This window comes from Chenopodium album, chromosome 23 (genome assembly GCF_948465745.1).
Source record: "Chenopodium album chromosome 23, dcCheAlbu1.1, whole genome shotgun sequence".
NCBI lineage: Eukaryota > Viridiplantae > Streptophyta > Magnoliopsida > Caryophyllales > Amaranthaceae > Chenopodium > Chenopodium album.
Window position 1 is genome coordinate 13060811 of NC_137856.1, and position 72089 is coordinate 13132899.

Genomic DNA, 72089 nt, shown 5'->3' on the forward strand with positions numbered 1-72089 from the left:
GAGTATGAAGATATGAATCCAATCTAGAAGAGAAAGAACACGCCCTATAAAATAGGCCTCTACTTTAATCTACTCGTATTCATGTGCGCTTTCTGACTAACATGCAATTATTAGATTAACCCTAAACCTGTTTATTCTATGTTTGTTGAATAAGAATGCACAAATAAATCTATTATTGGCGATCACTTGAATTAAAATCATATAGCCCTAACCAAATTATTAATTATCTTATTAGGCATTATTTCAAGTACAAATTCCCTTTGAACATGCATAAAAGGCGTGATCAAGCAATAACAATAATATAATATATACCAAGCAACGTGATAATATCATATCCAACACAATCAATATCATAGTCATAAAAAGGCTTAATAAGAATAGCAAGATTCTAGGCATGATACTAACAAGATTAATAACAAATCCTAGCATGTCACTAAATAATAATGATCAAAGCTTTAATCCTAACATGATACTAACATGATATTAGAAAAAAGAAAGCATCCTAAACATGATACTAGAAAGCAATATTAACATCCTAACATAATACTAGGAAATTAATAAAATAATAAACATGCTTTCTACAGGAATAGAACAATTAGACCACATACTTTGATGTCCGTGCCTCTTTCTAATAACAAAATACACACGTTAGTAAACTTCAAGAAAAATAATAATTAAAGAATTTAATTAAATAATTGAAACAAAGAGATAAAAAGTTTAGACAGGATTTGGGTCCAAACCCTCATAAAGTATCAACCTTTCACGTCTAGGGCGAAGGCAACTTCGAACTTAGCTAGGTTTGTCTAGAACTAATGAGTGCGGTATGGTATATTCGTGAAAAAGCTTGTTTAGAAAGCTAGAGGGAGAAAGAAAACTATTGCTCAAAAGAGAAGAGAGAATTATAGAATTAGGTGATTTGAAAACGGAGGTCTAGGACCCTATTTATAGAAAAATAGTCCGAAAACGATAGAAAGAGACCCCCTTGGAATAAAAGACCTCTTGTTGCCAGACAACAGGGTACAGTACTAGGCGACAGGGACCAGCGCCAGGCGACAAAGTCTGTCGTTTGACGTTAAGATAGTTTTTTGCGGATTTTGTTTTTATCATATCTTTTGATTGAGAAGTTGGAATAAGGCATATAATATGTCGTTAGAAAGCAATTGAAGTCTACTTTCCAACACAGTTAAAATCAGATTAAAATCTTTTGTACATAAAAGATATGGTCGAAATAGTGGAAGGGTGTCAGTTTTGGATAGAGTTTCGTATTCCTTTCATATTTTTTTCGTTATAGCTCGGAATTAATATTATAATATATCATGGAAATTTTGACTTTTACCACCAAAAATTTGGACAAATTGTATTTTACCACCTACTCTTTTAAAAGTTGTATTTTACCACCAAATAAACTCAAAAAATTGTTTTTTATCACCTACCGTTTAGAAAACCGTTAAATCTAACGGAATTTTTTAAATTCTTCGATTTCCGTGCCTAAAATATGTTCTTCATAGGTTTAGGGGGGCATTTTGGCCCTATGGGTCCAATTTGAGGGCAAAATTGATAAAAAAAAATGTTCGGAAATACCTCGTTTTGCGTTTTTAAAATACATTGAATTGCGTGAACACGCAAAACGAGGTATTTTCGATCATTTTTATCAATTTTGACCTCAAAATGGACCCATAGGGCCAAACTGCCCCCCTACACCTATAAAAAACATATTTCGAGCACGAAAATCGAAGAATTTTTTTTAATACCGTTAGATTTAACAGTTTTCTTAACGGTAGGTGGTGAAAACAATTTTTAGAACTTTATTTGGTGGTAAAATACAACTTTATTTTAAAAGAGTAGGTGGTAAAAAACAATTTGTCCAAATTTTTTGGTGGTAAAAGTCAAAATTTCCATATATCATTGGAAAGATAATTTCAAGATTTATCCAACCATATAAGTATTATGAGGCACAAAAATAATATCTGACCATCTTTTAACATCTTTAAATTCGATTAGTTCTTTAAATTCGATTAGAATTGGGACTTAAAAAATGAAAGTTTTTATAAAAGGAAAGTTTTTATTTAATTCAAATTCCTTAATCTTATATAAGATCTTTTAGAAACTTATAGAAGCTTCTAATTAATCCTAATTGATTAGGAATGGAATTGAACCTTTGGACCCTCCTCATGATTATTAGGTCGTAGGTAAAATCTAGTTTGGGCCCAATTTAGTATTTTGGTCATAACGCATATTCTAAGGTGCACACTCATGCACCTAGAAATAGGTGTAACAAAAGCACAATATCAACATTAGCTTTTCAGAAAGTGAACATAAGCATAAAAAATATGAACATTAGATTTTCAGAAAGTGAACATAGGCATAAAAAGGTGTGATTTTTGATTTCTTATGTGATGACTTTGTGATTAACTTCAATAGATTAGATTATACTACCTCCGTTAACATTTAATTGCAACTTTGGAGTATTATTTGAGAGATATAAAATATTCCAAAGTTGCAACTAAACGTTAATGGAGGTAGTATATGATTTTCTTAATTCTAATGAATTGAATTTTATTTGATTTTCTGCATTTTTTTTTATCAATGGACATAATCATGCAAAATATGAACATATGCATAGATTCCCTTAAATGTGAACATTAGCTTTTCAGGAAGTGAATATAGGCATAAAAAATATGAACTTATGCATTTCAGAAAGTGAGTATAACATTTCAAAATATGAACATAAGCATTGGTTTTCTTAAAGTGAATATAAGCATTTAAAAGGTGAACATATCGTAAAAAATATGAACATAAACATTTGAGAAAGACAACATATGCATAAACAGATTCACTTAATATTTCATGAACAACACATATTTACATTATGAATATTTGAAATTATATATGAACATATAAACTATTACTCCCTCCGTCCCCTTTTGATAGTCCCTTATGGGAATTTTTCACGGGAATTAATAAACACAAATAAGAATAGTTAAAGTACATTAAAAAAGAAAATTGACATTGGGTATGCAAAAAAGTAGAGAGAGATAGTAATAAAAGTACATGGGAAAACAAAATTTACATGGGAAGTATAAATTTGCACAAGTATTGTTGCAAATTGGAGGGAAGTTTGGTAAAACAATTGATATTTATGGTTGTAGGAAAAGGCAAATGGGGTGAACATTTTTGGGCAAAAATTTGCCCTAAAGGGACTATCAAAAGAGGACGAAGGGAGTATTATGAATATAATGCATTTAATTATGAACATAAAAATTTGAAGAAATTAAAAATAATATGATTATGAAACATATGCATTATAAGTATTAAATGTTCATTTTTTTACATGTTCAAATGTTCATTTTTTCATGTTCATATTTTTTTACTAAATGTTCATTTTGTAGAGTGTAGTGTTGATTTTAGCGGATCGCAGATATGTTTTCTAGGTATCAATTTGGGCCACGCATTTTGGGTCTTCCCTTGTTGCACCTATCTTAGGTGCATAAGACCAATTGTGGCAATAACTTCCTCATTATTTATCGAAATTGGGCTTATAATATATCGTTGGAAAAGTCTTTTTCAAGCCCCATCGAAATACATAATTATTGGACCCATATCATGGACTAAACAAAAATGGATTGGACGTTTTTATAAATAGAGTAGATTTTCAGAAACACAAAAAATGTTTTTTAATAAAAACAACCGCAACATTAGACCTTTCACATTTATACTTCATTCGATAATCATACGACGTGAAAGATATTCATCACTAGGTTTGGTTATGGGGAGACACAATTGGGTGTCTACACTTACGCAGAGCCGGATCACGCATCAAAACAATATTTCCAATATTAAATGTAGGTTGAGCGGTAAATGCATTTGTTGATTGTTGATTGTTCATTAGGGGTAAATTCTCGGGATTTACGTAAACATTCGTTTCGACAGTCACATTAGGGGATGGGACTTCAATGTCCGATTCGGAAGGAGATTTTGCTTTCGAAAAATAAGAGTAAGTTGTTTTTTCTCTTCATATTTCAACCTAGAAAAAAAAATATTTTGATCAAGTACATACAAAATAAGTCATAATATCGTTGAGTTATAATAGTTACTTATGATAAAATTATGTGGTTATATTCTCCAATGGCTAATTATATTACATTATACGAAGTAATACAATTTATAATCTAATTTAACTCACTTAATTTGATTATATAACTCTAATACATGTATTTTTTAAAAAAATAATTAAATTAGAACAAATAAAATAAAACAAATAAAATAAAATAAAAAAGTCAGAAAACGGAAGACGTACCTAAAGTAGGCCGAGGGGTTGAAGACTCGGAGGTACTTCATATATTAATATGGTTATGACGTTGGTAAAAGTGTAAAAAAAATTTACTTTAAAAATTTCCAAAAGTAGCTAAACCTCTATAGGCCTAAATATATGGAAGTAGGGGTGTCAATCGAGTTTGCGATTCGGTTCTGTTTATCGGTTTTTGGTTTATAACAGGTCGGTTTTTAACGTGTTTGAATTATAATCGGGTCAGTTCGAGTCGGTTTTAAATAATTTCGGGTCAGTTCGATTTAGTTTATTTTTAATACAGTTTCTTTTCGGGTCGGATTCTAATCGGGTCGGGTTATAATTGGTTTGGGCCATAATTGGTTCAATTTAAATTCGTTCGGTTTGAAAATAGGGTTTGGCAGCTTAAAGTGGATTTTGGGTCAAAACATATCGGGTCCTAATCGGGTCGGGTTGTAATCGGTTCAGGTCAAAATCGGTTCGAGTTGAGCTTAGTCGGTTTGACAATTGTTTTTGCCAGTTTTAAACGGGTTTCGTTAATGTATATCTTCTAGTATATCCTCAACATTCTTAAATTAGTTATTCTAGTAGATCATACGGAGTATTTATTAGTTGTTTACCTTTATGTCTCTTTTTTGTTTTAAGATTTTCAAGATCAAATAATAATAACAAATCTAGAGTAAGCTTTTGATTCAAATTTTTTAAAAACACAATTTAGTGTTCTATAAGCCATTATTACTCGTAAAAGGACAATAATATTTTAACAAAAGAATTTCAATTATATTAAAATTTGGAAAAATTGACTTTTGCTACCCGTTAAAAACGAGATTTCACTTTTACTACCTATGAAAACTTTTATTTTATTTTACTACCTATCAAATCCCGTTTTTTAAATTTCGCTACCAATTAACGGAATCCGTTTATAATTCCGTTACTGAGATCATGCCACCCTCATTACCACCTTCCGGCCACCACTCCCTCCTTAGCCACCCTAAATGCCTCCCCGTCAGCCACCAAAAAAAAAAAAAAACAAGAAAACCAGCCACCCCTCCCCCCCCCCTGCCGTCGGCTGGCGCCAAGAGCTTCGGCCGGCGCCGGCGCAAACCCATTCCCCTCCCTTTCCCCCACCCTACGCAGCCCCCTTCCCTTCCCCCCCCCCCCCCCCCCCGTTGTCGCTGCCCCGACCCCCACCCCAAACCGAAATCCCCCACCTTATTTTCCCTACCTCCACCAGAATCCGCCCCTAGCCCTATTTCCCCCACCGAAATTGACCCCCCATCCCCTTCCCCTATCGTTTTCGGCCTCCCCTAACCCAAAACCACCACCCCAAAACCACCAAAAACGAATATTTTCGTTTTTGGTGGTTTTGGGGTGGTGGTTTTGGGTTAGGGGAGGCCGAAAACGGTAGGGGAAGGGGACGGGGGTCGATTTCGGTGAGGGGGAACGGTCCTGGGGGCGGATTCCGGTGGGGGAAGGGGAAAAGGGGGTGCTTTTGCTTCATGGGGTCCGAGCTGGGTGGGGGTGGGGGAAAAGGGGAAAGGGGGGTCGGGGCTGCGTAGGGGTGGGGAAAAGGGGGGTTGGGTGGGTTCGCACGCCGGTGCCGGCCGAAACTATGGGTGCCGGCCGCCGGCAGGGGGGAGAGAAGGGGTGGCGGTTGAGGGGTGGCAGGGGGTGGCTGGTTTTTTTTTTTTAATTTTTAATTTTTTAATTTTGAATTTATTATTATTATTTTTTAAAAGAAATTATAAACTTATTGAAACCCTAACAGATTCCCTTAACGGGTACCAAATTAAAAAAAAAATGTGCATATGTTAGGTAGTAAAATAAAATAAAAGTTTTGATGGGTAGCAAAATTGAAATCGAGTTGTTTCACAGGTAGCAAAAGTAAAAAAATCCTTAAAATTTCAAACCTATTCAATATGAATACTTCGTAATTCCAATTAAACCCTTTTGTTTTAATATTGATAAAATATACCAAATAAATAAATAAATTATACGGTTATAATGGGTTACAGACTTACGGGTTGTAAACGGTTTGGTTATAACCGGTTACGGGTTGTAAACAGTTCGGTCATAACTTATTACAGATTATGAAAGGTTCGGTCCTAACCAGTTACATGTTGTAAACGATTTGGGTTTATTAGATTTTTTTCGGGTTTAAACGGTTTCGGTTTACAATGGGTCGAGTTGTTATCAGGTTCAGAAGTACTCGGTTCGGGTTGTATTAGTTCGGCTTAATAACGAGTACGGTTCATTAACGGTTCTCAGACATTCAGATCGGTTCAGTTTCAGGTTTTAAAAAATCGGGTCAGGTCGGTTTACGGTTTAAAATAACAGGTTTTTAGCGGTTTAGTTCCTTTTCGGAATAGTTCACAACGGTTCGGATTCACTAGTTCGGTTTGTTTTTTGATAGCTCTATATAGAAGTACTTTTAGTTTCTCATATTTTATATAGGAAAATGAATCCAAAGATTCTTTTCAACCGCCTAACATACATACATTATGGGCTTTTCGGCCCACCACCCCCCCTCCCAACTCCCCCCCCCCCCCCCCCCTCTAATTCCACCCCTATTTAATATGGGAGAAAAGATGCAAACTTGTGTATATTTTGGGAAGGTGTAAAGGTTGGTCCATTTTGAGAGAATGGAAAAAAAGTTAATTTGTTGTTGTTAAACTTTCCTTTTTAATAAGGTTAAAGTAAATTTAGTAAACTTAGACTTTCTTTACTAAATAGTTTTATAAAAGTAAAGTGAGTAGGGCTTACCCGCATAACACTACTTAAAAATTAGAAGGAATAATAATGAATGTATAAATTTCTTTTCATTCATATATACGATCATAAAATTTATATGTTTTCAGCATGAGAAAATTAAACATTTACTTCTTTTAGTTTATTAATACAAAATTAAAGCTTATCTATAAGAGTACTGATAGCTTGATGCATCATACATTCATACACAAAATCAAACCTTATCCTTCCAATATGAAGTACATTGATTGGCATATCAACTCTTTATTGTTATATACAATTATTATTGGTTTCAAAAAAAAAAACAATTATTATTAGTTAAACAATTATTTGTTGTAATTGGTTAGCAAAAAAGTAACGTACCATTGATTTCCATGCCAGAAATTTCCATGAAACATCGTGAAAAGATATTCATGTATAACTAATGACTTCCAAGTCAAAAAGTCCAGTTTAATTATCAGAAAATGATGTCCAATTATATCGATCAATGTAAATAATGGCCCTTCTTTTAGTTAACTAACTTGTATACTATAAATACCAACAGTCCAGCAATGCATGGTTTCATTCAATACCCATACATTTCAAGTACCTTATGTATAACTTCACTCTATATATTTACAAAATGAAAATAATTCCACTCATTTCTTCTTCTTGGCCTTTTCCCTTGATCTTAATTGTATGGCTATGCACTTGCTGTTGTACACCTTTTATTTCTTGCCAATGTCTAAATGATCAAAAGTCTTTACTTCTTGAGCTGAAGCACAATCTTACATTTGCTCCGGATGCTTTAGACAAGCTTGTGGGTTGGAATCAAAGCACAGATTGTTGCCAGTGGAATGGTGTCACATGCAACAACACCAATGGTCGAGTCATCGGCCTAGATTTGAGTGACAAAGATATCACCGGAGGCATTGACAACTCAAGTAGTTTGTTTTGTCTTCAATTCCTTCAAATGTTGAATCTAGCCAACAACAATTTCTTGCAAGGTGAGATACCATCAATAATAGATCAACTAAGGTCTCTTGAGGAATTAGATATCTCATCGTCAAACTCTGTTGGAGTCTTACCTAGTTCAATTAGCAACCTCAAGAGGCTTCGTATAATTAATCTTTCTAATAACAAATTTTCTGGTCCCATTCCATCATTTTCCTCAATGAATAATTTAAAATCGTTACATCTTCAAGGAAACAATTTGAATGGTTCCATCAACACTACAAACTGGGATAATTTATTCTGTTTAGAAGAACTTGACTTGTCATATAATTCACTAGATGGAAGTATATCTAGCATAACATCTCCCAAGATAAGTTCTCTTCAGTTAAACAACAATAACTTTGAAGGGTCGATCCCAAATTCAATTTTCCAATTAAGAGAGCTTCAGTCACTCGATTTGTCTTCAAACAAGCTCAATGGCACACTACACTTGGCTAATATTCTACAAAGCTTCAAGAACCTCACACTTCTTGGTCTTTCACACAATCGCTTGTCAATTGATACAAATGGCTGTGGGGAAAACTCTTCTTTTCCTCAGCTAGAGACTCTTCTTTTAGCTTCTTGTAACTTGCTTACCATCCCTAAATTTTTACAAAATCAAACATCGTTATATATCCTTGACCTTTCAGTGAATAACATTACAGGTGTAGTGCCCAGGTGGATATGGCGAATTTCTGAATTCAACCTTTCTTCTAACCACTTAGTAGAATTAGAACCACCTTTGACACTACCGTATAGTATAAGGTTTATAGACCTCCATTCCAATAATCTTCAAGGGAAATTTCCTGTTGTAACATCCAACTACCATTTTTTAGATTGCTCCAATAATAATTTCACTTCTACCGACCCTTACATTGTCAACTATCTATCAAAGGCAAACTACGTGTCTTTTTCAAGAAATAACTTATATGGGAGTATCCCTACATCACTCTGCAATGCCACAATTTAGAGCTTCTTAATTTACAGCACAATCAATTGAGTGGCACTATCCCTGATTGTTTTATCGCCATGACTCAACTCAAAGTATTGAATTTAAGAGGAAACAAATTAGATGGTGAAATCCCTGCTAAGTTTAGAAAAGGTTGTAGCTTACAAACACTCGACTTGAATGGGAATTTTATGCAAGGAAGGATACCTCAATCACTTTCCTATTGCAAATCATTAAAGGTATTGGATCTTGGTAACAATTAATTAAGCGACACCTTTCCTTGTCATTTGAAAAGCTTGTCTGACTTGCAAGTCCTTGTCCTTCGATCCAATAAGTTTTATGGAGCCATTGTTTGTCCAAAGAGTCAATCAATGTGGCCATTACTTCAAATTGTGGACATAGCTTCAAACCACTTCACCGGTGAATTGAGATCTCAAGTTCTTTTCAAATGGACATCAATGATGGCTAGACCAACTAAAGAGCGATCACTATCTGAAATTTTGAAGAGCACTAGTTCAGGTGGTAATAATTACTATCAAAATTCTGTGGCACTCACCTTCAAAGGTCTTTCCTATGAGTTGCAATACATCCTAATAACCTTCACTAGCATTGACTTCTCAAATAATGCTTTTCACGGGAAGCTACCACAAGAGTTAGGAAATTTGAATGCGCTTGTAGTTCTGAACCTCTCTCATAACTCCTTTTTCGGACATATTCCTTCTTCTATCGGGAATTTGAGCCAGATTAAATCGTTAGATCTCTCTTGTAATAACCTTAGTGGGAACATACCTATGCAACTTGCAGGATTATATTTCCTCGAATACTTGAATCTATCCTTCAACAAGTTGTCAGGAGAGATCCCACTGGGCTCCCAACTTCAGCTATTCAATGCATCTTCATATGAAGGCAATCAAGGATTGCATGGACCGCCATTGACACCAATAAGAAGACACAAACCTGATGAAGTAATGACCCCGTCGACTTCCTCACAAGGATCATATTGGAATTTGAAGAGCCAGGTAGATTGGATGCTTAAGGGTGCTGAAGTTGGATTTTCTGTAGGAATCACCATATTTATAGGGCCTATCCTTTACATCAAAAGATATAGGGAATGGTACTCCAAACATCTTCATAAAATGGTCATGAAAATTTTGCGCAAGGAAGATAATAGTACAAGGAGAATGAAGAGGAGAAAGAGGAACCAACAAAGGCAGAGACGCTAGATCCATAATAAAGGATGAAACTACAAAAATAAATGGATGGTAAGTATGGTTTTTTGTTGATATGCGAATTTTTAGTATTTAAATTTGCTTAACATGTTTGAATCCAACTAAGTGCAGTCTCTTGAACTAAAAAGTCGTCATAATTACATACTCAACTAAATATAGGTAAGTGGGTAGCGATTTTAGAACTTGAACGTTACCCACTATCCCAACAATCAACCATGTTCAACTTAATTGGATAATCATATATTCAGGCTTTAATTATTTTATCACGTAGCTTATTACTATCTCCGTTACATATTAGTTGCAACTTTGGGCAATATTTGTGAGAGATAAAATATTCCAAAGTTGCAACTAATATGTAGCGGAGGTAGTAATATAAATTTTAATACTGCAGTAAGTTTAAAAAAAAAAAAAAGTTTATTGAATAGTTTTTTTTTTTTTATTGAATTTATTATAAATTGTTTTTGTTTTCCATTTAGGTATTCCTACGTACTTTGGATGACATAAATGCAATATGATGCCAAGAGATTTTACGTGCGTTAGTGAAATAATGAATTTTTCAATTTTTGTATGGTATAGTTTGTAAAATTCCAGGAGTTGTATTAGTATTATTGTATGATATATTTACTAGTTTGTACAATTATTGTAAGAGTTGCATTGTGTAAAATATAGTTTTTTTTTTCCACTACTAATTATGAAATTTGTACTATCTTTTTATGATGGATCTGATGAAACCTTTTCTTATTATTTGAATAGCATGTTCAAGCCACGTCCTTAGAACTAACAAGCACCGAGAAACCATGGTCAACATCACTCAGTCTAGACAACAGTGCTAATTACTCTCATGCATTGTATTGTGGTCTTATCTTCTTGTTAATTTAGCGACCAAGTAACGTCGAAAATTCTAAGTGATATTATAAATTTGTAATACTAAATTTGAGTCAAACCTTTTTTCTTTCTTTTTTTTTTTTTTTTTTTTTTTTAAGGAAACCCTTGAATCACTTGATCAGCCTTGAAACACTACTTTTAATTGCATTATTTCTTTCACCTACTTTAATTCATTTTTCAAAAAGTTGTCATGACCTTTTTTGTTGTTTGCTGCTTCTGGTGGTGGTTGTTATTGTTTCCCCAGTGATAGTCAACAGCGTGGATGATGGTCGACAAACAAGAAGAAAGGGAGAGAGAAAAAGTTAAGCCCTCTTGATCATGAACCTTATAGGCTTTATAAAAGTCATATTTGGGTTTTTTTTTACCAAAAATCATTAATGCTGGAAATTGCTCCCTTTCCCTTGTTTTAAAATCAGTAGGCTAGTGATGTTGGAATCCAATGTGTATCACTCGTAAGTGTCCCACATTGAAGAAAGAGGAGAGGTAGTTCCACTTTATAAGGTAGAAGGGTAACTCCTACTATTGCCAATTGATTTTATTATGGAAGCTCCAAAGCCTTGTTTGTGGACCTAACTCTCCTCCTCCTTGTTGGGGTTGTCCAGGCCCATTTTGTATTGTCTTGTAATTTAACATGGTATCAGAGCCCAGATTTGTTAGAGAGAATTTATATTTCCACTTTATAAGGTAGATGGGTAACTTCTACCCATTTCATATTGTCTTGAAATTTACAAGTGAAGGGGTTTACACTTATGTTCATTCCAAAATCAAACTACTTTAATTAGAAACTCTTAAGTAATATAGTTTTACCACTTTTAAATTAACTGAAATACTTTAAGTTCCTAACATATATTTTATAAATACTTTAATTAATTTATAAAATACAGAAAAATGCAGGGAAATACAAAGCATTCCTTGTGACTGTATAGAAATTGATTTATATTCAAAATATCATCTTTTGTCCTTTGTCTCAATTTAGTGAAGTAGAGGCTCGTGTGTTATTCCTTCCTCAATTGATTCTTCCAAAATCTTCGGTAAACCTATATAATTTTTGTATATGCAATACACAACAAGTTGTATTGCCCCGAATATAAACCCTATGCCATTTGGTATCTGTACAAAGCCACAAGAATAAGATACTTATTATATGAATAAACTAAAAATAATCAACATTAATTTTATATATATATATATATATATATATATATATATATATATATATATATATATATATATATATATGGAGAGGCTCATTTGAGAACACCTCTCTTATGGTGAGAAAACTTTATATGTGAGAACACATCTATGTTCTAATATGTTAAGGTATATGTTCTAAAAATAAATTAAACCCATCATCTTCAACCTCAACATTCTCTCTCCTCTCCTCACCAACACTATCCAATCTCTAGTTCCTTTATAACCACCAGCGCCTATTTCATAACCTTTATGCTGTCACCTCCACCACCATCACTCTTTCTCTTCTCCCGACATCATGGCCAACACTCTCTCTCCTCTCCACGACAACCACCATCACCACATGCTCAAGAATTTCATGTGTTTTGTATCAACTTTAGAACGATTGTAGTCAAGAATTCAAGTTGCGAAGCTTAATCAAAGGTAAACCAAGCTTAATTGACAGTTTAATATGTGAAATCAAAGTTTTTTCATCCAAATCAATCAAATCGGGCAAATTATAGAGTTTGAAATTTTAAGGAATTTTAATTGAATATAAGAAACTAAACAACAATTCATATGTTTTTTAAGGAATTTTAATTGAATATAAGAATAAACTGATTTCGAATCAATTCGTTGTAAAAATCGAATTTCAATTCGTGTTCTATATTAACGAATTATGTTCTAAAAAATTCAAGTATGTTTTAAAAACTGTTACATATGTTCTAAAATATATTGCAAATGTTTTAAAAAATATTGCATATATGTTCAGATTTGTTTTTGAGTTCAAGGTCTTAAAATTAGAGTATCATGTTCCAATTAAAATTACATTTTGAAAAGCTTTTCTTCTAAGAATTACTACATATGTTAAGAATCATTGAGTCTATGTTCTAAATTTCTAGGCATTTTGTTCTAAACGCTATGCTACAGAAAGTTAAGTATGATGTTCTAAATTTTTACTCACATGTTCTAATTCTTAAATCAAATGTTCTAAATTATTACTCATATGTTCTAAATTTTAATTTGAGACTTATGTTCTTTATTCATATGTTCTAAATTTTTACTCACATGTTCTAAATTTAAAATCATTTCTCATATAAGTATGAATTCTCACATATGGGTCTATTCTCACCGGATCCCTCCCCTATATATATATATATATATATATATATATATATATATATATATATATATATATATATATATATATATATATATATATATATATATATATATATATATATATATATATATATATATATATATATATATATATTCATCATTAATAATTTCAAAGTTTTTAAATTTATTAGAGTATTCTAGAATCTCTGTCACTCAAATTCGTTTAGTCACATTCATGGCGTAATTTGAGCTATCGATAGGTATTAGTTAAGGAAATAGAGATAAACTTGCAACCGAAAATTGTAAAATAAATTTTATTGAGATGGAAGTATGATTTACCCCAAGGAAATAATCATTCACTAGAACGGCATAAATTGTCCAAACTCCTCCGGTTAGAAAAAGAACAAATGATAAGCCAAAAGGCATGTACTCCACACTTTTTGTTGTTATCACTGTATCCTGAAAAAAAATGAGGATAGTATGATTAAAGTTTTTTACACACAAAAAAAAATAACAAATAAAAAAAATAAATAAAATAAAATAAAAAATAAAAAATAAAAAAAAACATCATATGCTAGTTTTGTTAACACATACTTCTTGACTATTTAGATCCCAGAATATACAGCTTGCAAATCAACGACTTAAATACAAACTAATGCAAGAAACAACAATTTGTAGGATTTAATTTATGCATTCTACTATTTCAGATTCTCATTATTTGAAACAAATGGGTATTATTTGTGAGACATAAAAAATTATTTTGTTGCAAGGTTTTTAGAAAAATTATAATACATGTTTTAACAAAGAAAGTATTGAACTTTCTTATAACAAAGTCGGAGTTTCAACTTATCTTAACATGACTTTTATCACTTTGATTGAGCTTGAACCCAAATCATACAAATTTAGTTTGATTAATTAAGACTATCTTTCTTGTCAAAAAAAAAAAAAAAAAAAAAAAAAAAAAAATTAAGACTATCTTTATTTTGTTCACTTCACTGCATGCGGTAATTTTAAAATTATTATTGATATATATACACAATAATTTGTATCTATTGTTAGTATAACACAATAATTAGCATTTAGTTACAATATTAAAAGTTGTCAAAAAGTAAAATAAAAACAGGACAATATATTTGACTAAAATACACTCTATACTTTAGTATAACATGTAAGGCCCTGTTCTTTTCACCTTAAAAAAATGATATTAAGGGCCTATTCTCATTGACTGAACTCAGCTGAACTGAACTGAACTGAACTGAAATGAATATTTTATAAGAGAAGGAAATTAGGAGCTGAACTGAACTGAACTGAACTGAATTGAGCTGAACTGAACTGAACTGAATTTCAACGTAAGAGAACAGGCCCTAAGTAAAATTAATTTCAGTTCAGTAAAAATAAGTTCAGTTCAGTAAAATTCAGTTTTCTTAAAGAAGAATTATAATAGAAAATCAGTAAAAATAATTTCAGTTTAGCAAAAATAATTTCAGTTCAGTAAAAGTATTTTAAGTTCAGTAAAAATAATTTAAGTTCAGCAAAAATAATTTTAGTTCAGTAAAAATAATTTCAGTTCAGCAAAATTAAGGTGAAGAGAACAGGGCCTAAGAAAGTCAAGAAACATACTGACCAAATTAAAAAGGAAAGCATTATATTATGTATATAAATATTCTCTAAGAAGATTTCTACATCAAAAACAATTTTGGTTGGAATATTTTTAATCACGAGATCACATGTGTAGTCTTTAATTTTGCCTTATTATATAGTTAAGTTATAAACTACTTTCTTATTTGAATTGAAGAAATTATAATAATTATTTAATATATGTTCATTTTTGAAAAATTATAGTTAATGAAATATATAAAAGATATATAGAAATATTTTTGTTGAGTGTAAATGGAATAAATATGATAGTCAAACTGGAAAGAATGTATCATATGTTGGTTAGCACAAATTTTCATATGTGGTTATGGCCACACGGTGTGGCTGGGGTTGCTTGATCGATTAGAGTTACTCAATCAAGGCTTGTGTAGTTCGGTTTACTCAATCGGTCAGGGATTACACGAATGGTCATGGGTTACTTGATCGGTCAGGGGTTACTTGGTTAGTGTTTTGGTGTATGTCAGCTTATTGCCACACGGTGTGGCTACCCACACCTAAAAAAAGCACTCTAATTATAAATAGTTATCGTGAAGATTTTGTAAGAAAAAAAATAAATGAAAGAAAAAGAAAAATGCAGAATTTTTTCCACAATGTAATGACAAGTGTTCATTTATTATTTACCATAAAAAGAAACAAAAAAATGATTAAATATCTGTGGTTGAGTATTGAAGGAAAAGAACGAAATAATAAAATTTGGTATAAACTTAAGTTTTCGAAAGTGATTCATTTATAAAACACACAATCAACTAGGTGAGTGGTGCGTTTTTTTTTTTTTTAAAAAAAAAAGGAAGTATGTTATTAGAAATTTATATAATACGGTTTTTTTATCAAATACCCCTGAGTAGTTCGTTAATTTACCACATACCCATGAAACTTTTCAGATTCACCATATACCGCCGAGCTTAACAACAATGTCATTAAATACCCAAATGACTAACAGACGTCAACTCCGTTAGTTATTAAGAGTTAATGATGCCACATGGCATATTTTAATTGCTTCCTTCCCAATCAGCCTACCTCCCCACCCATTGCCGCCGCTCGGCTACCTACCCTTTCCATCCCCTCCATACTGCCGGCGCCAAGACTCCCTTCGCCTACTCCTCCCCCGATGTCACCCCTCCCCCTTCCCCCTAAACCACTACACCACCCATCGAAAAAACCATAAAAACTCATAATCCCCAATAAAAAAAAAAAAACTCTCCCCCACCCCTACAAAACCCCAATCGCCTCTCCACCACCCTTAAAAACTCTAGGCGTTAGGATTTTTGGGGAATGGGGAGATGCGATTGAGATTTTTTCTGTGGCGAGGGAAGGTTTTTTTTTAAAGGATTTCGAGTTTTTTAGAGGGGTTTAACTGGTGGTTTTGTGTGCTGGTTTAGGGGGAAGGCAAGCGTTGATGGTAGGGGAGCGGTGACCCGCCAGCGCAAGGGAGTGGAGTCTCAACATCGGCGGGGTAGGGGCTGGCGGTCGAGGTAGGCTGGCTATTATTTTTTTTTTCCAATTTTTACATATTTTTTAAAAATTTTTATTTAAATTTTTTGATGGTTCATAAGTAAATAAGTAATTTACAAATTAAAGGAATCAACCACAAAATACAACGTGGCACAGTGAATCCTAAATGATTAACAGAGTTGAAGTGTGTTAGTCATTTAGACATTTGGTTACACTATTGTTAAACTTGGAGATATATGGTGAATTCGAAAAGTTTCATGAGTAAGGTTTTTTGACTCACTCTTTAGTAAGGTTTTTTGTCCCAAATATGGGATTGATAACATCAAGTTGTTTGAGGGTAATTGGGAAAATAGAAATGTTGGTTCCTATGGGTGGAAGGGAGTCAAATGGGGTTTGCAGGTTCTTAAGCAAGGGTGTATGTGGTCCTTCGGTGATGGGTGCAAAGCTAGAATTCACCATCCCTGGGTTAAGGGCAAGACACCAGAGTGGAAGAACCAAAACTCTACCACAACTGACTATGTTAGCAGGCTAAAGAAAGTAAATGGAGAATGGGATCTAGAGTTGTGTAGGATGTGGTTTTCTGATAACACCGCAATGCAAATCCAGCACACTCCTCACTTGGAAGCAGGAAATGATGATACTGTTGTGTGGTAAAGAAATCGAGCTGGTGTCTATACTGTAAAGAGTGGCTACAGGTTCCTTTTTTGATTTAAAGCATTGCTCTGAGCAAAATCAATCTTAGAATAGGGAAAATTGCAGATTTTGGAAACAATTCTGGAGATATGTTGGAACTCTAAAGCAAAAAACTTTCTAGTGGAAAATTATGAAAGGAGCTTTGCCTGTGGGGAGTGAAAGGAAAAGAAGAGGGCTAGGAGACAATCATTTATGCCAACTCTGCTTTGACAGTGAAAATGAGAATAGTCACCACCTTGAATCTGTTGAGCACTTATTTAGAGACTATTCTTTTGCCAGTCATGTTTGGAAAGGCTGTAATCTAGGTATCAATGTAGATTTCCAAGACAATATACCAATCAAGAATTGGATTCAGAATTGGTTAAGATTGCTGGGAGCCAAAGACAGGTGCATGGAAAGAAGCTTGCTAACTTTTATTGCAGGATTCGAATGTATTTGGGAAGCTAGGAATGGTCTTATTTTCAAGAATTCTAAGCCTAACCCTTGGGCAGCTATTAAAATCATGGAAAGCAGGGTTGTTCTTAATATCCAGAAGCAACCTGCAGGGATGACCTGTATCTTTGATTGATCAGGAGCAGGACTGTGATTATCCTCCTGGTTTTGGCCATAACTGTACTAATGAGAATCAATGCTTGGACCTGATTGATGGGACAGGGAAGTGTAGGACTACTACATTGAAGATCCGAAAAGGGAAGCAACAGGGAAAGTATAGAAGCTGGTGCTGGTATTTGGAAAATGATGCAGTCATGGTGAACCAGGGAGAGGAGTGGTGTGACCACGAAGAAGGTGAAAATAGTGTGCTTGCTGCTATTTACAAAGGTCTCAAGATGGCCCTGGGAGGCCTTAACTAGCATGTGAAGATCTGCTGTCAACAAGCAAGGGTGCTCATCAGGTGGTTGTAGAAAGTGGAAACAGGACCTTAGAGAAATAGATTTCTGATTAAAAAAATTACTATGCTTATGCCTTATTTTCATTGCTTGACTGTAGGGTTATTGAAGAATGGAGACAAGGTCTCTTTGTATTAGCTGTCAAAAAAAAGAAAAAAAGAAAAGTTTCATGAGTATATGGTGTATTAACGAATTACTCAGGGTTATTTGGTGCTAAAATCGTATATAATAATTACTTTCTTATACAAATTTATTTTTGGTAACTTAAACTACTAGTATTAATTTATTGGGTGTAAATATTTACATTGACAAGTGTGTTTGTGTTAATTATTATGAAATTAAGGATCTACTTTAGTATTTGATCGTTGGTGACATCCCTTCCTAGATAAGTCAGAGAAATACAATTTGTGGCAAAAATGTAATTATATCAACTACTTTTATTAGGAATGGGCTCCACAGGTATTGTTATAAATACGAAAAATATCATGTTAAATGAGCAAATTTGTCGAATTATTTATAATTTTGCCATTTGATGTACTAAATTTGCTTACAACTTTATTAATGTGATAAAGTGGGGCTTCTACAGACAAGTTAAGCCCCACGGTAAAATTGTCTAAAATAGTTTATTGGCACAAGTAGACAAGTTGGCAATCATTTTTCTTTATTAAGCAAGTTGATGCATGATTTAAATTCTTACATCCATTTTTCTTTCAAAAAAAAAAAATTCTTACATCCATTTTTCTATGATATTGATGGGTCAACTTGACTCTAACTCTAAAAACGTACAAGAAGAACAACGTAAGTGGCTAAGGAGTAAAAAGATGGAGACCTGTCTAATCTAATCCCATTCATATTCCAGTCACTACATCTTGTCATTATTAGTAAGTTGCAAGCAATTTGCCAAAAATCGATTGGTTACATTGGTAGCCCCTTTCAATAATTGCAATCTTATTAATCTTACCTCAATTATTGATGTTTTATGTCGTCAATATAATATCAAAATCATGATTCAACGTAGGATATTGACGTAGAGCTAAAAAATCCTAAACAACGTATGTATCAAGGCGGTATATATTGGACCATTTGGCTATGCATGATTCCATTTAAACCCAAATCCAAATTTAAACTTTAATGCAGTACTCTATGCACTTAACACTACGTTGATTTGTAAATTTTCATCCAACTTAAGTAAGAACAAAAAAGTGGGAGAAAACAAATCTTCTTGTGGATATTTTTTTTACATAAGGTATCGGTGTGTGACCAAATCGGATATCAAGTATGTATAGATTGTTAGTTGTTTAACTTGACTTTATAATAGGGGAAAAAAGATTTTCCTTTTATTCGTTGAGTAATTAAAAGTTAAAACTGATTAATATTTAAAAAATTGATGGGTCGGTCTATCTAATCTCAACAACTTGAAAAACTGTTTGGATCATTTAACACGACCCAAAAAAAAGTCTGATACTTGGTAGTGAAAAATGAACTAACTTTGGCTAACATATGTGATTATATAATAATTTAACACGAGGTTTATATGTCAATCACAAATTTATTTTTATTACTTCGTATTAAATAAATGATGGAAAAATTGTTTAACCAATACATCAATAAAGTTTATATACTGTTACTCGTGATTTTTTTTTTTTTTTTTTTTGCATATTAGTTGCGCATGACATAGTAATATACATCAATTAAAGTCCACGAAATTTGGACCAACTAATGAGAGCAGCTATGAATTGAATGGCCTACATATGATCAAGTGGAGAATAAAATTATCGAGAGAGTGAAAAATGGAAAATTAATGCAAGTGTCAAAAAGGATCAATATTTTTTGACATAAACTTACCAAAACAGCAAGAGGAGAAGCATACATAGCAACCATTGGGGTTAAACACAGCATCCCTACTACTTGGGCACGAAATCGATCGTCCACTCCGTAGTATGTTGCTAGAACTGCCCCGCCGAATATGCCTACGTTTAATATGATAGCAATAACGGCTGTTCTAGCCTGCAACAATCAACGTGTTATAAGTTCAATTCAGATTGGAATTTGTAGGAGAAACAAGATATATAATGCTCTATTTCACGTGCACACTTTCGTAGGGAAACAAAATGTGAAAATATCTCTATACTATTATTATACGAAGTATTTCTTTTGTTTTTATTTACTTGCAACACACCACTTTGACACGCATGTTAAGAATGATATTAGAGTAGGTAACAGACAAAATAATTGACAATTTTTACCACTAGTGGGAAACAAGTGATAAGTTGCTACGGCTTAAATTTTATATCTTAACTTGTCCGTTTACCTAGTCTAACCACTTTCTAAAATAGCGTGCCTAAAAAAATTTGTTGCAAGTATACAAAAACAAAGAACATAAATTTACGTATATATATGACGTATGAAATATGGTCAAAGTGAGAATATAAAAACGTAAATGTGATGGAGAAATAAAGTAATAATAGAAAACAATTCACCATGCATAATACAAGCATAAGGTGAGAGATAAGCCTAGCTAACTCCCATGACTAACTAACCAACCCTTTTAAAATATTAGCTAATTTCAGAAATGTAAATAATTTAAGAAAAAGAAATTACATATTTTTTCTAGAAACACTCATGATTTATTTGAAATTTGTAACAATGAGCTAAGAAAAATCAATCTTCTTTAATTAAAAACAAAAAGAAAATTATTGACAAAGATTTAAGAAATAAAAACAGTAAGTACATACTTTCTTCTTAGGTGGTGCATAATGGATGAAAAGGAGCACATAAATGGCTTCGAGGGCAGCTCCAAATCCATTGACAATGTAAACAAACGAATCCGGCTTGATGATGCCGTAGTAAGTCCATAAGCACGAGTTTAAGACTGTGCATATGTATGGTAAGCTTTCAAATTCTTCTGTTGATTTGTTCTTCACTATCCTATAAAACGTTGGTCTGCAAAAAATACACAAAACATTGTTAATCAAATATACCAACTAACGATTGTATATAAAAACTAATTATATATGAATTATTAAAGAGCTTACACAGGAGAGACGTACTGCAAAACTGACAAAATAGATCCTAAAACACAAAACGAAAATAAGAGAATAGTTATGTTAAATGATTACATATCATTTTACACAGTTTCTTGCAAATAAGAGAAAATGTTGCTTAGAGACATATCAATGTACTTATTCCAACAACACATTTAGGAAATAAGAAAGAGGGCCGGGTTCTCCCACCATTCTTTTGATTCGAATAAGTTGTTTCATGCATTTGATAGAATGATAGCGTAATTTGAACTGGTAATGTGAGAAATAAATTAAGAGCGAGGAGGAAATAGAGTTTGTAGAGTTATGTCCTCACCTAGGCTCCCAAAGAGTGAAACTACCCACGAATCCATTATTTGGGAGGAAATTTATTTGGGTTTAAGTTGAATGTTTTAAGAAAAAAAAATATATATATACAATACACATAAAAAGTTTGTTGGTTTTAAAGGGGAAATTTGGATGAGGAAAAAGATGGTAGCCGCAAAAAAACAAAATAAAGAAACTTGAACATAGGAGTAAGGGCCTGTTCACATTTACTTAATTTCAGTTCAGTTCAGTTCAGCTCCAATCAGTTCAGTTCAGTTCAGTTCAGTTCCAATCAGTTCAGTTCAGTTCAGTTCAGTTCAGCTCTTAATTTCCCTCTCACATAAAATATTCATTTCAGCTCAATTCAGTTCAGCTCCAATCAATTCAGTTCAATTCAGTTCAGCTCAGTTCAGTAAATATGAACAGGCCCTAAGTATGATGAAAAATAAATTTCAAGTAAAAAGTGAGGTTTTCAGACTAACAGAATAATACTTGCTGGAAATTTACAAAAATTTACGGATCACCTTTGTTATGGCTATTATAAATTATAATTGCTTGTTTCAAGTAGACGGGTGTCTTGTAATTTTTATCTAATGGCAATCATTTTCAAGTTTATTTGTTATTATTTTATTTTATACACGAATCTATATCTGTAATATATATTAAAAGGCGTATTTAAATAAGTTTAGGTGTCACGTGGCACCTTCCTCAATTAATCAAGTATTTTATTTTATGTGCTTAAAAAATATGGATTGGACAAGGTTCGAACTCTACCTCAAGCTTCAAAACTATACTGCTAGCCACTAAGGTATACCATATTAAATGTCATTTTATTAAAATTAAATATACTTAATAATAATAATCATGAAATCAATTTAGTGACTTAGGGCATCGCCCGAGGCCTAAAAACTAGTTGTATTTTATTTGGATTAAGTAAAAAAATTAAAGCACTATTCACTCCATCTAAGAAAAATTATATTTTTTATTGTTCCACCCGCTTCACCCTTTGGGCTAATCCAAATTCGAGGATCAGTTCTAGGTGGTTAGGTTCCAGTCCCCTCCCAATATTTGTTGTGGGGGATCGAACACGGTTACACCAACAATTAATTGGTACCTTAGAAAAATAATATTCTATAATATAATTACAGTTCAGTAAAAATAAGTGTAGTTCAGTAAAAATAATTTTAGTTCAGTAAAAATCAGTAACTTTAATGAAGAAATATAATAGAGAATCAGTAAAAACAATTTCAATTCACCAAAATTAATTTCAGTTTTGTAAAAATAATTTAACTCCAACAATTTAAATTACATTTCTATTAAGAATAATTTCATTTAAGTAAAAATAAGGTAATGTAAACGGAGCCTTATAGGCTAATAGTGACCAAATTATTAATGAAATATGGTCAAATTAAACAGAAATTTTGGGATAACGGGAATAGCATTTAGTATTACATGATAAAATTGTGTATTGTTATAATTGAAAGGATTTTTTGACATTTGCTACCACTAAAAACACCTCTCTTTAGATTCGGTACCAATTTTTTTTAAAATTTTACTTTGCTACCACCAAAATAAGAGTTTGTTAAAAATCACTACCACTTGTCTTCAACCGTTAGTATTTCCGTTACCACCACCCAACCACCATCCAGCCACCACTCCTTCCCACCCACTGCCTAATCCACCGCTACTATTCAACATCAAACCCACCGCAACCACCAGCCCTTCCTCACCCACGGACCCACCAGCTACCCAAGCCACCTCCACCATCGCCTAGGAGCCCAATTCCCTGCCCGCGAATCCGGCCACCTAGCCCCCATGTCGGCGCCGGCGTCACGACCCTCCCATAAAAACGCATTTCCAACCCCGATCCCAACCTCGTCCCAGCCCCCCTCCCCTTAAAAACCCGATCCAAGCCCCTTCCCCTCGATACCCGATCCCACGGTCTCGGTTTAGTGGTTTCGGTGGTCTGGGTTCGTGGGTATAGGGTTTGTGGGTATGGGGTTGTCGGTGGTGGTGGGGCTGGGTTCGTGGGTATAGGGTTCTCGGTGGTGGTGGTCTGGGTTTGGGGTTAAGGTGGTGTCGTGGTGGTGGTGAGATCTGGGTTCGTGGGTTTTGGGTATAGGGTTGTTGGTGGTGGTGGTCTGGGTTTGGGGGTTAGGGTGGTGTCGTGGGGGATCGTGGGTGAGGTCGCCGGCGCAGACCGACTCTTTTAGCGCCGGCCGCCGGCAGGTGGGAGGGGGAGGGGTGGGTGGCAGTTTAGGGGAGGGGGTGGCAATGGGGTGGTTGGGTTTTTTCTTTTTCTTTTTTAATATTTTTTTTTTAATTTTATTTTTTTAATAAACTTAACGGAAATCCTAGCGGATTCCGTTAAGTGGTAGTTGCTTTTAACAAAATCTGATTTTGGTGGTAGAAAAGTAAAATTTTTAAAAAAATTGGTACCGAATCTGAAGAGAGGCGTTTTTAGTGGTAGCAAATGTCAAAAAATCCTAATTGAAAGCTAGTTTTGCTTATCAAATTCACTAGTGTAATAAAATATGCAAACCTAGACTCTAGGCATTTATCTTTTCCATTTTCTAATATGATTTGTAGTTCATAATTTTAAGTGGATGTCATTTTCTAATATCAGCTTGTTTTGAATACCACTGTGCTAATGGATGCTGTTGCTAAGCTCGATGATCCCCAATGCGAGTTGTTGCTTCTTAGTGTGTGTACTAGAGTTTCAAAACTCTACTTTGCGCGCTATGCGCACTTGTCCTCCCCGTCTTTTTGAAACGGCACAAATTTCTTTTCACGTGGTCCTTCGGTTCGGGCTTCTTTGGAGCGTATTGTAACTGCTTTAGGGCCTAGTTTTGGTGATTGACAATGGCGACTTGCCACCTTACCTTTTACTTATGGTGGTTTGGGTGTCTATTCGGTGGGTGATGTTCGGCACTATGATTTCCTTGCGTCGCGTCTATGCAGTCTTCTGGTCTTCAGGATTCGCTTCTTCGCAATTTAGGTATTGTTGGTCCGGGACCAGTCTTAGATGGTGCTCTTAGTCTTTTTAACAGGACTGTGGAGACTGACCTTATGAGTAACCCGAGTGATATCGCTGCCCCCAAACTCGTGAAATAACTGGCAGATACTCCCTGTGGTTTTTTTATATGCATCACTTTGACCGGCACATTTGCCGAGACGTTACTTTGACCATTAATATCTTTAATTGTGCGTTAGTAAAAATTGTAACAAAATTATATTATGAAACTAGACATTATGACAAATCTAATGATATATTATATAATAACATTTATTTATTTTTTCGAGGTGAATAAATTAAGTCAACCATGGTATGTGAACAGTGCAATTGTCAAAGTGATGTATATAAAAAAAAACGGAGGGAATATAGATTTTACGAAGGTCACTGCACCGGATTCCACTTTCTCATTATCTCCGCGTCAGGTTGCATAATGGAAGTCCCAACAGGGGGATATGATCACACTTCGACCTGGTTATGGACGGTCCCGATATCGAGTTTGGGTCAGAATATGAATGGTAAGACTTACCGTTGTGTTCTTTGCTACCGTTTGGGTGTTCCTTTGTTCTCCACTTCAACACCGTATTCTGCTTGCTCAAGGGATTTTGATGGGGATATTTATGGGATCATGCAGTGTCTTGTGCTGGAATGGTAGGTATTAAACATCGGCACAACGTTGTTAGTGACACCCTTGTTGATATTTGTTTTCGGTCTGAGAGCTCTGCTCGAAGGGAGGTTAACGTTGGTTTGATTGGAGGAAACGACGGGGCTCTACGATCAGCAGATGTGATGCTTTATTCCTGGGATAGATTCCTTGATGTATGTGTTGATTTGACGGGGTATCACCTTTGACACAATCGAGGTTGTCTGACTTCGATCCTGGTCGTGTTGTGTCGGTGGCGGCTCAGCGGAAGCGGGACAAGTATGGGGCGCGTTGCAGGGCTATTGGCCATGGTTTTCTTCCATTCTCCTTTTCTTTGTTGGGGGAATTAGTAAAAGATGCTATTGAATTGCTGAAGCGGGTTTAGGCATTCGCTAAGACTTAGGATATTGGTGCTCGTGCAGCTCATCACATCTTCAGCAGAATTGGGTTCGTTATAGCTAGAGGAGTGGGGGCCCAGATTGTATCTCGACTCTTCACCAATTTCTTGTAAATTGATTGACTTTGTAGGTTATTTTTATAACAAAAATACAATAATAACAATAATAATAATAAAGTGGATAAAATTATCTTATTTACAACCGCTAATAATAATTTTCATCTTAAGTACACCGACACAACAATTGAGCACAAAGAGTCCAACTTCATGACTTCTATCTGAAACTACAATATTTGAAATGCATTGTTAACCAAGTCATATGCTTCTTACAAAGTTTAAATATAATGACTTAATTAGATATCTAATATATTAAGTTTTATAAAGCATATAATAACAACTTTTGTATCATAAGGACTCTTTAGCGTCACAATCTTGATTTATATGCTTCTCTAGCTAATTCCCATTCCCGGAAAACCTCCGAAAAGATTATTATCTTGTTTCTTAATGGTCCAAACAACCTTATGTATGGATGCTGAAGTGCGGTATGCCAAACAGAGAGAATCCAATCAGCAATGTCCAAATTTGTTCTTCCTTACATCCGCGATTTAGCTTGTTCCATTGGTCCAGAACTCTACAAAAAATAACAACAGCAGAATATGTTATCACCCATTAATTATAAACTAGTCTCTTAAAAAAAAGATTCCATAAATTATTCACAGCAGCAGGACTGCAGGAGTGTATAACAGTATAACAAATTAGAAGATATTACCAAAAACGGAAAGAGTGTAACATCTCAGCTCAATTGACAAAGAACTTTACATGTCACAACTAAAATCAAAAGAAAGGTAGTATATACTTGTATTACAGTACTTTTTTTCAGATGCATTACTTTCAATAAATGGAACTTTAAATTTAGATGCATCAATTTCTATTTTAGTTGATAATTATCTCTATCTTTCTCATATCACATGGGGCCCCTACATTTTTTTTTCTCTCCCTGCTCTTAAAAATGCCTAGGAGTCTGTAAATTCAAAAGTGATGCATCTAAACAACGGAGGAAGTACTTCGAACAATAGATATGTGCAAACCACCATCAAACAGTTACAAAACAGCACATCACCAATTTGCAATTAAAGAAGGAATTACTTGGTGCAGAAAATGAGAAGTTTCTTACCAGTGGAGCCCCCTTGGCTGCCTTCTCAGCCATGTAGGCACAAGGCTTGAAGAATCCTCCGTATTGTTTAGACCATTCCTCCAGCCTAGAATAAATGTACTTAGATCCCAGCATGTCGGCCCAGAACAAGATTCCACCTCTGAAGTCATTAAACATGATATTAGTTCCATTTTCCCAAGTCTCTCAAACATTTTAGCGAATCAAACTTCATCACTTAAAAACATTTCATTTTAGTATAGATATACTCAAAATGCATACAGAATCAAACTTTAGAACTTATAAACATTTCATTTTTATGAAAACTAAAGACAAGACCTGTAAGGAGGAAACCCCATGCCCATGACACCAGCAATATCCAGATCTGACGCTTTCACTGCAATTCCTTCTGCCAGGACTCGGCAAGCTTCATTGACCACAGGGAAAAAGATCATCTCTATTATGTCCTTCTCAGGTAAGTTCGCTATCTGTAATCAGAGTTCAGTGAGAGAGGGTATATAAATTGGCTTAGTAATTTGTAACTCAGTGAAAGACAGAAATAAATGGCATTCAATAATAACAGGGAAAGCATCAAATAGTCAACAGCAAAATTATGTAGCTATTTTTTTAACAAAACATGCCAATGACGAAAAATATCCAAAAGCCCAGGAGCCTGCTCAGATCTCCAGGCTGTGACATCGAGAATATTAAACAATGTGCCACCTGAAGCATTTTTCAAGGAAATATCTCTTGGCACATTCTTGGCCCAGTATAGCAGCTAAATGAATTTACTCTGTCAACAAACTTTTTTGTTTACATAACAATCAATGATTCTTGTTCTTCCGAATAGGTTGCCAGTCAATCAATAAATATTAGCTTTAAATTTCATACACTTGTGAAATTCAAAGTTGATACCGATTGACTGACAGTAGCAACCTAATTGGACGAGCATGCAGTCATGCATAGAGAAGATGCAAAGACAATGATGGAAAGCACAACATACATATCACTTAAATTACATGAATTACTTCTTTTATAATTCAATATACATCTATACACAAGTTTACTTAAATATTTCTACCAAAAAAGTGGAATTACAAAGAGAGGGAAACACGCAAGAAATATACCAAACATTCATAGTTAGTAATTCAGATGGTAAAAAAAAATCACAAAATTCAAACCTTAGGATCAACACTAATCCCAGAAATTTCCCTTGCTTTCTCAATATATTTCTTTAATTCGGGATCTGGGCTAGCCTTGCGCTTATCATCGTACAGATAAAAGCCTTTACGAGTTGATTCACCTGAGAGAGAGGTAACAAAAGAATCCAAGCCATTCAGCATACATGAGATCAATATCCAATAATGGAAATTTTCTATATTGAAGACTCTGCTACCTGCTCTTTTATCTTCTTGCATAAGAGGGATAATCATAGATTTGTAAGTTCTGTCAGGGAAATGCTCAATGTATTGCATGGCAGTTGCAACGCCTACTCCAAACCCAACAAGGTCAACCAATCTGTAATTAAGTGTAAAAGATCAATTTTTTAAAACAATAGAAATCACATAATGATGGCCAGTTGAGAAAACAGAAAGAAAAAAAAAAAGGTGCAAAGGGTTTTACGCTATTTTACCTAAATGGACCCATTGGCATTCCAAACTTTGTAATTGCTCTGTCAATCTTATATAAATCTGTGCCATGCTCAACAAGTAGCATAGCTGCTTGTGTATAGGGGAAGAACATTCTATTGACAGCAAACCCCGTACAGTTTCCAACAATGACGGGTGTCTTCTTTATCTTTTTTCCAAGATCTAGCACATCAACTATTACTTGGGGAGAAGTCTTTTGAGTACGGACAATCTCCAATAGGGGCATGATATGAGCAGGACTGCAATTCAAGCATTATCAAAATTATCATGTATTTAAATTAAAAATGAAGGTAAAGATGAGGGGTAAAAGGCACATCAAGAGTGTCCACCAAGTACAGCCAAGAATGATCTTATAAAAGATAGAGGGCAAGAATGCATAATAATCACCTAAAGAAATGAGCTCCAACAATTCGATCTTGGGACCGAGTCTTTTCACCGATAAGGTTAAGATCAATAGTAGAGGTATTACTTGCAAGTATGCAATGCGGAGGACAATAATTCTCTAGATCAGCAAAAATTTGTTGCTTCAAGGAAACGTTCTCAATGACAGCCTGTAAGAAGATGAATTTGGTTCCAAACATTTAAATAATATTTAATTCAACCAAGAATTTACTACACCTATCTGCAGAACAGAAAAAAGCCCACCCAACCTCTATGACAATATCCACATCTCTGAAGTTGTCATAGTTCAGAGATCCTTGAATAAGTGACATGGTCTTTCCAAACTTCTCCTCGGTCATTTTCCCTTTCTTGACCCGGCTTTGCAAGTTGGCTAAATAAAAAAAATGTGTTATTCCAAGAAAAAAGTTCCAACAATCAGAACAAATCAAACTCAATATGTTATTCTAGGATCCAGGGTATACCTTTCACTCTGCCAATACCCGCTTCTAAAAGCTTATCGTTCACTTCTTTTAATACAACAGGATAGCCACTTAGAATCAATGCTGTAGCTATTCCAGAACCCATCAGACCACCACCAATAACAGCAACCTTTTTTATGCGTCTTGGTGAAAGACCCAAGTCAGTCACACCAGGGACCTGTTTTGGGATTCAGAAATACTTGGTAAACCCAATCACAGCAAGGAAGATGCATAATCAAGCAGATATTACAACTCACTTATAGTACCCGGAAATCCGAAACCTTAAACCCCCCCCCCCCCCCCCCCCCCGGGATTTTGCATGCACAAACATAGAGACGTAGATTATTTATTTCCAACTTAGGTTTCAAGTGAATCATGCCATCGTGAGGTTTGAGAAGCTACATACTCCAACATAAGAATTGGAACCAGTTACATGAATATATTGTGTAGCTGGCTAGCTGTTTAAAAATGATTTTCTTCCTATGTTATAAGTGACATTTATGTCACTTTTAAGAGTTCTTTTGGTGTCATTTGCTTGTTATTTTTCCAATAATTTCCCTCATTTTAACCCTTATTTCACTTAGTGTCTTATTCTCGTCTTTTGTCTCTTAATTTGAGTATTTTGGTAGTTTTTAATTAATAATTAATAAATTCTCCTTCTCTCATTTTCTTATTTAATTTAGTTGGCTAAAGCTAATGAGCGCCCCCGGGCGTTAAATAAGAGAATTAAAAGTGGAATATTAGAGTAAAACTAACATTAATTACACCGAACGACGCGTGATTTTGTCATGCATTCCTAACTTAATACTATTTCAACCAATATAATTATTCCTTATCTAACGCCCCAGGGCGCTCGTTAGCAAGATCCAATTTAGTTAAGCATTTTATTTTACCTCGTTTTTATTTTATTCTTGATTCTCCCTCATGTTTGGTTTTGTTTGTAGGAGTGTTCGGGTCAAAGCACATATTTCAAGGCCAATTGGATAGGATTGAAATTTCGTGTCCAAATCAAGTAAATGCCAACAAATCTGCTGCTGGTCACCTCAACCTTATCCATCACCACACCAATTTTATTAACCTACACCACACTAACCACTCACTGCTATGAACTGGGTATTGAACAGACAGGAAAATAATAAAACATAGAAAAGAATGATAAAGCTTGGATCTTGATTGATATTCAACTGACGGCTACAATGGAGAAAGATGCTACCTTGGAGGCTACTCTACTATTCTACTGCTATGTATTATTACTTCACTCAACATGAGAAAAACACTGTTACATTGCTCTTCCTATTTATACCAAGCTCTACCCTGATCCCAATGCCCTAATCATTCTCACTTTTGTCCTGTTCTGTGACCGAATGACAGCAAATCATATTTGTTTGTCTTTTGTTACTGCGTTGGCTGCTGGCCTTGATTTTTGTTCTGTTGCTTGTTCCTCCTCTCTTATACTCGAACAACAGTTGGCTGAGTTGGTTCAACCGGATTCATAGCACTCACCAACACTATATAGGCGTGGTCGAGAGTTTGACCACTGCCTTGAGTGTGCGGGAGTGACCTAGGTTGTTAAGACATTTTCTCCATACTTTTGGCTTAATCATTTGGATTATTCATAGTTGTTTGTTTGCGATTGATTAGTGCTATTGTAATAGTGTATTTGGGTACTTCTTGGTGATTTGGATGTGCTCATTGAGCTGTGCTTAATGCTTGCTTTCACTGGCTAATTGAATGCATGATCTAATTGCTACTATTTTTAGTTTCTTGGAAAAGAACTAATTAGGTAGATGTGAGCTTCCTTGAGTTGATGACGAGCCCTTGGCCGGGATTGGGTGCTTGATTGTGTAGTGTGCTTGGAAGAAACCTAGATGGTTAGGCAATACCCTCCTCTAATTGACTGAGAATGCCCATGTTTATTGTTATGTTTGTGTTTGTCTCGTTATTTCCTTGATCCCCTTTCCCTAGTGACTTTACTTATTGTGTTATCTTCTTTTTAGGCATTCTATTTGCTAGTTTATAGATTGTAGTTGGCTATAAACACAAAAACCAAACAAAAAAAAAACACCCTCGATAAGCAAATTTGACTTTAGTTAATTCTTTTCACCTACTTCCTTGTGGATACAATCCCTACTCCACTATACTACTCTTTAGTGTGAAGGTTAGGGTATAATTTGACTAAGTTCCCAGACCCACGACACCTAGGGATCCGATCACTGTGTCAGTCTCACTCTCCACCAACTTAAGAAACACACTACTCTAGGCATTATATATGGCTGATGACAAATAATTCAAACCTTTATTGGTGGATGAGCATGATAAATTATAAATTATAATTGCTGTTTTCTATGACGGTTTACAAAATGTGTGAGAAACTTCACTCAACCAAAACTACCTACATTCTACTCTTGACACCTAGCTAGGCAAACTTTTTATACTTACTAAATGTGTGAGTAAAATCACTCAATCAAAACTACCTACATTCTACTCTTGACAGCCTAGTCAGGCTAACTTTTAATACCCCATAAAATATATAAAGATACCACAAGCCAACATAATAACTTCCATTTGACGGCTACGTTCTCCTACTCAGGTTTGAGTCACAAAAAGGTAGAAATTATGAACTGTTACTCATCAACTCTAATCACAGTTCACATAAATACATGAAACTCAAATATATTGTATATCTCGTAAGTGTAGGCCTGTAGGGTGGGCCATATGGCCCTTATGAAATGCAACCTGGGACAGTATTGTTATTTATGGCCTGTTGGATGATATAAAATTCTGTTTGTTTAATGTGTGTTTAGCTAGAGTTGAAAACCTTGATTTAAATTCAGGGTTGGTTTGGACTGAAGCATCAGATATTTGGAAACTAAAATATTATCACATCTTCCATGTTTGTGAGGCCAATTTATCCTCCCCGTACTATCTTTTCGTTATCAAGTCTTTAAGTTTTTAGAAAAGAACAGAGGTGAAGACTAATACAAACAAGAAGAAAAAAAATAGGAACATAAGCAAAATTCACTTGGTGATTAGTGACAAAAAAAAAAAAAAAATATGAACCTTTGATGTTCCTCGTTGAGCAAAAAAAATGTGGACCAAACTCTTGCAAGTGTCAGAACGGAGAAGTTCTTCAAAAGCATCAGCTTCCTGCCAGAGATTAATGTTAAAAATATTGTCTCAGTACAACAAATGTGCATAGAAAACCTGGAGGAATGATCAATGAGGATATACAAACCTTCCACAAGCCAGCACGAGGTCCAGAAGCTATGCCTTCTTCAATAACATCTATACAAACCTGAGGGTGCCTGAGGTTTGGAGCCTGCTTTCGGGCCTGTGCCCTAGCAAATTTTAAAATTTCCCTTGCCTCTCCAAGTGGCTCTAACTTGTCTGTCTTATAAAGACTTGAAACCCAAGGTTTTCTACGCTCTACAATTTCAAGGGCCCAGCGACGAGCAGCACTAAGCAATTCGTTGGCTGGGACTACTGCATCAACAAGTCCTAAATCATGGGCTTCTGAACCTCTGACTGCCTTAGAAGTCTGCAGAGATACAATGAATTTTGATTTAAGAAATTGAATGTCTGGTATATTTCAAGTAAACCACATACCAAAGAAAATAATATAATAAAATAAATCAATTACCAGCATCATTTCAAGAGCTTTAGAGAGTCCGACTAAACGAGGAAGACGCTGGGTCCCTGAGATCATTGAGATAATATTCATACTAATATAAAGAAGCACAAAGTATCAAAATCTAAAGCATAAATTTTGGACCAATTTGCCCATCATTCAAGAATACTAGAGCCAGATATATTGTTACATTGATCTAATATCACATTCAGCATGAGGATTTGCATTTGCAAGTTTAAATGACATATATATAAACATGCCATCATATTGTTTTTGACATAATTACTTTAAAGACCGTTTCATTATAATGCCAGTTATTGTTTCGGGCACACTAATGTAATTGAAAAAATCAGAAGTACCCCAAGTTTTTTACAAAGTTTGAGAGAAAATAGAAAAAGACAAAACCACCAGGTGGCTCCATTTTGCACCAAATATGTTGCCCAAATCTCTATCAGCCACCCTGCATTCCCCTGTTGCCGCCACTGACAATCCACAGGTTGTCAGTAGACCCTAAGTTAAACTCATCAGGGTCCACTTGCTAGTGAAGAACACCTATGTTACATCAACTCTTCATTACGTGTTCCGTACCCATGTCGGACACTTAATTTGACAAAGTGACAAACTTAATGCATACTCAGACATTTCACTTATCTTAAACCACATAACTGCAGAACAATAAGTGAAAAAAAAAGGGAAAACGTGCATTCAGGAATAGGCTTCTCTCTCTCTCTGTCTCTCTCTCTCTCTCTCTAGTACACTGCATCACAGTCCCATATTCCCTTGTCTCTAGTGTACCACATAAGCAATTTAGCAGCTTGGTTACGATTGTTGTGCTGCATATTTGCTGGTGCGTTCAAATATGGAGAATATTAAATGATTTATCTAGTTGTATCTATATCTGTAGATATGTATGTACAATGCAATCTTTTTCGAGATGCTAACAATTAAATGCACAAAACAATTAGTCATGAACATTAAATTATTTCAGCATTGGATAGATATGAGCACATTATGGCATTGTATAGTATAAAAAATGGAAGGGGCAGTGGTTTCAGCTTGGTCTTCAAGTATGAGTATCTAGAACAAAACATACCATTTCGCAAGCAATAATGGAGATAATTTACCTCCAAATCCAGGAATTATTCCAAGCTGAAGTTCAGGCAAACCCAGTTGTGCATTAGAGGTGGATATCCGAGCATGGCAAGCCTGTAAAAAATGCAAAACTAGTGAGCTCTCGCAAGGCAACATAACAAACATGTGCACAATAGTATTTCTAATAATCATCATACAAGAGGTAAAATTGTGTCTCATACCATAGCAACCTCTAGACCTCCACCTAAGGCTAAGCCGTCAATAGCAGCAACTGAAGGTTTCTTTGCAGCTGTTCACCACCAAAAAAAATTCAATACATAAATAAAATTACCCCAGATTGTTTCAAGCTGAATTTGGTCCTAAAATAAATAAAAACTATGAGTAAACCTTCCACTATGTCAGTGAGAACCTCCACTGCCACATAACCACGCTTTGGTGATTCAGCTGTCAACATTTACGAATTCAGTTAAAAGAGCTAATTATTAATATAGGTAACAAATCTCAGATCCTTCAACATCAGCATGAAATATATGACATACTCTTTCCCTTTTGGATTCCACCAAAAGCAGTGATATCAAAACCACCAGAAAATTTTCCCTTAGCACCTGCCACAGAAAAGAAATTAAAATTTTGTACATTGTGTCAGAACTCCAACAACTAATTTGTGAAATGAAGAGTGGCATTATGGCTCTACCTGTAACAACAATTGCCTTGACATCATTTCTTCTTAATGCCTCATCAAAGCTCGCTCTCAAGCTTTGTAACACTGTCAAGTGATGATATCACAATAAGAAAATAATGTGTAAGTACTTAAATCAAAATATTGATAAGTTCTTTAGAGAGCTCAACCACAAAATTACTGCCTCAGAAACAGCAATTCAACAAGACCAATCGGGATGCCAGAATAACAAATAATTGAGTCTTAAGCATATTACTACAGATAAACATATAGGAAAAATTTATCAAAACGCAACCTCTTTGTGAACAGTCTGTTCTGGAAACCACTCCAATTGAAAAAAAAAATCAATTAAATCACCCCCAACTTTTACTTTATTTTCACACAACCACCCAAGACTTCAACCTTAAATAAAGCCTTTCTTTAATCAAACAACCCTTGAACAGAGTTTTCTCTCAAACAACCACCCCTATGATATCATCATAGTTGATAAACAAAAAAATTAGGTAATGTTGGTTGTTTTTATAACAAATTCCTCCCACCGTCCTTTTTGTTCAACAACTCTCAGTATATAAAACATAACATAGTCATGTTGGGTTATATTTGATTTGCCTCAATGAATATTATATTGTTAGATAACATATATTTTACACTAATGTGTAACTAAAGATATTAATGGTCAGCAACATGGAAGATGTGATAACTTAAATCCTTGAGTTGAAGTTCATGCATATCATTACTTTGTCGTACTAATCAACATCAATGTCCAGTGTCCAGATTATGCATTGCTTCAGTGTTAATGGCATACTGCAATTAACAACATCAATGTAGCATGTCGAAATCTTGTGTCAATGCTATCATATAACATTACAAACCTAGCATTAAAACTTGGAAATAAGCCAGTCACCCAATCATCCCATATTCAATAGCAAAAAGCCAGTCACCCACATCATCGCAAGCTAACTTCACCAAATAAAAAACCATTAGCTCAGCCTCCAGCTCTTTTCTAGGCTGCTACAGTACAAGCCTAATAACACATCACCAAGTAACAGAGTAAACGATAACAGCAGGTGTTAGAATACATGCACATATGACAATTTCTTTCATTCTCAATGGATAATACTAACTTGCTTATTCTTTCATCATTGTCCAAAGCCCACAGGATCCTAACCAATCTTTCAGTTTATATATGTCGCCCCCATATATGCATGAGAAATTTTTCAGTAAAGCTCATATTGTTTTGATAGAAAACATTTTCCAGGAAAACGATTTTCTAATTTTGCATTGTTTGGTTAGTAAAGGGTAAAACAAATTTCCTAAAGGGGGAAACTAGTTCTCCCAAGAATCGAAAACATTTATCACTTAAAATGAAGCTATGCCACATTTTCCTCCATACTATTTACATCCATTTCCTCTCCTCTCATACATCTTCTTTCCACACCCATTTTCCTCTTCCTTTATAAGTATTATTGTAAGGAAACAAATAACAAAGAACCATTTTCAAATTGGTGTATGCCCTTGAAATTTTTTTTTTTAATGAAGAATCATTTTCCTATCAAAACAAACAAAACCTAAAGATCTTTGTTTGGTACCCAGCATAAACATGACAATGTTGAAAATAGTTCAAGGTCTCAAACTCTCAGCCATGTTTTCCACCATTATATAGTAGGAACAATCCTTATACATGGCCTAATACTTCTCTAAAATTTCCAACCGCTAAATGCCGTACAAAAAATTACAATGGGAAACTTAGGAATTAAATTTGATCAACGGATATACTCGGTTATGATAACAATTTGCTAAACTACTTTAGCCTTATAATCACCAAGATCGAATTTTTTTTTTTTTTTTTTTAGATTCACTACGAATTGAATGCCTATAATTTTCAACAAAATGTATACCCTCTTTATGCTACTTCTTCTATTTTGCATCTCTATAATTTTACCAATAATAACTTTAGCGGGCATATTCATAAAATTTTCATAAAAATTGATACCTTGAAAATTTATATTAAAATGAACCTAACAAGATTCCACACGCCTCCAAAAAAAAAAAAAAAAAAAAAAAAGATTGCACACGCCTATATTGTTTCACGTTTATAATTAATTAAAGAAAGTTTAAACGGATTATGTAAATAGTACCTAAAATCACACAATACAACTTTTTTTTTTTTAAAAAAAAAAAAGTAAAAATCGTATAAGACCATTTCATTAATTCCTCTTTTAAACACACTCCAATTCAATCACTTAAACCCTAACAATCACAAAAGCTTAATAAAAAATAATAATAAAAAAAAAAAAAAAAAAAAAAACACATATGAACACAAAATAAATCAGGCCATCAAAATCAATCAAATTTCACAACATCCACACACTTCAAAAACATCCAAAAAAATCAAATTACAACGAAGATCCGAGGAGAAAGAAAGAAAGAATACCATCAAGAGAAAGAGAATTAACAGGAGGATTGATGATGGTGATTACAGCAACACCATCAGCTCCAACTTCCATTGTTGTTCTACCCTTCATGATTTTCCTTCACACAATTTTCTCTCTCCTCAAAAATCTTTCAGTCACGTCTAATTGAAGAGTTTAATGAGATGAGATTAATGGAGTTAGTTGAGAATTCAGATGTGTGTTTTAATGGAGATGTCGTGTGCGGAAATGCAAAAATGACGCTGCGTTTTTATATGATAACAAAATATCTTTATTTGGTAAAATTATTTCGGAAAATCGATTTTTAGAATATAAAGAAATTTAAAATTAGTATTTTATTATCTGATTTGATGATGAATTCGGTTGTAACTTGTAATATATTGGTCATAATTTATTAGCAAGCCACGTAAGTTGGGAAATAGTAGTACATGTTAATCTGATGATTTCATCATTACGCTTTTCAAAGCAGTTTGGTGATAAGCTTGATCCAAGGCACTAAGGTAGTATAATAAATTAACAAGAGACAACGATGTTCATTTATGCAAAGGATAAGATTTTTTTCAATAGTTTACTAAGAAAAGCATACAATAAATCGGAAAAACAACTGATTAACAAATGGAAAAATTAAAAGTATATGGTATAGGCTTCATAATGAATAAAAAATTAATTAAACTTATTAAAATCATGGTAATTTTGAAAACTGACAACAGAAAAGTGGAAACCCTTTATCTTGTAGCTTGTTTTTGGTTTGAAAATAAAAAATAATGTCAAACAAGCATTGAGGGTTCGGTTGACATTACTATGGTTTTTTTTTTTTGGTTTTTTGTTTTTTTAAAATCATATGATATATGTCATATAATAAATCAAAAATTAGTCAAACTTTATAAAATCATGAAAATTTTGAAAACTGAAAAGTGGAAACACATTTTTCTTGTTTCTTGTTTTTGGTTTTTGTTTTAAAAAATATTGAAAACTAAAAACAGAAAACAATGCCAAACAGTCTACAAGCGGAAGTGGTAAGCTCATGAGCACAAGAAGCGGAACCCGTGGAACCTTCATAATTTGACAGATCAGAAGATGAAGGATTTTGGAATGAGTCCCCTAGAGGACCCAAATAACCTTAATTTCCATTGAAACATAGTTACAACAGCCTCACAATCAGTATGGATTAGAAGGCGCTAGAAACCTCGGCTCTGTTTGTGGCGACACACAAGGGAAAAATACAAGTCATCAATTCAGCCTGCAAAGCAGAGTTGGCCCAACAAATCTGGGCTCCTCCTCCAACAACACAATACTTGCACTAGAGTCTCTAAGATTCCAGGCACATATCAATTAGATTCAAATCTTTTCCACAAAGAAATATAGAAAGAAAAGACAACAAGGAATCCAGGTGGAAAGAGATATGCGTAAAACGACCAACCAGATACGAGCTTTGGCTCTCCTGGAAAGCCAACCAAAAGCATGGTCAAAAAGATAATATGGGGAGAAAAGTCCATCACGAAAATGTAAATCATTCCAAGACAGTCAAATGGTCAACAACATCCTAAGAAAGAAATCCAAAGCAAACTAGTCTTTGGATGAAGCAAACCAAGATATCAACTCCACAAACCAAACCTAAAAAGAGGGAAGAAGCCCAAGGTCTAGAGGAAGAACCAGCAGACCACAAACCAAAATACGAAGAACTAAAGGGCAGTGTCAAAAGAGATGAGCCACAATTTTCAAGAACGATTCTAGGATTTATAGATAGGGCGGGCCATACAAAATATACAGTAATAGAAAATTTTATAAGATAAAAACATAGGTAAAATAACTGATATACAAAAAAAATATATACAAATATGCTTGTTGTAGGTCTAAAACCCACTACCTATTGCACCAACATAGATACTAAAAACCAACTCATCTAAGTATATTTTGTGAAACAATTGATAATAATTAATTATATAACTAAAATTTCAGGGCATAGGGGGGGCCACGGCTTTGGTAGGCCCGCCACTAGATCCGTCATTGACAGTTTTAGTGGCATGTACTAGTTACAAAAGGCACAAGAAGGATTTATAGGAATATCCTTGGCTTGAAGGGAAGCAACAATTGATGAAAATGGTGTCCTTCGAACAAGTGTATTATTTCGATAGAGGATTCGGGATTATTAGAAAGCTAATCTTTTAGTGAGGTCAAGTGATCAGAATGACTAGCTGGAGGCCGCTTCCGATTAGTAATATTAATGTATAATAAATATTACAGCTTAATCTTGAATGAACCCTTCGGGGCGTACCCAAGCAATTAAACGATCCGTAATGATGAATTAATCCGAAGAATTAAGTGAGTCAACAGAGTTATTATGAATAAAGACGTCGGATTCCGAGCTTAGAGTGTCGAAATCGAGCGTCGTAAGTCGAGTCGATTCATAAAATCGAGAAGACGAGAAAATAAGTCAAATGAAGTCATTAGACCTAGCCTCGGATAAGCCGGGCCAATCGAGGACTAGGCCGCACTAGCTAACATGGCTGCTAGCCATGGACTACCCTCAACAGTAGGCCCAACAGCCACGCATATGTGCTGGCCGGGGATAGATGCTGGTCGAGCTAGCTAGCTAGCAGCGAGGCCATGCGAGCTTACTTGCTGGGCAAGCTAGCATCATTATTATGAGCCCACAAGCATGCGAGCAGGCCGATGCTAGCAGTGCTAGCACCAGTATGCAAATACGCAAGAGAGCCTGACACCAGCCCGCTAGCTCGCGTGGACTTGCGGCATGCTAGCTAGCCTAGCCGATGGGCCAAGAATGCAACATGGCATGCCTTAAGGCCTAAGGCTTGGGGTGTGCCATGCTCATGTGGTTAGTCATCCCTTGTTTAACCAAGTGTACCATGCACATGGGGTTGATGTGTTTATGCTTGCCCTCCTAGGATGGGTTTGTGGTCCTTACCTACTCCCTCTCACATGTTGACACTTATCATTTGACTATTGCATAGCTAATTTAATTTTATTTGGAATTAAATTAATAGCTTACTGTAGGCGTCGTTCGAAGTGCGCCTACGTTAAGTGTGTGTGAATATGCTTGGCACTCATAGGAAGTGGGAATTGACATATACGATAGGGACAACGATTAGGGACAAGGAAAATAGGGAGCCGCCAAGAATTTTGTAAGGAAATTGTAAACCGTTCACGGATCATAAAAGGCAACCACAAATAAAGGGACAACGAAAGGCAACAACTATTGACCCGTGAAGGTTACACCCCATTCATAATCCATGAGATTACTAACTCCATATGGTTCGGAACCACGAAAGGAGGATTGGGGATGATGGTACACTACTAAAATTCGGTCAAATTGCGACCGTTTTTTTACGACCGTCATTTAAACGGTCGCAAAATATAATATTTGCGACCGTTTTAAAGGCGGTCGTAGATTTGCGACCGTTTTTAAGGCGGTCGCAAATTTGCGACTGTTTTTAGGCTATTTAACAGTCGCAATGATATTTAAATTTTTTTTAAAAATAATATAGATGTTAAAAATAATTTTAAATTAAAAACAATTCTGTTGCGACTGCCAAAAACGGTCGCAAATTGCGACAATTACGATCGTTATAGAAACGGTCGCAATTTGCAACCATTTGCGACCGTTTAAGGCGGTCGCAACAGGGTTAATATTTTTTTCTTAAAAAATGGTATAAAAGGAGTACTAAACTAACCCTAGGCTCCCAAACCCCAACCCACACGCCGCTCATCTCATCCCTCTTCTTTCATTTCTCTCTCCCCTCTCTTTCTACTCTATACTTCATCAAATTCTTCCATGGCTCCATCTCCTTCTCTTTCCTACTCCTCTTTCTTTCCTCTTTCCTTCCTCCTTCTCTTTCGTTTCTCATAATTTCTTCTCACTTCTCTATTTGCATCTTACGCCTCTCCATTTTAGTTCTCTTTTTTTTCTTCATTATTTCCAGATCTAACGTTTTGGTGTTCGTATTTTTATCAACAAACAAGATATTGTGTTCGGATTTTCTTCAAAAAACAACTTATGGTTTTCATGGTTAAATTCGACCTTAAAAATTCTAGATCTTGAATTTTTATGGTCGAATTCGACCAAATAAACCCATAGAGGAAGAAATTTTGGGAAAAGTATGTTGATTTTTTCTGAAATATTTGTTTATCGTTGTTTATTTTCTATTTTTGTGGTTTAGTTTCGTTGTTTTTAATTCGTTTTATGTGATTTTTGTTCGAGTTTTTGTTGAATTTCGTTGATCTTAATTTTTTTGTTGAATTCGTTCGAATTTCATTAAAATTGTTCATATTTTGTTTGAATTTCGTTGATTTTGGGTTTGATTTTGGGTTTGATTTTCAGTTTTCGTTGACGTTTGAATTTTGTTGATGTTGTTCGAATGTTGTTGATTTTGGTTTTTGTTGATTTTGTTTGAAATTTGTATAATTTATTCTTGTTGATTTTTTTCTTAAATTTTCGTTAGTTTACTTAGATTTAATAAATTTTTTGGTGTTTGATAAATCTGTGGGATATTTTGTGGTTAAGGGTTTTTTTGGGTAGGTGGTGGACGGCGGCGGTGGTGTTGGTGGGTGGAGGTCACTTGATTGGGAACTGGCGGTGGTGGTGGTAGGTGGAGTTTGCTTGGGTGGGAATGGTGGTGAGGCTGCTGCCTGAGAGTACAGGCAGTGCTCGATTTTTTTTTTTATTTTTTTAATACTTTTAGCGACCGCCCTTAGCCATCGCAAATACCTGTTTTTGCAACTGCTGCTCTACCGGTCGCAATCTTTTATATTTGCGACCGTCTTAGTACTTGTCGTTGAAATTAAAAAAAACGGTCGCAATTATTTTGCGACCGTCTGCTGGTCGCAATTTTATTTTTTTGCGACCATGGAAATAACAACCAGCTCTTTACGACCGTTGACGGTCGCAATTGTTTTTTGCGACCGTTTTTGCTATTTTTGCGACCAATTTTGGCGGTCGCAAAAACCTGAATTTTTAGTTGTGGTACGAAGTGAGTCATAGAGTCACATTCGCCCGTATTGGCCTCTACTCGATTCTTATTGTGAAAAACATTCCTGTGATCTCAAAGGCATATAAACAAAATATTTGTTACTTTAGAATAATACTACAAGAGGGGGGTGAATTGTAGTTAAGGGAAATCTTGCTAACTTTTTGCGGAATTAAAGAAACTGAGCTATAGGAACTTTAAAGACAGATAAAGAGATTTTACGTGGAAAACCTCTTGGCCCTAACAAGAGAAAAAACCACGACCACTTGGGATTTTAGGAAAGATTCTTCACTATAATAGGGCAAACAACCTATTACAAGCTAAAGGATCAATCTTCAAGTTCCTCTACGAACTTGAAGTTCCCAGTAGCAAGTCCCTCTACTTGCCACTCTTCTCTTCTCTATTTTCTTCTCTGACTTTCTCTACTAACTTCTCTTAGAGTTCACTCAAACTCCCAATTCCTAATTACAATTCAAATGAACAATACTCTAGTGAAAGTAATTAAGAAAGTTAACTCCTAAGTAGAATGCGACTATTGACTCTTTTTAGAAAACAAGAAAGATAGAAAAATATGATTGAGCAAGGTGAAATTATCCCAAGAATAACTTCGATATTTATAGGAAAACATTGCTTGATGAAAACGCCACAACTCCCATCACTTACGCCACTACTGCTGCACATCAACGCCACTTCTTTCCACCACTTCCAGAGCTTCAAACATGTCCTAAAAACCAGGGCACGTTGAACCTCTTGAAAGCAGTTTGTTCGTAGGTGGTGAAGACTAAATCAATAGTTAGTTGCGCTAGTTTAGGAAGTTAGTTTTTCAAAGATATTTTTCTGAAATAATAAGATATTAATTTTAAGGATAAAATCAGAAAAGATATTTTTGATAGGGGGTAGGATAGGTCGTTAAGCTACTACCGCTAATCAAATTAACTATTTATAAAACCTAGACCTCACACTAAACTAGTTAGTGGTAAGCAAGGGTCGATCCTCTGAGGAAGCTTTCTCATTTAATATCACAATCACCATGCAAGAATAAGAAAGGGGTATATTTTGTTGGAGTTTGGAATGTAAACACTAGAACTATAGACAAACAAGTAAAAAGGGTTATTAAATCAAGGTATAACAACGCTAAAGATTAGGGGGTGTCAAATATGATTAGAAAGAGGTGAATGATGTAAAATATCATGATGAACATGCCAAAGAATACAAGATTCCACTTAAACAATTCATTTTCATGCAATAGTCTAGGCAAACCGATGAAAGAAGTCTAAGCTAATTAGGATCATTATCATGCATCCTATTAGACACATACAAATCAAGAGAATAAAGGAGCACAACACATGAAACTCCATTTTAACAACTCATTCTCATGCAATCATTAAAATAGAGGTGATCTAAATCTAGTTCAAATCATTTTCATGCATTTAAACTAGGAGGCAATCAAATAAATTGCTACAATAATCTCAAGCTATTAAAAATCATGTCTTTCATCAATTTAAGGCATGTAACCAATCCACTATCATCATTCATCCATCATTCAATACATATTTTACACCCCCTTCCCCTAGCTAAAAGATTAGCCTAGAAAAAGGGGACTAGACATGATAACAAAACTAAGTGAAAACACAGGAAACATGAAAGCAAACATGATAAAAAACAATGAAAATACCAAAATATATTGATCCACAAAATAGATAGAAATAAACAACTAGAGTGCAAATAAACAAAGCTAAGAGAAAGGATTAGAGATTACCAAGGAGGCAATAAAAGAAAGATTAAATCTTGCAAAGTTGCTTGATAGATTGAAGAGAATTTGAACCAAAGTTGCATACAAGGAGATAACTTGAGCAATACTACACTTTCTCTCTCTAAGATTAGGTTTAATTGTTTCTAAGATAATGCTAGGTGATCCATTAATCCTCCATACGGCCTATATATATAGGTCCACTCAAAAGAAACAAAGACTCGAATAAAAAAAACTGAAACCCAGCGGTGCGCGCCCGCACATGTATTCTGCACGCCCGCACAACTGCCTTGCGTGCGCCCTCTTCGATCTCTGTGCGCCCGCAGATCTGTGGGTACGGAGAAATTAGACCCATGGATGCGCGCCTTCTCCCAACTACTGCGCGCTCGCGCATGATGAGTGCGCGCCCGCACACATGTCGCACATGCGGCGCGCATAACTCTTTGTTTTAGCTCTGCTTCTGCTGCTATTTCGTGCGGGTTCTCACAGGGCTGCGCGCCCGCAAAGTTCACAGGCACGCACCCGCGCATATGTCGCGCACAAGGCGTACATATCCTTCTGCCTTTGTTCTGCTCCTGAGGCAATCTCGCGCGGGTTCTCACAGGGCTGCGCGGGTTCTCACATGTGAAATGGGAGTGAATTGCTCTTCTTCCAATGCCGAGATTTCTACAAAACGAAAACAAAGAAAACAAGGAGAAAGGCAAACAAAGAAAAGAAGAACAAAAAGGTGAGAAAAAGGGGGCAAACAAGCTACAAGTGGGAGAAAAAGCCCGTAAAATGAGCACTCAATCATGGCATAAATGCCACTCGTCAAATTCCCCCACACGTGCTTCTTGCTTGTCCTCAAGCAAAGAAAACCAAGACAAAATACAACTCAACATAAAAAACACAACATGACAAGGTTTAAGAGAATCAATCAAATACCATGGTGGGAAATGCTCCATTTGAACTCAAATATAGGGACATTTATCAAAGAATACTTACCTTTCTCAATTCAAGAGGGAAAACACGTTTTAAGATGCTCAAGGTTGAAAAAGACAAACCTAAGCTAAGCATAGAGAACCAATTATTTCATCCTCTGCCCTAGCCCCATCCAAGACGGTCCACGTTCTCTCCACTAGCTTCAATTCATCCCCTAGTTGGCTCCTTATGATTCCTCGAGGGAACCGGAAAAAATAATTCTATGTGGAACAATGAGGTTATCCCGACATCTCAACTATGCATAATCTCTCCATAGGGTTGAAATCTATCTCCCTCCACCGTTCTTTGACCACGCCCCTCTAAAGTCCAAGGGTCTTAATTAGGGTTGTAATGTCATGGCTAGAGGTTAAGGTTGGGAGTCAATTTGAAAAATTTGGTGGAAACTCCTAAGTGAAGCATAAGAGTGGCCATCTCTCAATAACAACATAGGAATCGAACCTAATCTCAAATTACAACCTTCAATACAAAATACATGACAATACTACACCTCTTTTCATGTTTTTCATTCATCTCAATTTTTCCTTCTCTTTTTCCTTTCTTTCTTTTCTCATTTTTTTTTATTTTTTTTTATTGGTGTTTGGTTTTCATGAGTTACAACTTCCTTGCCAAACCTTTTGCACACTCTTTTCATGAATAAACTTTGAAGACCTTATTTGAACCAAATTATACAACTTCCCTGCTTAAAATCAACACTCTCAAACTCGAACCTCACAAGCCGATGCTTCACTAACTATAAGGGTTGGTAGAACATAGGCCGCTAGTTTGTAATATGGTTTAACCAAGAAAGAGGAAATAAGGCTCAACATGGCTAGCAAGAAGGTGAATGTAAAATAAAAACCAAATTTGTAACAAAACACAAAGAAAACAAAGAAAAATGAGATGAAATGCCCTCTTCCTCCTCTAGAGTTATATGATCACGATCTTGGGAGCTATATACCAACACAAGGATTAAGACACGCATAGTTAAGGATCCAAAATGCCGCTCACAAAGGTGATGGAGGCTTGAACAATTGACGCTCACACGGGATATGAAAATAAGCAAATACCAACCAAGGGAATCCTATACACTACGGAGAGCAACAACATCTTACCACTTTTCCGTGAACTAGGGGTTCAAACGTCCTCAAGAGTTCTAAACCGGGCTACCTTAGCTTATAATGTGTCTAGTTCCATCCTAAGCACTCTCAAACTGTGTAGACCCTCTTCAACTAGGAAGGTAAGCATTCAAAAATATGTCATCACGAAAGCAAATAAGTCCACGTGTCCAAATGAACAAGAAAATTCACATAAAATTTTTTTCTCTTGTCATGGTCATGAATGTCACACAAAAGAACAAAGAAAAGCAACACAAAAGGAAAAGGAAGAAATCAGAAAGGTTCATAAAAGAGGCATGTAATCACATAAATCCCAATCGTCATACAATGATCGTTGAATACAACATCAACGATCCCAGGTTCCTTAGATTAAAATCAAACAACCTCAAACCATTCAACTCCTTCCTAGTATAACCTAAACTATACAACCAATCAAATATTTAAAGAGTTGAGAAGGAGAATTTTTCACCCAATAACGCTTAGAAAACACAAGTCCACAATTATGAAGCTCCATTGCTCGGAAAAAACTTGGGGAATGCGCCAATGAGCCTTACAAAATGTCAAGATCCAAAACAACTCGGAAAATATTTGGTTAGTAGCAAGAGAAATGAATACAAGGAAATAACAAGAAAACAAAATAGGAAAAGAAACTACTAAAGAAAAAGAAAAAGAAAAGAAGAAAAGGTTTGGATTAAGAGGGAATTTGGATTTTCGAAAATGGGAGCCAAAACAACACAAGGTTTTCATTAAAAACATCATCATTTTTTTTGAGAAGAGGGGAAGGAAGCTTCCAAAAAGACGCCTATTGGCCATGAATGCGCCCCATAAGAACAAAGCCCTTAAATGAAACAATGAATAAGCACCCCCCCCACACTTGAACGGAAAACCTTCCTCGGTTTAAGGAAAGTGGAAAATGGGATGGGAGGAAGGGCTAAATCTCGGCCCGAGGGCCCTAGTCCTCCATGTGAGAACTAGAGCCCTCTCTATACGGACGCCACTCATAGTCGACGTCGATAGGAGGGCCATGGGGGTCCTATCCACCGGTGTAGCCCGGTGGAAAACCACGGTTCCAATACAACTCTTGTTGATAGTCCGGAAGAGGGTCAAAGGGAGGGGGCATCTCAAGAGGCTCTTATGTGTACATGGGGTAGTTAGGATCCCCACGGTAATCACATCCCCCCGGTGCCTTGTAATCGTACCCCTCAGAGGTGCGGTAGTTCACTCGGGGGGCCCCTTGAGATGAAGGCCCGGGCCAATAGGGCCAAACCGGTTGACGGGGAGTCCCGTCAGCATGCGGTTCCTCGTGACAAGGAACCGGCCCCTGTTGGGGCGGAAAGTACGGATAGTTCACTGGAGGGTCAAAATGCCCTTGGTTTACATGCCAATCATAAATGTTGGCATTGTAAACCGAGTGACCATCGGCGACTTCCGTCAACCGGTTTACTTGCATAGTCAAATTTTGGAAAGCACGTTCAATATTGAAAGAAGAGGAAGAAGAAGCCATACCTCCCTCACTAAAGGAGGGGACGTGCAAACCTTGGTGGGATCCTTCCCCATAGTGAAAACCTTATTGAAATCCTTGTTGTTGAAAACCTTGTTGTTGTTGATGAAATTGTTGTTGTTGTTGTTGTTGTTCTTGATGTTGTTGTTGTTGTTGTTGTTGTTGTTGTTGATGCTCGCGGATGATCATGTTACGCTCACCTCCTAGAGCATTAGGCAAGACACCATTGTCCTTCGGGATCTTCCAAACATTCCTAGCGTTCCGCTCCAAGGATGTGCGGCTAGGGAAAGGTAGGATGCAATGGTGCTCCCGCTCAACGCACCAATCGTGGAAGTTGTTGACATCATCGGTTGGTTGGATGAAGACCGACTTCCTCATGTAGGAGATGTCCACAAATAAATCCTTGTCCCTTCCAACCCTTGTACAAAAAGGGAAGAGACGCTCACCCCTAGCTTCGAAGCTATCCTTGTGATCATCCCACAAAGAGCAATCTCTCCCGTCTTGTTCCCCGATTTGATTGCCTCACAACATAATACAAACCAGTACCCCATGTTGAGCCGCCCTTTCAATTCCTCCTTAGTGGCGACCTAAAGTGTGAAGAGCTCTTCATGCGAGAGCTTGCTCAAATCCTGCTTGCTAAATACCGCAAACCCCAAGATGCGGTGAAGGATGTAGAGTACTGGGTGGATGATTTGGCTTGCCACCGAATACCGAGTACTAAACTCTTCCAAGTCGGTAATCGTCCGCCACCAACGGAAAGCATCATACACGGGAAAGAGTTCGGTGGAGGGGGCAAGGAGATCGGCGTCGGGGTTGAAATCCAAAAGTTCATTTAGACGCCTTAAAGAGATCACATGGCGGGTGTTGAAGAGTTAGAAAGAGATTTGGAACTCGTTGTTCCCAAGGGGTTCCTTCTCGAAGGAGGCGAGGAACTCATAGGTGGGCTCTTTGAAAGTCGGATACTCGTGTTGGATGAACTCACTCATCCCAAGATTATCTAGAAGGGACCGAAGGTCCTCATCTATACCCAAATCACGCATTGAGCGTTGATAGTAGTGCCTAGTGGGGTTTAGTTTGCGTTTGATGTGGGTTTGATGGATGGGCGAGTTGTGTCGGTTGATGAATTTCAAGGTGGGTAGAGTTGTTTGATCTTGGTTTTGATTTTGAGAGGAGGGTTGGGGTTCATCAATTGTTATCCGTGGCTCCTTCCTGCTCCTTCTCCTATTCATCTTAACCAAATTCAATTCAAAAATCCCAAAAACACCAAAGGAGTGATCCAACACTCAAGAATACCCAATCTTTTCCCACAACAACAACAACAATTGAAGCTTTGACTCAGTTATCTAAAAAGAGGTTAGTAGCAACAACTTTCCACGATAAAAATAGCACACGAAGACCAACAAGTATCACCAACAATATTCAATGCCAAAATTTTCAATTACTCAATCACTAAAGAGACAATTACTAAGCAATTCTCAATATCAAGTATCAAAAACTCTCAACATAAAAAATTTTCAATTTCACATGTATCAACAATTCTCAATACTCAATATCAAGCTAGTAATTACTCACAACAATTCTTAATACTCAAAATCAAGTAATTGCTAGGCAAATGCATAATAATAACAATTCTCAACAACAATACTCAACAATTACCAAGAAATACACATCAAATTCCACAATTACTAGCAAAACTACCTTAAATCACACAAAATTCATATAAGCTCAATCTTGCTTAACAATCCTAAAACTTAGTATTATCTAGTGAATTAAAGGCACAAAGTAATCAAGGTTTAGGATTATACCACAATTGAAGAGCTTGAAGACCACCACGACCACCTACGCACCACCACATCGACCACTAAGGAGAAACCCCGATTTTGGCGAAAAAAGGGTGATTTTGAGAGGGAAAATGATGAATTTTGTGAGAAAAGTAAGGGAATGTAAGGGATTTGATGGAAAATCAAGGTAAAAGGTGAGATGAGAGGGGATTTGAGTAGTTAGGGTTTGTGTTTGTGAGGAGAGAGAGAGAGAATCGGGTTTGTATGAGTGAAAGTGATGAAGAAATCGGGGAAAAAGAAGAAATATCCCCCGATAAACCTAGATCTGCGCGCCCGCGCAAGTGTACTGAGCGCCCGCGCAGACGTCGCACACACGTCGCGCAAAACTTTCTGCCAGATTCTGAAATTTGGCCTAAATTCTGTGCGGGTTCTCTCAGGCCTACGCGCCCGCGCAGGCTTCTTTTGCGCGGCCGCGCAGATGTCGCGCACTAGGCGTGCATAACTTTCTGCCTTTTCTGCCTTGCTGAGCTTCCCTTGTGCGCGGGTTCTCCCAGGGTTGCGCGCCCGCGCACAGGGTCTTCATCAAAAATTTTGCCTTAATTCACCCTCACTCACTTCCAAGTCTCCTAACCCCAACTTAGCTCCATAGATATCACCAAACGACCTCCAAATTCCCACCAAACACGCACCATAGAGGCAAGTGCCTACAAAGATAGAGGAAAATAAAAGCCATAAGACAAAAATGAAACAATCAAACTACCAAAACTATGAAAAATAGAGAAGAAAAGAGTTTAAAAGCCGGGTTGTCTCCTGGGAGCGCTTCTTTATAAGGTCATTAGCTTGACCATGAGGAATATCCATTCAAGAGGGTGGCTTAGGACCCAAAGGGTCAAGCCTTAGATACTCAATCACACTTACTTCTTCCTTGCAAAAATAATGTTTCAAACGAGAGCCGTTGACCATGAATTTGTTTCCGTCCGCATCTAACTCAAAAGAACCATAAGGAGTAGTCTTTGATACAACAAAAGGCCCCGACCACTTAGATTGAGTTTGCCCGAAAACAAGCGAAGCCTTGAGTTGAAGAGCAAGACCTTGTCCCCAACCTTAAAGCTCTTGTTTCGGATATGTTGGTCATGCCATTTTTTTGTCTTCTCCTTATACATTCTTGAGTTTTCATAGGCATCATCCCTAAGCTCTTCGAGTTCGTTGAGCTTCAACAATCTCTTTTCACCGGCCAACGTCAAATCCATATTAAGCTCTTTGATGGCCCACCAAGCTTTGTATTCCAACTCGACCGGCAAGTGACAAGCCTTCCCATAGACCAACCTGTAGGGGGTTGTACCAATGGGAGTCTTGTACGCCGTCCTAAGAGCCCAAAGTGTGTCATCAAGCTTGAGAGACCAATCCTTCCTTGATTTGTTCACCATCCTCTCAAGTATATTCTTGATTTCACGATTCGAGACCTCCACTTGACCTTGAGTTTGAGGATGGTAAGGTAGACCGACCTTGTGATGAACGCCGTATTTCTTGAGAAGAGCTTCCAATTGCTTCTTGGCAAAATGAGAACCTCCATCACTAATTAGAACTCTTGGAACCCCAAATCTAGGAAAAATGATCTTCTTGAGGAGCTTGAGCACCACCTTGTGATCATTGGTAGGAGAGGGTATAGCTTCGATCCATTTTGTCACATAGTCAACCGCCACCAAGATGTATAGGTTCCCACATGAAGAAACGAACTGTCCCATGAAATCCACCCCCCAAACATCGAAGGGCTCCACTTCTAGAATACTTTGTTGGGGCATCTCGTCCCTTTTGGTAATGCCGCCGCTCCTTTGGCATCGATCACATTGCATAACGAATTTGTGAGCGTCTTTGTGCATTGAAGGCCACTAAAGCAAAGATTGAGAGATTTTTGCTACCGTTTTGTCAACACCGCCATGTCCCCCACATGGTAGTGAGTGACAATGCTCAAGGACACCCTCAATCTCGTGATCGGGGACACACTTCCTAAAGAGACCATATCCACATTGCTTGAATAGGTACGGATCATTCCAAAAATACCTTCTCACTTCTTTGAATAACTTTTTCTTTTGTTGAGAGGAGAATTCCGGGGGAACGACCCCGGAAGCAAGATAGTTGGCAATATCCGCATACCAAGGTGTAGAAGTTACCACCATAGCCATGAGAGCCTCGATCCCTATCTCATCATTAATTGGTACACCCTCCTTGTTCTCAAAGGGAAGCCTAGATAAGTGATCCGCTACATAGTTCTCCGCTCCCTTTTTGTCCCTCATTTCCATGTGAAAGTCTTGAAGAGAGAGAACCCAACGAATCAAGCGAGGCTTCGCTTCTTTCTTGGCCATGAGGTATCGCACCGCGATGTGTTCTGTGTACACAATGACTTTTGAACATATGAGATAGGACCGGAACTTATCGAATGCAAACACCACCGCTAACATCTCCTTCTCCGTTGTTGTATAGTTCTTTTGAGCTTCATCGAGAGTCCTACTTGCATAGTAGATGACACATGATTTCCCTTCTTTCTTTTGACCAAGAACGGCACCTACTGCAAAATCACTCGCATCGCACATTAGCTCAAAAGGCAAGCTCCAATCCAGAGCTTGCACAACGGGAGAAGAGATGAGAGCTTCCTTGAGCTTACGAAATGCCTCAAGGTAAGCCTCATCAAAGCTGAAAACAACATCCTTCTTGAGTAATTCGGTCAAAGGTTTGGCGATTGAGGAGAAATCTTTTATAAACCTCCGGTAGAAACCGACATGCCCAAGAAAAGCTCGTACTCCCGTGATGGAAGTAGGAAGGGGCAACCTCTCAATCACTGAAACTTTGGCCGGATCAACCTCAATGCCATTTTTTGAAACTTTATGACCGAGGACAATGCCCTCCTTGACCATAAAATGGCATTTTTCCCAATTCAAAACCAAACTCGTCTCTTGACACCTTTGCAAAACTTTTTCAAGGTTAAAAAGACAAGTGTCAAAAGACGAGCCACCAACACTAAAACCATCCATGAAAACCTCAATTTATTTTTCAAGCATTTCGGAGAAAATGGAAGTCATGCATCTTTGAAAAGTGGAGGGAGCATTGCATAATCCGAATGGCATTCTTCGGTATGCAAATGTTCCATATGGACATGTGAAAGTAGTTTTCTCTTGATCGCTTAGATGGATAGGGATTAGGAAAAATCCGGAGTACCCATCCAAGAAACAAAATAAAGCATGGTGAGAAAGGCTTTCAAGCATTTGGTCCATGAAAGGGAGAGGAAAATGATCTTTCTTGGTGTTCTTGTTCAATCTTCTATAATCAATACACATTCTCCACCCGGTCACCATCCGGGTGGAAATTTCCTCTCCCTTTTCATCCTTGACAATGGTCATTCCACCCTTTTTGGGAACTACATGAAACGGGCTCATCCACTTGCTATCGGAGATAGCATAGATGATGCCCGCCTCACGTAGTTTCAAAATTTCTTTCTTGACAACCTCTTGGAGGTTGGGGTTCAACCTCCTTTGAGGTTCAATGGAGGTGGAATGATCATCCTCAAGATGAATACGATGCATGCATAGAGAAGGACTAATGCCCTTGATATCATCAATGCTATACCCTATCACATCTTTGTATTTTCTCAAAAAATCAAGCAATTTTATCAAATTAAGTTCATCAAGGGTAGCATTGACAATAATAGGGTATTTTTCCTCCTCATCAAGATAAGCATATTTCAAAGAAGGGGGGGAGGGGCTTGAGTTCTACCTTGGGAGGAGGCTTGGAACACTCCTCCGATTTTTCCTCCATAGCTTCAAGCTCAATCTCGCTTTGTTGATCAACTTCCTCTTTTGAGGATTCCTCCATTGCCTTCTTTGGATGTAAGGGCTTCCACTATTGGGTTTTGAGAGTGGAACTCCTCTTTACATGTGAGGGATTCCACTATTAGGTCTTGAGGCTTCATCATGACCCTTCCCAAGCGGTCTAACTCCTCACTCACAACATCAACTCTACATCACTTTTCAACCATGGGGGTCTTTAGCAACTTTGAAAACTCAAAGACTATCTTCTCATCGGCCACTTCACATGTGATGGTGTTGTTTTTGCAATTGATGACCGCCCCCAAAGTCTTAAGAGCTTCCCGACCCAAGATCAAGGGTGTGTCCACATCTTCCTCCATGTCCATCACTACAAAGTCACAAGGCACATAGATGTGTCCCACTTGAATTGGAACATCCTCTAGTTCTCCACAAGGCAACTTCACCGAGCGGTCGGCTAATTGAATTGTCTTCCTTGTAGGGATCATCTCAATATTGAGTTTTTGAGCAATGGATAAGGGGATTAGACTAACACTTGCTCCAAGATCGGCCAATGCACCCCTAGCTTCCATATTTCCAATTTTCACCGGCAAAGTGAAACTCCCTGGGTCTTTTTCCTTCTTGGGCATTTTATGTTGAACAAGAGCACTCACTTGGTGTGGAAGGGTGATAAGCTCATCATTGAGCTTCCTTTTGTTGGTGAGGATGTCATTAGAAATTTGGAGTAAGATGGCATTTGTGTCACTACTTCAAGTAAAGGGAGATTGATGTGCAAGTTCTTTATCACACTTAGAAACTTTGCAAACTTGTCATTCAACTTCCTCTCCGCAAGCCTACTTGGAAAAGGAACCGGTCCATCAAGGTTCCTAGTCTCACTAGGAATTGAAGTTGTCTTCTCGTTGTTAAGCTTCTTCTTCTCCGAACTTCCTTCTACCTCATCAACTTTTTCTTCCTCACTTCCCTTGTCTTCATTCACACTCTCTTATCCTCCCTTCTTTCCCTCACTATCCCCCTCATTTGGACCATCATAGGAAGTTCCCGACCTCAATGTGATTGCCTTGCATGTATCGGGTTTTTGGTTATGAGAAGGGTTAGGTTGTGGTTGTTCGGGTAGAGTTGATGGTGAATTGAAGGGAGTTCTCTCGGTCAATTGAGCTAGTTGCGAATCAACCATCTTGTTGTGAGCTCTTATTTCTTGCATTTGTTGCCCAAAGGTTTGCATTTGTGAATGCATAGCTTGAAGGAGTTGTGTGGGTGTTGGCTTCGCTTGAGGTGCTTGTTCTTGATTCCTTTGAGGAGCTTGGGTTTGATTGTTGTATTGGTGTTGGTTATTGTATTGGTTTTGGTTGTTGTATTGGTTGTTCCTTGGGTAGCTTCCTCTTGGGTTTTGGTTTTGAGATGGAGGTGGATTTTGGTATTGGGGTTGGAATTGTAAGAGGGTTGAGCTTGTTGGCCCCATTGTTGAGGTTGAGATGCAAACCCGGGTGGTAGTTGTCTCCAAGCTACTCCACCACCGCCTCCTCTAAAACCATCTTGCCTTGTGTTGTATGCCGCTACATGTTCGGGGCTCAAACCTCCACAATAAGATGTATCATGGTTCGTTCCTCCACAATTTTGACAAGAGAAAGAGTTGACTTGAGAAGAGATTGCTCCACCACTTGAGCTTGCATTTACACTTGTGTTCAACTTTGAGAGCCCTTTTGTGAGTTGCTCAATTTGATGTTGCAATTGATCGACCTTCTCTAATTCATACATCCCACCCTTCTTCGGTGCACTCCTTCTTCTACCTCCCCAAGAGAAGTTCTTTGCTACCTCCTCGATTGTTGCTTCCACTTGATTTTGGGGGATCTTGATCAATTGTCCACCCGCCCCCGCATCCAAGTTAGCTCTAGACATGGGCTCCAATCCATCGTAGAAAAACCTCATGAGCAAACTTTGATTGTATTCATGGTGAGGACACGCTTGTACCAACTCTTTGAACCTCTCCTAAGCTTCATTAAGGCTCTCATCCTCTTCTTGTTCAAATGATGCAATCTTCCTTCTCATCTCGGCGGTCTTTTCCTCGGAAATGAACCTCTTCAAGAATGCCTTAACTACCTCCCTCCAAGACATGAGTGAGTTAGGCTTCACTTGCTTCAACCACTTCTTTGCTCTACCCGAAAGAGATTGTCGAAATAGATGCATCCGGATGTATTCTTGAGAAACTTGGTTGGTTTGAATCATGGCACATAGCTCAAGGAATCTATCAAGGTGCTCTATGGGGTCTTCACTTGTAGAACCCGAAAATTGCTCCGATTGAACCATTCTTGTATATTGGGGATGAATTGTGAAGTTAGTTTCCATGATGGGTAACAAAATCCGTCCCGTGAGCTCATAATCCTCCGGATTTCCGAACTCATGGAATAAAACATCATCCTCTTGTCCCGCCATTGATTCACTTTGCGAACTAGAAGAGTAAGAATCACTCCCACTATCAATTATAGCACCAAGTCCTCTTCCTTCTTCTTGAAAAAGTCTACGGATTTGTCTTAGAGTTCGGTTGATTTCTTGGTCGAGATGATGTGTGGGTGGTCCTTGAGATCTTCTAAGCATTCACCAAAGCTAAGCAAACAATTAGCAATGACAAGTATGATAAAATAAACAAAACAAAACAAAAAGGAAAGCAATTAAAATTACTCTAACAAAAGCAAAAATAGACACTAAACAAGCCGCTTCCCCGGCAACGGCGCCAAAATTTGATAGGGGGTAGGATAGGTCGTTAAGCTATTACCCCTAATCAAATTAACTATTTATAAAACCTAGACCTCACACTAAACTAGTTAGTGGTAAGCAAGGGTCGATCCTCTGAGGAAACTTTCTCATTTAATATCACAATCACCATGCAAGAGTAAGAAAGGGGTATATTTTGTTGGAGTTTGGAATGTAAACACTAGAACTATAGACAAACAAGTAAAAAGGGTGATTAAATCAAGGTATAACAACGCTAGGGATTAGGGGGTGTCAAATATGATTAAAAAGAGGTGAATGATGTAAAATATCATGATGAACATGACAAATAATACAAGATTCTACCTAAACAATTCATTTTCATGCAATAGTCTAGGCAAGCCGATGAAAGAAGTCTAAGCTAATTAGGATCATTATCATGCATCCTATTAGACACATACAAATCAAGAGAATAAAGGAGCATAACACATGAACCTCCATTTTAACAACTCATTCTCATGCAATCATTAAAATAGAGGTGATCTAAATCTAGTTCAAAACATTTTCACGCATTTAAACTAGGAGGCAATCAAATAAATTGCTATCTCAAGCTATTAAAAATCATGTCTTTCATCAATTTAAGGCATGTAACCAATCCACTATCATCATTCATCCATCATTCAATACGTATTTTACACCCCCTTCCCCTAGCTAAAAGATTAGCCTAGAAAAAGGGGACTAGACATGATAACAAAACTAAGTGAAAACACAAGAAACATGAAAGCAAACATGATCAAAAACAATGAAAATACCAAAATATATTGATCCACAAAATAGATAGAAATAAACAACTAGAATGCAAATAAACAAAGCTAAGAGAAAGGATCAGAGATTACCAAGGAGGCAATAAAAGAAAGATTAAATCTTGCAAAGTTGCTTGATAGATTGAAGAGAAACTTGAACCAAAGGTGAATACAAGGAGATAACTTGAGCAATACTACACTTTCTCTCTCTAAGATTAGGTTTAATTGTTTCTAAGATAATGTTAGGTGATCCACTAATCCTCCATACGGCCTATATATATAGGTCCACTCAAAAGAAACAAAGACTCGAATAAAAAAAACTGAAACCCAGCGGTGCGCGCCCGCACATGTATTCTGCGCGCCCGCACAGCTGCCTTGCGTGCACCCTCTCCGATCTCTGTGCGCCCGCAGATCTGTGGGTACGGAGAAATTAGACCCATGGATGCGCGCCTTCTCCCAGCTACTGCGCACTTGCGCATGATGAGTGCGCGCCCGTACACATGTCGCACATACGGTGCGCATAACTCTCTATTTTGGCTCTGCTTCTGCTGCTATTTCATGCAGGTTCTCACAGGGCTGCGCGCCCGCATAGTTCACAGGCGCGCGGCCGCGCATATGTCGCGCACAAGGCGGATAGATCCTTCTGCCTTTGTTCTGCTCCCGAGGCAATCCCGCGCGGGTTCTCACAGGGCTGCGCGGGTTCTCACATGTGAAATGGGAGTGAATTGCTCTTCTTCCAACGCCGAGATTCCTACAAAACGAAAACGAAGAAAACAAGGAGAAAGGCAAACAAAGAAAAGAAGAACAAAATGGTGAGAAAAAGGGGGAAAACAAGCTACAAGTGGGAGGATAAACCCGTAAAATAAGCACTCAATCGTGGCATAAATGCCACTCATCAATTTTCAAAACCATATTTCCTAATTTTTAGCATTCAAAGAAAATCTATCTTTTCAAATCGCATTCCACTCACAATCAACTCCAAATTAATCTCACTTACATAAAACCTAACATGAAAATATTTTAGACTTTAATTTCTCTCTGAAGTCTCTGATCCAAGTCTTCTTTCCTTAGCTTTTGCTCCAAAGCTCCAGTTCCTTCACAAGAACACTGCAACATGTCTTTTAATCTTTTAGCTCTTGTTCCTTTGCCTTGAGTTAATCCTGCAAATTATCACAAAAAACTACAAAACTCATCAAGGCATTAGTCCTTTTATTTGTCTTGTGCTATCATCAAAACATCAAGGGAAACAATATTCCCCCTTTTTGATGTTGACAAACAAGGCAAACACATTAGAGCAAAAAATAAAATTCAAAGACAAGTAAACTACTGTAAAGTAAAACAAGTGATGAAAAGAAAAGTTTTTATACCTGCTTGAGAATTAGAGTAACACAAAACTTTGAAGTAGAGGTGGATGATAAGTGTGTAAGTAGTTTGCCTGTATATTTTCCCCCTTTTGGCATTATCAAAAACACAATGTATATAGCAAATTATCTCAAGCACAGCACCATAACATGGTCTAATGATAAGGCAGAGAGCAGATAAACAGTCCAAGTAGAGAATATGCACAAAATATTAATAAACTATCCATCCAAAACCAATGTTAAACATCGACCAAAGTGCACCAAATTCACAGGTTTACAAAAAAAAAAAGCAAGTAATCCCTGTTTTAGTTACAGACCCAAAAGCAAAGAAAAATTGTTCACGAACAACAAAATAAAAACAAGATAATCATCATCATAAGCTGGAGTGACATGAAACAGGTTCAGACTTCTTCTGTAGTGAGATCATTAAGCTTTGCTGCAATCTTCTCCACCACCTACTTGATTGCTTCATCTCTTGCTTGAGCAACCTGGAAAAGCAAAGCCTTTGCATCACCTGCACAGCTTGACACAGCCTACTCTAGAGCATCCACCCTGTCTGTATTTGACTTGAGGTTTGAGGTGATCTCCTTAAGCATTTTCTTCAATTCTTGTAATTCTATGGAAACAACCTCATTGAGCATAGTTGGTGAACTGATCTTTGTAAATCCTGTTCCCTTAAGAGCAGAATTAGAAGGGGACTCAGGAGGGGTAGGCACATGAGTCTCCTTCTCTATGTCCTATTCTCCTAGATCAATGAGAACATGTTCAACTTCCTTGGGAGCACTTTTCTTAGACAACCTTAAGCTTTTTCTCTTTCTTCCCCTATCTCCAGAACTCCAGTTTCCTCAGGCTCAACAATCTTCTTCCTCTCTCTCTTTTTTTCTTTCTTATCTCCCTCTACAGCTTTTCCACCCTTAACCCCCTTTCTTTCTACTGCTTCCCCCTCAGCTTTAGGCTCCTCTTCATCTTCTAGATCCATAGGCAACTCCTCCAAACATCCATACACTACATGCAGACCTCTGTTTTCAAGAAAGGTTCTCTGAATAAACTCATTATTTTTAAGAGGCAGGGGTTCATATTTGGAGAGGTCGATGTCAAAGCTTTCAAAGACAGTAGTAAGGAGATTACTATAGCCTATCTTCCAGTTTCGGGGCACACAGTGATCAAGGTGTTGTATCATAATGGAAGGAAATTTGATTGGGATTTTGTGTTTAAGACAGTACATGAAAATACAGTCAAGTTTGTTGGCTGAATCTCTTTTCTGAGTTCTAGGAACAATGTCATTTTGAACTATTTCAAAGAGTAATTTTTAGAGAGGGGTAAAGTTGTTGTGATTAACATATTTGGTGTTAGGGTTTCTCTGGAAGTGCTCTACATTGATTCAATTTTGGTGTTAGGAAGAGGTTTCTGCACAGATCCTTTGAAATATAACTCATAACCAGCATTAGGAACATCAAATAGTTCCCCCAAATACCCAGCATCAAACTCAATTGATTTCTCCTGTATTATGCATGTAATTTTTCCTTTCTCACATTTGAAAGTAGAATGAAATTCTTTCAAAGCACCAGCATACAAAGGCTTATTAAAACATTCACTCAACAGATAAGTCCAATTTTGAAATTCAACAAGCTCAAGAAATTCATTGAACTTACAAACCTTACACCATGGAAGATTAATGCTCAAACCGGAGACAAAGTGCTTCACATTCTCTTCAAGGTGCTTCATCGCTGGAGTCTTGTGCTTGTACGAAACCCCCAACTCTTCGATTTCTTCTTCTTTGGACAGCTCTGGTTCCTCTTCCATTTTGCTCGATTTTTGTAACACCCCCAAATCTCGCTCTACGTAAATACTATATTTATACGTATACAAATACCGTAAAGATAGACTTGGGCATATTACCGCCACGTGAAAACATAAGGCTTAATTTATTACTCAAATCACAGCGGAAAAATAACTAACTTTTATTAATAATATGAATAACCATAATAACTGTTTCAAAATAAACCAATAAAAACTTGTCCATACATAAATAAAATTAATTCCTAACTATGTGATCCCAATCCCGACTCTCGTATGCGTACGACAACTTCATACCTGAAATCAAGACTGCTTACCAAAATGGTAAACAGGGCGAACCAAAACAAAAAGGAAAACAGATTAACAAAAACGCTAAGTACGTATAAGTGCAAGGCATGTAAATACTTATATTAGTCAAACATGCTTTCGAAATAACCATTTAAATTTAACTTGTCACAAGTCACATTCGAAATTAGACTTTCTAAAATTAAACCTTCCAAGGATAGTAATGTTCATCAATAAAAGCTTTCCAAACCAATAGATTTCCAATTTATAAACTTTCCAATTTTAAAATATAATTCCAAACCAATTTTTCCTCACCTAAGTGTGAACGCCCCCAAGCAAGTTATACTATACTCGAGGAAAGACCAGATCATACAAAGCTCATGGTCTTACTTAACCAGTCCCGGGTAGAGGGAAAATTAAAATACCAAATTCTCAGACTCATAATAAGCTGCAAATTAATAAACCAAGTGATTTATAAATTAAATCAACTTTTATTAAACCAATCAACACTTTTAGAGATCAAACATTTAAGTCATAAAATCATATATTTTAACTCGCCATGAAAATCATTAACGTAACATTTATTCAAACAATTATTAAAATAAACATCTACCAAAACACGCATTATTGTAGCAAGGACCTAGCCACCTACACGTACCTTGATCACGAGAACAATAAGGTACGACTACTAAACTTGACCACGATCGAGAGACTCCTCCTACACAAATAAAATAACCTTAATTAATATAAGGTTAACAAAATAACACAAAACCATAAACACCATTCTATTGTGCATGAACTACCTAATATTAACCTTTATTAAACAAATTATTTTAGTATCAAGATAGTGCTATTAATTAGTATCAAAGTGGTAACGTTAGTGTCAAAAATAATTCATTAGCTTCTTAAAGAAATAATATTAGTATGATAATGTAAGTAATAATAATCATATTATAGTAATCAAGACTTGTGGCAAAAAGAAGGGTGAAGGAAGGAACGTGACACTGCACCTCCTTGATAGCAAGTCACGGCAGAAGGTTGGCAGCAGAGTGGTGGTAGTTGGGTGGTCGATGGTGGTGAAAGAGGTAATTGTTTGGTGGCAGCAACTTGGTTGCGGGTTGCAGAGTTTATTATTTAAGCTAGATAGAGGAAGAAGAGGGCGTGAGAGATAAAGAGTAGAGAAGAGAACTTTTGATTTTTGGTGTGAGTGAATGAGGGGGAATAAGGGTCTATTTATAGGTGATTAAGGGTTGAAAAGATAGAGCTCAAAGAATTGTAGAATTAAGATAAGTTTGATTAGTTAAGTGAATTTGGATGCAATTTAGCCTAAGTTAATTTATGTGAAAATTAAATGAAAAGATGAGGAGAGAAATAGGATAAGTGTTGATTTGGTAGAAGTAGGGATCAAAAATATTTATCAAGAATTAGCCAAAAAACTACTATACACCTAACTTTAGGCTAGAATTGTACGTAGGTGTTTTTTTTATTTTTTTTATTTTTTTAAAATAATATACTAAAATCATTAAGAAAGTAATTAATTGATAATTAAATTAGTTTATAATTAAAATACAACTAAATATTTTAGATGATATCAAAACCGAAATTAGTTGTGAATAATAAGATAATAACTAAGCTAAGGTTGTTAAATATTATAAAGATAAAATCTGGATAACTAAATAATTAATTTAAAAACGACGTACAACGTTAATAAAGTATGGACCGACCAAGGTCATAATTTTTTTTTAAAAAAATATATTTAATTATTTCAAATAATTAAAGTAATAATTAAGAAAATATTTCAAAAAATTAGGGGTATTACAATTTTGGTGACGGAGGATATTCAAGAAGTAGTTGTTTGAGAGTGTTTGAGGTTTCGTCTGTAGAAATCTCTTGGATTTTCACAGCAAGGGATTGATCTTTGGTTTGGGTTTGGTCTTTATGGTAGAGGTTAGGTGAGGTGAATTATGATGATGCGTCCTTTGCATTTATAGCTTTGGGAAACTAAAAAGATAATTCTAGAATGTGAATTGTATTTTGCATGTAAAGGGATCACTTCAACAAAATTGGATGAATATTGGATGTATTCATCAGATAAACCGTTTTTGATGAGATAAATATGAAAAGATAAAAATAAATCAAGAACGATTGATTATGTTGAAAAGATTAACTTGGGAATATACAAATTGATGCACAGAACAAGTCAACATAGCTCATGCGATCAGTCAAGGACTTCAAGATTTATCAATTCTTTTATGCAAAACTTTGGACATACATACTTAACTCTCATGCCAAATTTAATTATGTACTTAAACATATCATAATTGTGTGAGATAAAATGTACATTAGTTTAGAGATTTTACCTGAGGGAACATCAAGGCTTTTCCTTAACACAACTTAATCATTCCAAGTCTAATATGAATATGCTTAACACGTGAGTGATGTACTGGATCTTTAGAGATACATATGGCATTTTGTAGGGAATATTTCAAGCAACATAACCCCAAGCTTGAACCCCACTGTGATCATACACTTAAGTATGGTGGCGTCCAAAGGGAAAGAAAAGAGAGCAAAAGAGTCGCCAACAAGTTTTAGGAACTTGTAAACCGTTCACGAGGTGAAGGTTACACCCCTTAACGATCCATGAGATCGTCAACTCCAAAAGGTCAAGAACCAAATAGGGTTCGGGGATGAGGGTACGAATCCAATTTACAAAAGAAGGGACCCGCCCTACAAAATAAGCCTCTACTTTATTCAACTCGTGTTCATGTGCGCTTTTTGACTAACATGCAAACATTATTTTAATCTTAAACCTGTTTATCTATGTTGGTTGAATATTAATGCACAAAAAATAATATTATTGGCGATCACTTGAATTAAAATCATATTAGCTTAAACTAAATTGTTTTAGGGTATTTTGTGATCTCCTCGGATACTGGTCACGTTCTTTAGGTAATGAGACATGGACTCCTGCAAAACAACGAATATTCCGTTATCGGAATATTCGCCTCCGACGATCAAGTTAGAGATCGGGGAACGGAAAATTTAGAGAGAGAAAGTAGAAAGAAGTTGGAGCTCTTTAATGCTCTTTTTTATGTTATGTCACAATCCACCTCTCCCATCATAAATGTTTGGGGTATTTATATGGGTGGGAACATGTAACCCTCTAGGGTTTGTAACCTAGAATTCCGTGACGTGATTGGCTGCGCAATTAGAGATCACCACGTGTCATAGGGGGGCGCCGTTTTGCGGCTTTCAAGGATTTTCTCGGGATTTGGGACTGATGTAATAAAGGCCTTTTCTTTGCTGATGTTCCGATAAATGCTTAGGGCAACTGACACGTGTCAACTCATCAACAGGACACGTGTCGCCTTCTCATAGCGACACGTGTCGCCCTCTTAATGGGCCACGTGTTGCTATGAGATTGGGCCACGTACCCGACACGTGTCGCTATGAGATTGGGCCACGTACCTGGGGGTAATTTTACCCTAAACATTTGCCCCTCAGAGGGGGTGGCTCGTACGCTTACTGGCCGCCTCCTCTGATCCTCTATCTGGACGTCCACGTACACTGGTTTGGATTTATCTCCCATCTGCTCTAGACGTCCACTGCACATACTTTGGACTGAGCTTACTTTCTAGCTGCCTTGGACGTCCACATATTCTGCTCTAGACGTCCACATACTCTGGAGTGAGCTTACTTTTTCGCTCATCTGGACGTCCACATATTCTGGATTGGACGTCCACATACTTTGGAGTGAGCTTATTTTCTTGCTCACCTGGACGTCCACATACTCTGGACTGGACGTCCTCATACTCTGGAGTGAGCTTGTTTTCTTGCTCACCTGAACGTCCACATACTCGGGACTGGATTGGAAAAAGGGGCGGACATATTATGTCCGTCCATTAAGGTGGCAATTGCCTGGGACCGCATCCTGGGTTTTTTCTTAGAGCATCGGCTTTGGACGATTGGAATCTGTGGGGAGACGGACAGCTATCATCCATTCATCAAAGGGGGCGTACACCCTGGTACTCCAGCCAGGTTGCGTCCGTCTGACAGCTTTCTTTGGACTAAACGTTTGGGAGCTGGACGGACGCAATTTCTCAATTTGGTCATTTGAGAATTCTGAAGACTAAGTGTTAGAGATGTAAACTCTTGAATTTGTGATTTGGCCACCTTAGACGTGCCGTTACTCGTCAGTCTGAATCTTCACTTAAATTGACGGAACCCTAACGACATCCGTCCCTTTTTTCGAGTAACTTTTTCAAAGAATTACCGTTTGAATGTCTAGGCGGGAAAGATGGTTTTACCATTTTGCCCCCATAAATTCATTCTATAAATATGGGGGGTATAATCTCATTTTGGCACTTTACATATTTGTGATTTCTAGAGAGAAGGCAGAGCATTCTAGAGAGAGAAAGTTATCCTCCCCCTAAATCTTCAAGAGCTCCCCCGTGAGTTTGAGTTTTTCGGACGTTTTTTGAGTTTTCTGGTCAATCTTCAAGAACACCAAGAACATTTTCAAGGTTTTCAACACGTACAAAGGTAGGCCGCCTACAACTTCTTTCTTTACTTTTTACTTGCATTTTTTCTTTATTTCAATTCTGGATCCATACTCGGCTTCGTCCGACTCTCCTCATGAGGCCGGCCGTTCGCCTGGGACTGAGGAGTCTAGAGTGGACGGAGAAGAGTTGTCTCCTCCTTGGAGTGAGTCTATGTCTAATGCGTACGTACTCACCCCTACTTGTTCTTCTCTGTCCCTACAGGCGAATATGGCTAGAACCATGCGTACGCGTGAGCTTCATGCGGCCAGGAGTCCTCCAACTTGACCATTGGCTTGTGGTCGGCCGACCGAAGCGAAACAATATGTTATGCCTTGGTCCTCCAACCATTCTTTGAGTTGGCGCGTCTCAAACTGAGGTCCGTTGTCAAATACCATTGACTAAGACACTCCGTACCGAGTGATTATGCTTTTCCATATAAAGGCTGACACATCCGTCCATTTAATGCTCCGGACGGCCTCGGCTTCAACCTATTTAGTGAAATAGTCTACGGCCACCAGTACATATCGTCTCTGGCCGGATGCTGGAGTGTATGGCCCTAAGATGTCCATGCCCCACTTTGCAAAGGGGAGCGGACTACTTATTGCCGAAAGACTATTTGCTGGCCGATGAATAAGGGTCGCAAACCTCAGGCACTTGTCACATTTTTTCACCATTTGCATGGCGTCCGTTTTCAAGCTCGGCCAGTAATATCCCAGATGCGTAGCCTTTTCAGCCAAGGCTCCTCCTCCAATATGGAAGCCACAATGTCCTTGATGAAGGTCGTCCAGCAAATCATGCCCTCTTTCAGGAGTTATGCACTTAAGATAGGGCTTCACAAAAGCATTTTTGAACAGTTCCCCATCCTTCATCTCAAACCAGGCCGCCCTCCTCTTCATTAGCCAACTCTCTTTGGGATCGTCCGGAAGGATTTCATCCTTTAAATAGGAAATAATTCCGTCCATCCAGGTTGAACTTCTATCTATGATCTGAATGGGCTCGGCATCAATACTCCTTTTTTCTTTTACTTCCCAAAATACTGATCTTGGAGTGTAACATGATGCCAAAGAAGCTAACTTGGAGAGCGTGTCCGCTTGATGATTTTCTGAACGAGGAACTTGTCTGAGAGAAAAATGTTCTAGGCACTCGGCCTCATCCTTCACTAGTTGCATGTACTTCATCATGGCCGGCTCCCTGGCTTCGAAGCCACCATTGACCTGGTGGAGTATTAGCCGGGAGTCCGGGCATACTTCAACTTTGGTTTCCCCGGCAGCTTTACACATCCTTAGGCCAGCCAACAATGCTTCGTACTCAGCTTCATTGTTTGACGCTTGGAACTGAAATCTCAATGCATACTCAAACTTATCTCCTTCAAGAGACTGACATATGATACCAGCACCACACCCGGTTGCTGTTGCACTACCATCCACAAACACTTTCCATACTTGGTCCCCGGCCAGCTGAAGATCTCGCCGTGTCATTTCAGCCAAAAAATCCGCAAAGGCTTGCCTTTTGATTGCCTTTCTTGGCTCGAACGTAATGTCAAAGCCTCTGAGCTCCAAAGCCCATTTGAGCATGCGGCCGCTTGCTTCTAAAGTTGAGAACGGCTTCTTCAAGGGTTGGTCTGTATAGACCACAATTGAATGTGCCAAAAAATACGGCCGCAGCTTATTTGATGCCATGTTCAAGGCCAGGCCTAATTTTTCAATTGGGGGGTACTTAAGCTCAGCATTATGAAGTACATGGCTGATAAAATAGACTGGGACCTGGTGACCGTCTCTCTCTGCAAGAAGAACGACACTTAGAGAGTGTTCAGAGATGGCAAGGTAGATGAATAACTTTTCATTTCTGAGTGGACTGACGAGGAGAGGCAGCGTATGCAAGTGACTTTTCAATTGTACGAATGCTTCCTTAGCCTCTTCCGTCCACTCGAATATAGCTTTCTCTTTAATGGTTTGGAAAAAATAACGGCACTTATCCCCTGATCTTGACAAAAATCTACCAAGGGCTACTAAACAGCCGGTCAGTCTTTGCACCTCCTTAATTGTCCTTGGTGACTTCATGTCCAAGACGGCTTGAATTTTTTCAGGGTTGGCCTCGATTCCTTGTTGATCAATCAAAAATCCGAGAAATTTACCGGAATCAACACCAAAGACACATTTCTTTGGATTTAACATCATCTTATGCTGCCTGAGTTCGGTGAAAGTTTCTCGTAGATCCCTCAGATGATCGGCCGGCTCTTTTGACTTGACGATCATGTCATCAATGTACACCTCCATGTTCCGGCTGAGCTGATCTCTAAAGACCGTGTTAACAAGCCTCTGAAAGGTAGCAGGGGCGATCTTAAGGCCGAATGACATAACTTTATAACAGTACAACCCCTGTTCAGTCACGAACGTTGTTTTCTCTTAGTCTTCTTACCACAAGGGAATTTGATGGAATCCAGAGTATGCGTCCATGAAGTTCATTAGGGCATGCCCGGCCGTGGAATCAACCAGACAGTCAATCTTCGGCAAGGGGAAGCTATCCTTAGGGCACGCCTTGTTCAACTCTGTGTAATCCACGCACATTCTCCAAGTTCCATTCGGCTTCTTTACAAGAACTACATTAGCTACCTAATCTGGGTAGAAGCATTGCCGAATGAAACCGGCGTCCAGCAGCTTTTTCACCTCAGCCGCGGCCGCGTGATTCCTCTCTTCTCCATGATTCCTCTTTTTCTGGCGGACAGGCTTTATCAATGGATTCACGACCAGCTTGTGTACGGCCAGGTCAGGACTTATCCCTGGCATTTCACCAACTTCAAATGCAAACACATCTTTAAATTCCCTTAACAGCTGAATTAACTCATCCCTAAGCGTTCCCAAAGCTATAGTGCCAACACTAACCGTCCGTTCTGGGTGGTCAGGGTCAAGCACTATATCTTGGTGGCTGCCGGCCGGCTGGGGCCTCAACTCTTCTGGCCGGCCGACCGTCATTAATTGTTAGGCTTCTTCTGCCTTGGCCGCCTTACGCTTCTGGCCGACCTGGTATGCTTGGAGTGAGGTTCCTTTCTCTTTAACCTCGGACAGTCTTGGTCCGCGTGCTGTAGGTTTTACTGCCAACTGATTACATTCCTTAGCCATTTTCTGACTTCCTTGAATAGTTCCGATCTTACCGTCTGAACTCTCAAACTTCAACAGCATTAGGTGAGGTACAATGACTGCTTTGGCCGCATTTAGAGTAGGGCGGCCAAGAATGACATTGTACTGTGTCAACTCTTTGACAACTAGGAAGCGGACGACCATGTCTCTCCCTTCTCCCTTCTGCCCGAAGCGGATAGGCAGATCTATCCGTCCGACTGGATGAATGACATTCCCCCCAAATCCTACCAACAGGTGGGTAATGTCTTGTAGAGCATCTTTTGGGAAGCTTAGATTCCTCAGGGCGGTCAGGCTGATGATGTCGGCCGAACTGCCCGTATAAATCAATATTCGTCCAACCTTAAAATTTGCTATCTTCATGACAAAGACCATGGGATCATTATGCAGGGCCTTGACCTCCCCACGGTCAGCCTCACTGATGATCACTTCAAGAAAAGGCTCGGCCTTAACTGCATCCGTTTGCATCACATTTGACAAATTTCTGGCGTCCTGCTTGATTCCTTTCATGGTAGGGCCGCTTGAGGCAAAGCCTCCTGATATCACGGCCACAAAGCCTGAATCAGTGATGTTCCCATCATCTTCCTTGTCATTTTTCTTGTCATTTTGTTGCTTTTTATCGGACGTGTTGTCTGTCCGTTTGTAAGTGAACTTGGACTTCATCACATAAGGATTCAACAGACCCTTCTCGGCTAGCTTATCCAACAGCCTCTTCAAATTGATGTAGTCGTTCGTGTCATGACCCACGTCTTTGTGATAATGACAGTACTTGTTTTTGTTTCTATACTGGGCCGAGCCTCTCAAGGGCTGAGGTTTCTCAAACTCAAACTTATCTTTTATCTCCATCAAAATGGAGTAGTTGTCCTTGTTGAACTCATACTGAGGCTCGTACGACTTGCTTTTCTTTGACTTGGGTTGCTTGTCATCAGCTACCCAAACTTCTTTTCTCTTGTTTCCTTCTTTCTTGCGGCCGGCCGAGTCTTGCTGAGAAGATTGCTTCTTCTCAGCCCTCTTGGCCGGCTGTTCTGATTTGGTGAGCGAACAGAAGTCCGCGGCCTCAATGTAGGCTTCGGCTTCCCGCAATACACCTGCGTACGACCGAATTTTTTTTCTTACCAAATCAAACTTAAAACCATTATGCCTTAATCCCCGGAGAAATTCTAAGTAGGCCATTTCGTCCGGGAGATAATGAATTTGGGCTTTTTCTTGGTTAAACCTTTGGACGTACGAACGTAGTCCTTCATTCTTTCCTTGCACAATTAATGCCAAATTAAGACTTGTCTTTCTTGTTGGGATGTTTTAAGAGAAGTTTCCCACAAACAACAGACTGAGTGTGGTAAAGCAATTTATGCACCCGGCCGGGAGGCTGTTAAACCAATCATGAGCCACTCCCTTAAGGGTGGCCGGGAAGCATCTGCACCAAGTAGCGTCATCTACACTTTGCAAGTACATTAAGTTCCTGTACAAAGTAATATGCTCTTTTGGGTTGCCCGTACCATCATAGGCACCCACTAGTACACTCTTAACCTTTGCTGGTTGAGGGGATGTTAGAATGTCTTGCGAAAACGGAGGCGGCTTATCTCCTAAAGTCAACAAGTGCATCTGCCAGTCAATAGGCTGAGGCTGCGCGGACGGTCCAGCCAGGTAGGGAGCCTGGCCGAACGTCAGGCCATACGGCCCATATTGTCCGAAGAACTGGGGAGTTGGCTGCATCAACCCATTGAGAAATTGAAGGGGCTGATATTGTGACGGTTGAACTGGAATAGGGGTAATAGTGTGAGCCGCTTGGCTTCTGCTGGAGACGACCGTGTTGGTATATTGGGAGAAGGATTGGTTGGAGAACTCATCCGGCGTAGTGGGGTAGAGGCCGTGTCAAAATATGCGGCCCTCTCCCTTTGCTTGTGCCGAATATAGTCCCTTGCGTCCTTGAAACGCTGTGAGGGCTCAGGCTCCACTCTTTTTGGTTGTCTGCCCCTCCCCCAGCCGACTGTGTTTTCGCCAACAGACTAGAGAGATTGGTCCATGGGACTCGGGGAGACTTCCATGCGGACGGTGGAATGGAGTATTACCAGCATCACTTGCATTGGTCTTGTTGTGCGTTTTCTTGGAGGCACCTCCTCCCCCCTTTGGCTGTTTAGAGGCCAGCTCTTGGCGAAGCTTAGTGAGCTCGGCCATCAGGGTAGCTGGGGTAACCGGAGGTTGCTCAGCCTCTTGAAATGAGGCGGTCAAAGGATTGCTAGAATGTATGGTAGTATGTAAGTCTTCTACATATCCGTCCTCGCCTGGACGAGGACCGGTATTAGGTTTCTGACCATCTATTACCATAATGGACGAGTATCCCCACAGACGGCGCCAAATGTTTCAAGGTATTTTGTGATCTCCTCGGATACTGGTCACGTTCTTCAGGCAATGAGACGCGGACTCCTGCAAAACAACGAATATTCCGTTATCGGAATATTCGCCTCCGACGATCAAGTTAGAGATCGGGAAACGGAAAATTTAGAGAGAGAAAGTAGAAAGAAGTTGGAGCTCTTTAATACTCTTTTTTATGTTATGTCACAATCCACCCTCCCGTCATAAATGATTGGGGTATTTATAGGGGTGGGAACATGTGCCCCTCTAGGGTTTGTACCCTACAATTCCGTGACATGATTGGCTGCGCAATCAGAGATCGCCACGTGTCATGGAGGGGCGCCGTTTTGCGGCTTTCAAGAATTTTCTCGGGATTTGGGCCTAATGTAATAAAGGCCTTTTCTCTTGCTAATGTTCCGATAAATGCTTAGGGAAACTGACACGTGTCAACCCATCAAGAGGACACATGTCGCCTTCTCATAGCGACACGTGTCGCCCTCTTAATGGGCCACGTGTCGCTATGAGATTGGGCCACGTACCTGGGGGTAATTTTATCCTAAACACAAATTATTAATTATCTTATTAAGCGTGATTTCAAGTACAAATTCCCTTTAAACATGCATAAAAGGTGTGATCAAGCAATAACAATAAATATATATCAAGCAACATAATAATCATAATAAAAATCATGTTAATAATAAATCTTAAATATAATAGCAAGATCCTAGGCATGATACTAACAAGATTAATATCAAATCCTAACATGTCACTAAACAATCCTAACATGTCACTAAACAATAAAAATCAAAGCTTTAATCCTAACATGGTACTAACATGCTAATATGATATTAGAAATAATAAGAGGCACCCTAAACATGATTCTAGAAAGCAATAAACAACATCCTAACATGATACTAGGGATATTAAAACAATATAAGCATGCTTTCTACAAGAATAAAGCAATAAGATTACATACTTTGAAGCCTCTTACCTCTTTCTAATAACAAAATACACGAGTTAAAAAACTTCAATGAAAATAATAAAATCAAAGAATTAAATTAAATAATTAAAAGAAAGAGTAATAAAGTTTAGACTGGATTTGGGACCAAATCCTCAGAAATTATCAACCTTTCATGTCTTGGGCGAAGGCAACTTCGAACTTGTCTAGGTGTTTCAAAATCTTGTGTATGCGGTATTATGTTTATGAAAAACTAGTTTAGAAAGAGAGAGAAAGAAAGCATGTATTGCTCAAGAGAGAATAGAGAGAACTCAGTGATTGTGAATGAATAAAAACAGAGGTCCAGGACCCTATTTATAATAAAAAAAAAATAGTCCGGAAAAGCATAGAATTTGATAAGGAATAAAACTACAAGCTGTCGCCGCAAAACCACTCTGTCGCGTGGCGACAAGGCTTGTCGTGTGGCAATAGGACTGTCGTTTGGCAACAGCCTGGTTTTCACGCGCTTTCCACATGAATGCAATCTTTAACCAAATTTGATCTATGGAATCCGTACAGAAGCCAAAATCGTATTTTAATAAAATAATAATATTATATTCCAAATAAAACTCATCATAATATAATTATCAATCCTAACACTACTAGAATTTAAAAGAACCCTCTAGAGAATTCTAGAAGATTATAATTAATCCTAATAATTTTAGGAATAATAATTAATACTGGGCCCTCCCCTAGATCATTGGGCCGCATGTAAAAAACAAGCCGGACCCAGTTTAGTATTTGGACCATAACTTCCTCATCATTCATCGGAATTGGGCTTATAATATATTGTTGGAAATTAAAGCTCTTTTCAAGCCCCATCCAACTATACTATTATTGGACCCTTGTCATGGATCAAACTAAACTGGATTGGTTATTTTTATAAAATAGAATTGTTTTCAAAAACAGAGAGAAAGAATTTTAATAAAAACTAACCGCAACACTTGACTTTTCACATTTCACTTCATTCGATCATGGTTCGACACGAAAGGCATTCATCATCGGGTTCGGTTTTGGGGATACACAAATGGTGTCTACACATTTGTGTTATCACAGAAAATAGGAATGCAATCAAATTTCATACCAAAATCTCTGAGTTGTTGTTTTATCCACAATACTTGAGAGTAATAAGTAGCTGCAACAACATATTCTGCTTTAGTTATAGATAAAGCTACAGTATTCTGTTTCTTGGAACCCCATGAGACTAAGCATGGTCCAAGGAACTGGACCATACCTGATGTACTTTTTCAATTGACTAAATCTCC

General features: G+C 37.4%; 4 protein-coding genes and 1 non-coding gene across 5 annotated transcripts; 3 read left to right on the forward strand and 2 right to left on the reverse strand.

Moving 5' to 3' along the window:
* Window positions 1-7655: 7655 nt before the first annotated feature.
* LOC145607057 (receptor like protein 27-like) lies at window positions 7656-8975 on the forward strand. Its single transcript, XM_081662834.1, has one exon. The coding sequence runs from the start codon at window positions 7656-7658 to the stop codon at window positions 8973-8975; it is 1320 nt and encodes a 439-aa protein (XP_081518960.1).
* A 350-nt stretch (window positions 8976-9325) lies between these two features.
* On the forward strand, window positions 9326-10177 carry LOC145607058 (receptor-like protein 33). Its single transcript, XM_081662835.1, has one exon. The coding sequence runs from the start codon at window positions 9326-9328 to the stop codon at window positions 10175-10177; it is 852 nt and encodes a 283-aa protein (XP_081518961.1).
* Window positions 10178-11864: 1687 nt separating this feature from the next.
* LOC145608223 (bidirectional sugar transporter SWEET17-like) lies at window positions 11865-21483 on the reverse strand. Its single transcript, XM_081663837.1, has 6 exons — window positions 21406-21483; window positions 21084-21120; window positions 20784-20991; window positions 19894-20055; window positions 13700-13819; window positions 11865-12178 (listed from the first exon to the last, which is right to left on the reverse strand). The coding sequence occupies exons 1-6, from the start codon at window positions 21440-21442 to the stop codon at window positions 12041-12043; spliced, it is 702 nt and encodes a 233-aa protein (XP_081519963.1). The 5' UTR covers window positions 21443-21483; the 3' UTR covers window positions 11865-12040.
* Window positions 21484-25598: 4115 nt separating this feature from the next.
* Window positions 25599-37257, reverse strand: LOC145606769 (glyoxysomal fatty acid beta-oxidation multifunctional protein MFP-a-like). Its single transcript, XM_081662597.1, has 18 exons — window positions 36941-37257; window positions 34522-34593; window positions 34367-34432; window positions 34215-34271; window positions 34049-34116; window positions 33860-33941; window positions 32748-32803; window positions 32343-32645; window positions 32168-32254; window positions 29111-29285; window positions 28898-29019; window positions 28635-28798; window positions 28232-28486; window positions 27995-28116; window positions 27780-27901; window positions 26938-27086; window positions 26623-26761; window positions 25599-26079 (listed from the first exon to the last, which is right to left on the reverse strand). The coding sequence occupies exons 1-18, from the start codon at window positions 37029-37031 to the stop codon at window positions 26041-26043; spliced, it is 2169 nt and encodes a 722-aa protein (XP_081518723.1). The 5' UTR covers window positions 37032-37257; the 3' UTR covers window positions 25599-26040.
* A 17534-nt stretch (window positions 37258-54791) lies between these two features.
* On the forward strand, window positions 54792-54896 carry LOC145609769 (small nucleolar RNA R71). Its single transcript, XR_014106069.1, has one exon. It is a non-coding gene; the product is annotated as a small nucleolar RNA R71 (small nucleolar RNA).
* Window positions 54897-72089: the final 17193 nt, after the last annotated feature.

Coding starts and splice junctions, on each gene's coding strand:
- LOC145607057 (XM_081662834.1), top strand. CDS start 7,656: ATGAAAATAATTCCACTCATTTCTTCTTCTTGGCCTTTTCCCTTGATC.
- LOC145607058 (XM_081662835.1), top strand. CDS start 9,326: ATGTGGCCATTACTTCAAATTGTGGACATAGCTTCAAACCACTTCACC.
- LOC145608223 (XM_081663837.1), bottom strand. CDS start 21,442: ATGGATTCGTGGGTAGTTTCACTCTTTGGGAGCCTAG. Junction 20,992..21,083: donor TTGCAGTACGTCTCTCCTGT/GTAAGCTCTTTA, acceptor TATTTTTTGCAG/ACCAACGTTTTATAGGATAG. Junction 20,056..20,783: donor ATGCACCACCTAAGAAGAAA/GTATGTACTTAC, acceptor TGATTGTTGCAG/GCTAGAACAGCCGTTATTGC.
- LOC145606769 (XM_081662597.1), bottom strand. CDS start 37,031: ATGAAGGGTAGAACAACAATGGAAGTTGGAGCTGATGGTGTTGCTGTA. Junction 29,286..32,167: donor CTCAACGAGGAACATCAAAG/GTTCATATTTTT, acceptor ATCCCAAAACAG/GTCCCTGGTGTGACTGACTT. Junction 28,799..28,897: donor ATGTGGATATTGTCATAGAG/GTTGGGTGGGCT, acceptor ATCTTCTTACAG/GCTGTCATTGAGAACGTTTC.